Below are 68,716 nucleotides of genomic sequence, written 5' to 3' on the forward strand. Positions count from 1 at the left end.
ATTGACTGACTGACTCTCTCTGTGATGATTTTCCAGACATACCTTGGCAGCCCCCACAGCAGTAAAGGTGATTGTACTTGGCTGAGGGTGCTGGTGGGTTACAAGGGCAGCTCAAGAACTTGTCAGGAGGCTTTCTGCAGAAATTTGCAGAAGCCAGAGCTTGTGGCCCAGTGGGATCCTGACCAAGGGCCTGATCCTCCATTGCTTCTTCAGACTTTTCCCACAATTACAGATAACACCAACACGCTGCCTGTCTCACCAGCCTGTAACCTAGGCATTATCCTTGACTCATCTCTCTCATTCAACCCACATATTCAGTCTGTCACCAAATCCCGTCGGTTCTACTTTCACAACACCTCCAGAATCCACCCTTTCCTCTCCATCCAAACTTATGTACATATCTGTAATGTATTTATTTATAATGGTGTCTGTCTCCCCCTCTGGACTGTAAGTTCCTTGTGGGCAGAGTCTGGCTGTTATATTGTTATATTGTACTCTCCCAAGCCCTTAGCACAGTGCTCTGCATACAGTGAGTGCTCAATAAGTACAACTGACCAACTGACTGACCCGCTCCCCAGGTCGAGCCTGAGGCTTCGGTTCCAGGATCCATCACCACCCTCATCATCATAGGTATTTATTGAGAGCCTACTATGTGCGGAGCTCTGTATTAGTACACAGGAGAATGTTATAAAAATAAAACACACCGTCCTTGTCCTCTTCAAAGAAAAGGTGCTAACTAGACCTGACCCATAAGCAAATATACAGATAAGGACTCCTTTTTAGATATTAGCATTTCATTAGTCAGCTACTGCTTCATTTTCTGGGAGTTTCAGAAGAATGGTGTGTACAAATGGGTGCGGGGACATATGTAGGTGGGAAGTGGGCAGGTGTGTAAATGCATGTTTGCGAGGGTTCTGTGGGTGTGGAGTGTCAGGGTAGGTGAGTATGTGCTTATGCTAAATTTGTGTATTTAGTATTTGTACATGAGTTACGGGCTGGCAAGTGAGAAGATTGAGTGTCGCGAAGGTGTGTGTGTATGCCAACAAGTGTAGGTGTGATTCTACAACCAGTGAATCTCTTAGCTTGGGCACGTGTACACTACCAGTGTGAATAGATTTCTTTGGCATTTGTTGGTGAGTGTGTATGTGTGTGTATGTGACTGTGTATGTGACTGTGTATGTGAGTGTGAGAGAGAGAAAGAGAGAGAGAGAAGCGCACGTGGGTGTATTTGTGGGGGTGGGTTATTCCTGAGCTGTTCTGGGGAAGGATTCCCAGAGACTTGCAGCAGCTTATTAGAATTTCTTTCTGCCTAAGGCTCTCCCCCTCAGTTGAAAGGCAATCAAGTCAAATGAAAGAGGTCTGATTGTGTGGAGCCAGCAGCCCAGGAAGGTTTCTTTGCTCCTCTCTGAGCCTCGGTGCCAGATCTTCCCCCTAGGCACAGAACCCAAGTGTCCAGCCTCCCCAGATGGTCCCAAGCTTCCAACAGCTGAATGAGTGGGGAAGGGGTTTCCATGCCTGCAAACTGCCACTTCCCTTTTTCCAGCACCCCCAGCCTTCCACACGGAGAGTACTTCCCACCACCTGCTCCTAGACGCATTATGGACTATCCTTGGACAAATGCCATCTTTTCAGGATGGTTGTTAGTAAGTGCTGCCCAGCTTGGAGATATGACCCTTGGTGTTTCTTCCCATCACGGGGTCCTTCCCAGAAGGCAAATGGGAACCATAAATGGCCAATGGAAGGAAGAAAAGATCTGGAGCTGTTCCAATCCAGAAGAGGACCTGGGTCAGCCTTGTTCAGGTCTTCCTGAAACCAAGGATCCCTAGGAAGGCCTGAAGGGAACTCACTGGCCCCTGTAAGTGCAGGGTGGCATGGGGCTTCTGGACCAAAACCCTGTTAGGGAAATCCCAGACCAGCCACTGGTGTGCGGGTAGTGCTGGGAGATTTGGACCTTCCAGGAGAGATCATGGAGCAGTAGTGACCATGCCCAGAAAGGCTCCATTTGCAATGTTGTGTGGCACTGGCCGCTTCTGCACACATCACGGGAATGGAGTCCGGCTTCATAGGGTCTAAAGTGTCCCTTGGGGCTGGCTGGCTGTTAAGACCGATGCCAGCAAGCCAATGCCAAGAGCCCTCAAGTTCGTGGACACTTGCCCTTGCCTCTCATAATCCAGCAAGAAGAGTACAGTGAATCCTCAACACCATTCCCACAGAATCTCAGCACTGCTCCAAATGGATCCTCAGCACCATTCCCAGTAGAACTTCAGTACCATTCTGAATAGATTCTCATCACCATTCTGAACACCTCAAACTCATTCCAAACAGATCCTCAGCACCATTCTGAACACCTCAGCACCATTCCAGATGGATCCTCAGCACCATTCTGAATGGAACCTCAGCACCATTCCGAATGAAACCTCAGCACCATTCCAAATGGAACCTCAGCATCATTCCGAATTCATCCTCAGCACCATTCTGAATGGATCCTCATCACCATTTTGAACACCTCAGCATCATTCCAAACAGAACCTCAGCACCATTCCAAATGGAACCTCAGCATCATTCCAACGGATCCTCAGCACCACTTCGAACCCCTCAGCACCATTCTGAAAAGAACTCAGCATCATTCCGAACGCTTCCTCAGCACCATTCTGAATGAAAGCTCAGCATTATTCCTAATGGAGCCTCAATACCTTTCCGAACAGATCCACAGTACCTCTCTGAATGGAGCATCAGCACCATTCCAAATGGATCCTCAGCACCATTCCGAATGGATCCTTAGCATTATTCTGAACTGATCCTCAGCACCATTCTGGGCGGTGGATCCATTAGTTTAAAGAGCCCCATGAGTAAGCAGTGAAATGGAAGCTGATTAGCTGTGAGTCATGGCCCAAGGCTCAGCTGCTCTGGCCCCTGGATAAAAAAACAGCTTTTCCAGGTGGTCGCCATGGAGCCCAGATCGCTGCTTTGTGTTCAGGTACTTAAGATGCTCATTTTCCAGGAGACGCAGAAGCTGTGGAGATAAGGAGCCAGGGAGGCCCCGGCGGGCAGTAGTCACCCAACTCAGGAATCCTTCTGAGGGACATTTGTGGATTATCTGGGGTCCAGGGGACAGGCTGGTCTTGGGATGAGATGTGGCATGAGAACTGATCAGTTTCACAAGAGTCCAGCATCCAGCTTTGTCTACTATCCCTCTTCAGCTGTTCCAAATGTCACCATCCCCTCATTCAGAGCCCTTCTGAAAAGTCACTTCCTCCAGGAAGCATCCCCTGAAGATGTGTTCCTCCACCTTCCGGGTCATGCCTTTCATTGGCTACTTCCAGGACCTGTTGAGGTGTTGGGGAAGAAGCCTGGGTTAGTGGAGCCTGAAGTTGGCTCCTGCTATTGCAGCCTCCAGAGCCCAGAGCTGAGACTTAAAGCAGGTAAGTGGCTCACAGAGAGCAGTGATTTGTCTATGTTTTGAACCAATCTTTTCACTAGCTCACTCATCACCAAGTGGAAAGAGCACGGGATTGGGAATCAGGAGACCTGTATTCTAATTCTGACTTTGCTGAGAGATTTTCAAGTGGGAGAATTCTTGATGGCTCGCTAAGGAAAGAAAGGGATTGATGAATGTCTTTCCTCAAACTGGCTGGATAAATACAGCAGAAAGGGGTCTGTGGGTCATAGTGGATCCCAAACTCATGTCTGTAGCACTGAAGCACAATTTCAAGTGACACTCAAAACCAACAGGACCAGTCACCCTGGTCTGCAAGTTATGATCAGAAACCAGGAACACTCTTTCTGATCAGATGTTTCAGGAAGATCGTGAGACTAAGTGGCAGAATCAAAAATGGCACTAGGCACTGGACAAGAAGCTTAAAGAAGAATTCAGGCCAAGATGGTCTGTGCCAATAGCAGAGATGGAAAGAGCTTCCAGTCAATTAATAGTATTAATTGAGGGGTTACTGTTTGTCTATTACACCCCTTTCTTTTTAGCTTCATTCACACCCGTGCGGATGAAATTTGCCATTCATTTGTATCACTTTCAAACCCAAAGGACAACTTGGTTCAAAGGCAGAAGATTCAGAAGTTGTGGGAGGTAGAAGTGAGAGAAGCAGCAAAAGACTGTAAACTCCTGGTGGGCAGGGAATATGCCTATCAACTGTGTTGCTTGTACTCTCTCAAGAGCTTGGTATAGTGCTCTACCCACAAGAAGCGCTCAACAGATACCACTGACTGATCAATAGCATTTACTGAGTGCTTAGTGGGGGCAGAGCACCGCACTGCACCGTACTAGGAGAGAAGAGGGGATATCCTGCCTCTTTCTCGAGGACTCCTCCTGGAGGGGCCAGTTTCGGTCTGAGGGGGCAAAGGGTCCTAAAGCCAAGGATGTCCTGGGAAAACATCCAGAGCTCACGCTCTGCTCAGAATTCACCATCCTCCCTGGTAGCTTATGATAAAGATCTGATGGATCTCACATCAAGCTTTTCAGGAGAAAATGTTATTTTGCCCCCAAATTATTTTCCACACATCCTTCTGAATTTGTTCACGTCCCATGAGGATGTGATTTATTAAGGGGAGAGAAAGACAGTGCTGAGGCCAAAGGAGGGAAGGAAGGGGAAAGAGAGAGGGGTGAGGAGGCAGTCCTCTGACATCCATCAGGCTCTCAGCCGGTCATCTTGCAAGGTGGCAATGTTGGATGAAGTTTGCCATTCATTTGTATCACTTTCAAACCCAAAGGACAGCTTGGTTCAAACTTAGCTGGACTTTTTTCTCTTTATGCATGTTGTGGGCATTCACTGGCCTCCCAGTGGGTGAAAATTAAAGTTCCATCTGCCTTGTCTGCAGACTCAGCTTTCCCCGTGCTCTCTTAAAAGTCCTGACAGGGCATCTATGCTCTCATTCACGGGTGGAAGTTCAGAGGAACGGGCCAGTCATTCGGGATTCAACACTTTGGGGGATTTGAGAGGTAGGAAGGATAGAGTTGTGTCTCTAGGGGTATGCTCAGTGGGTGTGGGGGTGCCCGCTGAGGGCAAGTAGTGGTGAGAAATGAGCCACACTGGAATGGTCTCTGGAGAGCTTCCAGCTGAGCAGGAGAGGTGAACATAACATTAAACCCTCTGTCCTGTCCTCCCCATCCTATCTCACCTTTACCCTGGCTGCAGCCTTTCTTTTCCACAAAGCTGGGAGTGGGTGTCCTGTGCCCCAGACCTCACTGTTAGTTATGGCTTGATGATTTCACCTCACTGATTGCTGGGACCCTTTTCTTTTATTCACTGTTTTGTTTTTTGTTTTGGTGATTGCTGTTATCTGATATAAGGGTTTAAATAAGTGGTTTAATTGGGCTAGAGACTGTAAGGAAAGGGCACCATTTAAAACACAAAGCCCCAATCGGACTGCAGTCAACCCTTAGTTATTTGTTTACCCTCAGTTATTTAGGGCTTTATTTTCAAGTGTGTGGATTTTTAAGCAGACTTGGAGCTTGATCTCCTCTTTTGTTTTCAGTCATTTTACTGTAAATTAACACCTTGAACACAAGGCAAAGTGGGGAGAGGTTAAAATGCTTGCTACATGTCAGCCACACTGGGGAAAGGCCCAGTGACAAAGCATAAGTGAAAATATTGCTTTGCAAGGGAATTATGGATTATCTATGAAATTTTGTTTTCAGTGATTGTCCATGATAATAGATAATCAATGTAAATCAAGGGAGCCTCTGAAAACCACAAATTAGCATGCCTAGCTACCTCCCTCAAGGGTTATTTGTTTCATTGCTGGGCTATGGTTGTACAGGTAATTGGAGAATGGATAGATAGAGGATGAATGGGTGGTGGATAAATGGAAAGGAGATGATGAAGGATGGTTGGATAGATGGTGGATGGGAAGCAGCACGGCCTAATGGAAAGTGCATGGGCCTGGGAGTCAGACGACCTGGGTTCTAATCCTGACTCTGTCACTTGTCTGCTGGGGTGCCTTAACTTCCTGTGCCTCAGTTTTCTCACCTGGAAAATGGAATTTAAATATCTCTTCTCCCTCCTAATTAGACTGCAAGCCCCATGTGGGACAGGAACTGTGTGACCTGGTTAACCTGTATTTACCCCAGAACCGAGAACAGTGCTTGATACATAGTAAGCTTTTAACAAATACTGTAATTATTACTGTTATCATGGATGGATAGATGGTGGATGAATTCTTTCATTCAGTCAGTTATATTTATTGAGTAGTTACTGTGTGCAGAGCACTATACTAAGCGATTGGGAGAGTACAACAGTAAACAGATCCATTCTCTGTCCACAACGAGAATGGAGGGACAGGTGAATGAGTGGATGAATGTTGGAAAATCGATGGATGGAAGATGGATAGATGGTGGAAGGATGAAGGGAAGATAGATGATGGATGATTGATGGATGAATAGATTGAAGATGGATGAATGGTTGCCATCAGAGAACCACTGGGAAGACACACTGTCTCTCCGGAATTCTGAGCGTGTGCAGGCATAAAATTCAGGTGTATTCCAAGCGGCAGCAGGTTCTAGTGGGTTTGGTGGAATGGGAGTAACACCATGGAGGTTCGGAGATCACATCACTAAGATAGGTACCCCATTAATCCCAAAGATAACCTCCCCGTGTCCCCCACTGCCCTGTCACCTGCTGCCTATTTCCTTTGGGTTCCGCTGCTTCTGTTTTTCCCATTTTCCTGTCTTTTGGATTGTTGTTCTTTATTTAGTATCCCTCGGTGCTCTCCCCCTTGACGTACAGGCGTTTCTATAGAAACCAGGCAGGGTGGAGTGGCCGGCAGAGTGGCATCGGATATGACTTTGACGCTCAAGATCATGGGCTCTTCTAGGTCAGTGACTGAGTGGGGTTGAGAGATGGCACCATGGGCAGATCCCTCATGGGGACACAGGGGGTTGGGAGACTTACCACCCTCCAATGCCATCTCCTCCCTCAAGAAGCCAAGGTCAGTCCTCTCAAGCCCTGGAGGCCAACCACGTGGGGGGCCGTCCCAGCTGCTCCTTCGAGAATGTGTCTTCAGTGTTTGTCTCTTGTGAATGGAGAGATTCCCTAACTGGGGGCATGGATGCTAGTGGCCATAATGACCTGTTGCCAGAGCGACCACTCCACCTCCCTCCAAAGTCTTGAACTCCTTACTCAGCTGGGTGGGGGCTGGGGGGTCATTTCTGGGAGGTGAGTAGTGGAGGGGAGGATGGGGACACAGTAGAAGCTGAGGGCAGAACCCTCAGGCCCTGGTGTGAGGGGAGAGAGGGTTGCTGACCGAATAGCTGATCTCTTAGACCAACCACAGGCAGTCTTCCAGTTTCAATCATGATTTAGGCCCTTTGCAATCACTTTATATAGCAATTTTGCTTTCAGAGGCTTGGGTCACTCAAATTCTCCTACCACGGTGAACTCTTCTTCTGCTCCGAAACAGTCAGAAATATTTCTTCTCCAGCAAATGTCTCTCTAGGGGGTGCTGAAGTTTCAACTAGATATTTAAAAATGCCACCATTACTATTATTATTACATTTATTAAGCACTGACTATGTGTTAAACCCTGAGGCAGCAAATAGATCACTAGTTCAGACAATGTTCCTGATCCTACTGGGGCTCAAAATGGAGGAGGTAGGGAGAATATATATCTTATCTCCATTTTAGAGAGGAAGAAACTGAGAAGCTGTCCTGAAGTAAACAAGGTCAGTTTACCAGAACAAGTCTCAGTTCTTGTAAAAGTCCCAGAATGAAGAGATGGATATGAAAGATGGTTAGCTGCTGCAGCAGCAGAGACCCTCTCGGCTCGTGGGAGCTGTGTCCACGTGGGACCTGAGCTGAGGTGGTGGGGGTGAGGGGGAAGCTCACTCTGGGTCAGCAGCAGCCAGAAGTTGGGAGACATGGAGGGATTGGGACCAAGCTGGCAGTCTCCTCTCCTTGTAGACAGTGTTTTCACTTTCAGCCCTGCCAAGCCGTTAAATGACTTGCTCAAGGTCACTCAGCAGGACAGTGGCAGAGCAGAGATCAGAACTCTGGTCTCCTGATTCTCGTCTTACTGCCTCCCCCTGAATAATAACAAAAGCATAAAACCCACAAATATAAACAGTAGAGATCATTAACTGCAGGGAGGATGGGGGAGGGGGAGGGATGGGAGCACTTAGCGGATCATTTTCGAGCAATCAACAGGCAATCATGTTGCAAACAAAGTTGATTGCCAGGGGTGAAGACAACAGACTAGGAGCAGATGAGCCATCTTTGAAAAGGAGGTGAAGAGATGGAAAATTGGGAGCTTCGTGAAGTCCTTCAGTGAAGGCTCAATCACTGCCTGAAAGCACAATAAATAACCCAGAGCCAACCTGGCCATGCTGGACAACAATGCAGAAAGAGAAGTCACGGCACAGGGAGGTCAAACACTGACCAGTGACTGATCTCGGGTTCTGCCTTCCTTTCAACAAGGCGAGGGTGGGACCATCTGGGTGTTTTACCTAGGCCAGGAGAAAGCTGGGAAAGGAAACATCTCAGAAACCATCCGGGTATGGGCCTTGTTCCGAAACCGGCTCAGAAAGTGGGGGGTCCCATCACAGCCTCGAGGACCACCTTCATGGACTGGCAACTGACAACTTGTCGGTCTTCCCTTCTGTCCATCCCCTAGATGGTAGCCCCTTTGGTGGAGATGCAGCGTCAGTGTACAGGCCCTCTCAGACCCTCCCCTGCCACAGTAGTGTTTGGATAATAATAATAATAATGATAATGACAGCATGCATTAAGCCTTTACTATTTGCCAAGCACTGTTGTAAGTGCTGGGGTAGATACAAGGTAATCAGGTTGTTCCAAGTGGAGCTCACAGTCTTCATCCCCATTTTACAAATGAGGTAGCTAAGGCACAGAGAAGTTAAGTGATTTGCCCAAAGTCACACAGCTGGCAAGCGGCAGAGCTGGGATTAGAATCCATGACCTCTGACTCCCAAGCCTGTGCTCTTTCCACTAAGCCACATTGCTTCTCAATGTCCTTAATTGCTTCTCAATCATTTGGATGACCTCTGTGGACAGGGCTCAGTGAACAACTGCCCCGAACCAGCTTTAGTGCCCCCTGTCTCCTACCTCCTCCAACCCCTACACTGGCCCTGCCAGGCCAGGAGAGGTGGTGTTTAAATGCCATTCATTGCTTTAATCTCCCTTTAATCAATCAACGGTGTTTATTGAGTGCTAACTGTGTGAAGAGGACTGTACTAAGCACCTGGAAACTGTACAGTACAATAGAGGTGGTAGACAGGATCCAAGTCCACAAGGAGCTCACAGTCTCCCCTTCTCCCTCTCCCTCTTCTTCAACCCCAATCTTAATTTCAATACTTTTAAGTGGCCCTCTCTCGTCCCAGGAATATGGTGGCAGGGGACGGGACAATAGGGACCGTCTAACTAAACCAGGGCGGTCTGGGAGCATAAACTGGAAGATCCCAGACAGCCAGAGGCTGGAGCCTGGAGTTCTCACACGAGAGCCCTATGCTCGCAGATAAACCAAGGGAAACCTGGAGGGGAGGGGGCTACAGAAAGAGGGTTCCGTGATGACTCCAAAGAAACTCAATCTGAAAATCTGGAGAACAGTGGGGATCAGAGACAGATGCCCCCTGGCCCAGAGAGGAAGGGCACAAGAGGGGTGTTGGGAGGTGATATTAGCAAGGCCAAATCCCATGCACCTCGCTCAAGGGATGCCCAAGGTGTGGAGACCTGATAAGGGCCTGCTAATGCTTCTGAGGGCCTGGGAGGGAAAGGAATTGTTGGTGTGCTCTTCTGGGAAGGGAGAGAAATAGGAAAAGGACTGGGATGAGATAAGGGAAAGGAAATTGGAGCAGGCTATGAGGAGAGCCTAGAGTGCCAGTGGCTGCAGTTATAAGGCTGAGGTATAATAGCTCCAGTTTATAGCTAATCAACAAAATGTGCTTGGAAGAGGGGTTTGCTTTTTTTAATTTTGTCTTTGTAAATTAGGGAAGTAGAGACTATTACCCCTCACAGATACAATCTCCCGGCTGGCACATTTCTCAAAATTTTGACTGCCGCCACCCTATCACCCCCTTGAAGGGGTCCCCTGAAGCTACTTGCCTCCCTTGCTTACTGCCTGCAGCTGGACCTGCCAGTGGAAAGGGGGTGCAGAAGATAAGAAAGTTCTGAAGTTTTTAAAAAACGGAAGCGGGGTACGTCAGGGTGGTAAAAAGGCTGGCTGGCAGAGCAAGAAAACCAAAGAGTAAATGAAAAAACTAAGGTTGGGGCAGCACTGGCTTCTTGTTGGAGGAAAGACTGATGAAACAAATGCAGGAACGACTGGCATATTTGCCTTGCCCAGAGCGCAAAGCCTCACGGATATTATGGGCTCCGAATTGGTTGACCTGAAGGTGAAGGTTCTAGTGTCTAGAGAAGGATTCCGAGATGCTATGCCAAACAAAATAATGAACCAGTGTTAAGACTCACACTTGGCATTAATGTTTTATGGAAAGCTAGGAGTGTGGATCGTAAGGGGGGAGATCAGAGGGTGGAAAGGACAACAGGGGCACCGCCGGAAAATCATCGGAAAAGGGGTAAAACTGAGTTGCACTCTAAGATATTGTAATGTAATTTTGTTTTATGAACTGTTTGTTTTGGATGACTTTTGTGAAAATGAAATACAGGAAAATTTTGTTAGGATCCTGTGGGAAGTGTGTTCAGGGGAGGAGAACAAAGGAACTTTTTAAATTCAATCAAGTTAAACCTGGTAGGGTCAAACCTGGTGGGGTTTGAAAAATTAAAGGTGAAATTAAACATCAAGTTCTGGGGAACACTGATAAGTCTTGAAAAAGATAAATGATTAAAACGGTACGTGGGTAAGACCCTTTGATGCTCTCCAGTCACTCACCCCCTCTAACAAAACTCCTCTTTTCACTTGTTTCTCTCTCCAGCTTGCCCTTTTTCCTTCACAAACTCACTTTTTACCTGACTTGCCACTCTGCCACCTCAGCACCCTCACTCCTTCTGTTCCCCGAGTTTGGCACTCCCTTCCCTCCTCATATTGGACAGCCTACATATTCAAAACCTTCCTCAAATCTAATTTCCTCCAACAAGTCTTCCCAGATTAATTCTCTCTCTCCCAGTCAATCAATAGTATTTATTGAGCCCTTAGGGCACAGAGCACTGTACTAAGCGCTTGGAAGAGTACACTATAACAGAGTCTGTAGACACGTCCCAAGTCATACCAACCCACCAGCGATCTCTAGTACTCCTATACTTGGGAAGCAGGGTGTCCTATTAGAAAGAGCATGATTCTGGGAACCAGAGGACCTGGGTTCTAATCCTTGCTCTGCCACTTGTCTGCTGTGTGACCTTGGACAAGTCACTTATCTATCAATCAATTAGTGGTATTTTTTGAGCACTTACTGTGTGTCGAGAGTCCTCCGTTTCTGTTTCCTCTTATGTAAAATGTGAATTCAACATTTGTTCTCCCTCCCACTTAGACTGTGACTCCCATGCAGGACAGGAAATGTGTCAACTTGATTATCCTCTATCGACTCTAGCATTTAGTTCAGGGTTCAGGACATAAAAAGCATTTCATAAAAATCAAAATTATACCCATCCTCAGCTTTTGTGTGTCCATATTTATTCAACTGTAGATTCAATTATTTATTTCGACTGTTCTATAAGTGTTATTTTGTCTGCCTCCTTTGTTTAGAGTGTAAACTCATTAGGATCAGGCCCCTTTTTTATCTTTTACTTCCCAAGTTGTCAATAAACACAACCACTACTTCTATGACTACTGCTGTTGCTGCTGCTGCTAATAATGATGATATTTGTTAATGATGATATCTGTTATGCACTTACTATGTGCAAATCACTGTTCTAAGCCTTGGGGGGGGGATACAAGGTGATCAGGTTGTCCCACGTAGGGCTCACAGTCTTCAACCCTATTTTCCAGAGGAGGTAACTGAGGCACAGAGAAGTTGTGACTTGCCTGAAGTCACACAGCTGACTAGTGGCAGAGCCAGGATTTGAACCCATGACCTCTGACTCCCAAGTCCGGGCTCTTTCCACTGAGCCATACTGCTACTGCCATTGCTAGTACCGCATCCACCAGCACAACTAAGTAAGGTGTTTAGTGGCACTCAATAAATGCTCTTTCTAGTACAATCTGGAAAACACCCTCAAAATCATTCTTGTACTCTAGATTCTGCCCAGGTGGGGCCTGTGTCTTGCTCCAGCCACAGATCACCATCCAGCTTTGAATATTTCATCCTGGACTAGGGTGGCTGCTCATCCAGTTTTAAACTGGACAGTCCGGTTTTCATCTGGCGGAGCAATGTCCGTGTTTTTATTTTCAGCCAAGGGACTCCCTCTGCCCCAACTCCTGCTGCCAATTTCTGGGGTTGGAAAGTGGGGACCATAATCACGGGGGATCTGGGATGAGACTGGAAAGACTCTGGGGTAAGTGGAAGGATGGGGAGTGCTCGGTGATCTTCCTCGCCCCACTGAGACATTCTGTAGGTGTTACAGGGTTCCCCAAAATGTGTCACTAATGGGGTCTCCTGTTAGCTATGAAACAGAGAGGCAGTGTGGCCTAGTGGAGAAAGCACGGGCCCGGGGGTCAGAAGGACCTGGGTTCTAATCCCAGCTCTGCCACTTGTCTGATGGATGACTTAACTTCCCTGTGCCTTGGTTACCTCATCTGTAAATGAGGATTAAGACTGTGAGCCCCATGTGGAACAGGAACTGTGCCCAACCTGAATAACTTATATCCAATCCAGTGCTTAGTACAGTGCCTGGAACAGTGCTTAGCACTTAACAAACACCATAAAACAAAACCAGAAAAGTCTCTTTTGCTTCCGGGTTGCCAAAAGAGTGTCCAATATTGTCTAGGGTCATTGCCGCATATGGTCCTTGCTTCTCCTGCCCTGTGGACAGGAACCAGCTGCGGAGAGAGGTGGGCTTTTGGGTCATAACTGCAGCCAATAACTGGTGAGACGAAAACAGAGGCTTGAGAGCCGAGGGAAGGAAAGTCAGGCCACAAAATGACCGTTTTCTCAACTCCCAGGGATCTTACAGATAATTACTGGGAGTATGAAAATAGCAAGCAAATTACCTCTTCTCCTCTTAAGTGATCAACTTTCTTCTCCCATCTCCTTATTACCTAGGCATAAGGCACTGTTATCAAAGAAATTTGGAAAGCAAGCATCATCTTTGTTTGAAAGAGACTCAGCAAAGCAACAAACTCAAAAAATAGGCTCTTCACTGATGTCAAAGCGTAAACTACGGAGGGTAACAGGGAATGAAAATGTTGAAAATCACCTTGGCTGTCAACGTCACAGCACCATCTTTGTGGTCATCACAAATGTCATTCTCATCCTTGTCTTCCTCATCACTTTCACCACAGTCATCAACACTGACACAATCTTCGTCTATCATCATCATTAAGGTAACTCTCATCTTCTCAATCAACCAGTCATGATTACTGAGCATCTATTGGGCGCAGAGCACCTGGGAAGGTACAGCGAAAACAAAATACGCAATCTTCACCCTTAGTAATTTATAATTCAACAGGGAAGTTGGGCACAGATATTTGCAGTTTGGAGGAAAAATAGAATGGGAAGGTGAGAAGTAGTGGGAAGACCACGGACCTGGGAGTCAACGGACCTGGATTCTAATTCTGGCCCTGCCACCTGTCTGCTGCGTGACCTTGGGCAAGTCACTTAACTTCTCTGGGCCTCGGTTACTTCATCTGAAAATGGGGATTAAGACTATGAGGCCCATGTGGGACAAGGACAGTGTCCAATCCGATTAACTTGTATCTACCCCAGCTCTTAGCACAGTGTCTGTCATAGAATAAGTGCTCAACAAATACCATAAAAAATGGTGGGTAGGTGAATATTCAAGTGCTCCAACTGTGGGTTTCAGAAATCAATTTTTACTTAAGGGTTACAGGTAGTTTTGAGTTGGTGGTTGATCACAAATGTCATAATTACTGAATACTATCTTCATTACCATCACTGTCACAATCACATACATGCACATATGTGCAGATGAAGAAGGACTCTTTTTATTCTTGCATGTATGTAGGACTATCTACTTCCTATTTCAACGACTATGGCAGAAGACAGGATGTTCTGGAGAAAATACATCCATAGAGTCACTATGAATTGAAAATGACTCTATGGCACTGGGTAATAATAATAATTTAAAGGACAGACCTCTAATGAAGAAATCCACCAAAGGGCGTACTGGGGGCTGAAAAGTTCAGTGTCGGCCCTTACCGCACCACATCACTCAGACTGTTTTATGTTGAGCTGGCGTGTTTGAGGTTTGCGCACCTGCTATTTTCTGTCTAGCTTCCTTGCCTCCTGACCTCCTTGAAGCTCCTGGCTCCGAAGAATGACTGCTTTGTTGCCGGCAGGTGCACCATACTGGTCTGCCTGGTGCACGGCTCTACCTCCGGGTCTTTGGCTCTGCTGACACTTCAGATCATTTCCTGGGTTCCCCTTGTTTTCACTTGCCCCTCGCCACCCAACACACAGAGGGCCGAAGAGCCAGTCTCCCCCAGGTTCCGTACGCTGTAAGCTCCTTGTGGGCAGTGAACACTGACTCTGTGCTCCCCTCCAGACTTGGGGACACTGGATAGGGCTAGGGGGCTGAGAGCAGTGGGGTTGAGGGTGGGGGAGGGTATGGAAACTTCACCAGCCCTCTTCCTCCCCAACTCTGGAGAAGCAGCGTGGCTCAGTGGAAAGATCCCGGGCTTGGGAGTCAGAGGTCATGGGTTCGAATCCCAGCTCTGCCACTTGTCAGCTGTGTGACTTTGGGCAAGTCACTTCACTTCTCTGTGCCTCGGTTACCTCATCTGTAAAATGGGGATTAACTGTGAGCCTCACGTGGGACAACCTGATTACCTTTTATCTATCCCAGCGCTTAGAACAGTGCTGTTTAACAAATACCAACATTATTACTCTCAGCCTGCTGTCCTCCTTCCTCCCCATCCCCGCACCAGCTTCGAGCACCACGGCAACCTCTCATCCAGGAGCTGGTGGTGGTGCTCCTTGCTTACCAAAACCTAGAAGGGAAGGCAGCTGCTTTCCCTCCTGCGCAGCATCTTCTCTTTGGGCCTTCTTTTCACTTTCCCTTGTTGTGCTGTTGCCTCCGGTCCTATAAATAGTACTTACTAAGCATTCCCTAGGTGCCCAGGGGGTCACATTCTAAGAGGGAGAGCAGGTATTTTAGCCTCATTTTATAAGTGAGGAAACTGAGGTCCAGAGAGGTTAAGTGACTTGTCCAAGGTTACACAGTAAGCAAGAAGCCAAGCTGGGTCAAGAACCTGGGTCATCTGGCTCCCAGACCCATGCAATTTCCACCTAGCTACCTGACTTCCCTAGCAAACTCTGGAGAATCTAGGGCAGGGGCCTGCTGGCTGGGGTCGGGGTGGGATAGTTGGGGGGTCTGGGTTGTTTGGATTTCCTGAGACCTTTTCCCAGGACCTCGGGGTGAACTATCCCCCCAAAGCTCCATTCTGCTGACTTGCCCAGGAAGCAGATGTGACTTGAGAGGGTCAAGAGCCCCGGCCAGATCTTCCCCACCCCCATGCCAGCATGCCGGGGCTCTGCCCACCCACTGGGAGGAGGACATGGGAGCTGGGCCCAGCGCTGGGCACTGCCAAGCTATTGGCTTTCCCGGCTAGTGTTGCACTTTGCTTATCTCATCCTTGCAGGTGGAGTCACCTACCAGCTGGTTGCCGATCTCACCAACCTGCCAACTGTCCATCCCCTGCCAATGACACCCTGGAGGGGGGCCCCAACTGATGGCAGCAGACCGGCGGAGCCTTAAATAGTACGGGATCAGTGCCAGGGATGATCTTTTCTCTTTTTTATTAACATTGTTACCTGAAGTCTACCTTTTTTTTGACCAGTCTAATTTCTTCTACCCCACCCCCCTCCCCTCGGGGAGTGAAACCTCCTCTCCAGCAGTCTCCTGCCAGAGAGAAATTGCCTCTTTTTGGCCTCGGGAATCAGCGGAAGGTGAGGAAGACTCCCAGAGGCCTCGAGCTGTCCCACTGAGGGGCACTTCACCCTGCGTCCGGATTTAGAAACGAACACGGCAGCAGTCAAATGGCCAACCTGGTCTAGGCTGCCAACCTCAACCTGGCCAACTCCAACCAGGCAGAATGTTCCTTCCAGGTTTGAGAGAGTAGCCGGGGACAGAGCAGTACGTCCTGCATGCATCTTCCTGGGGGTGGGGCGGGGCCAAATGGGGACATGTTGGTTGAGGCAGGAGAAGCAACTGTGAGAGGATGTCGGGGGGATCTGTGGAAACAATCACTCACCTCTCTTGTCGGTTCCTTGCTTTGAGGTGCTCAGCAGTTGGGCAAGAAATCTCACTCCCCCTCCCGCAGTCCTGGAAAAGTGGGGTGTTGTTGCCTGTGATTAATTGCAGGAGGTCAGAAGCACAGAGTAGGGGACTGATCCAACATGTCCTGGACACAGTCACTACTCCCCATGCTGCGGCATCTCACCTGCAAAACTCACTGCAGTAACCAATTCCACTGAACTGGGCACCAGTCAGCCTTGCAGAGGTGGGCCTAAGGGGACCCACTTGGAGCTCATTATGGCAGCTGCATGCTAACCTGGCCCAGACTTCTTTCTGGGCTATTTGATGTCACTTCTGTTCTTTCGAACCAAAGCCTGTCTGACATCTGGAATCCCCCTGAATTGTGGAAAATAATAATAATGATAATGATAATAATGTTGGTATTTGTTACCTCCTCTTCTTTCACTTTCTTCTACCTATCCCCACCTCTACCCCAGACTATCCTTGCCCCTATCCCTGCCCCCATCCTCATCCCTGTCCCCGTAATAATAATGTTGGTATTTGTTAAGCGCTTACTTTGTGCAGAGCACTGTTCTAAGCACTGGGGGAGATACAGGGTAATCAGGTCATCCCACGTGAGTCTCACAGTTAATCCCCATTTTCCAGATGAGGTAACTGAGGCACAGAGAAGTTAAGTGACTCGCCCACAGTCACCCAGCTGACAAGTGGCAGAGCCGGGAGTTGAACCCATGACCTCTGACTCCGAAGCCCAGGCTCTTTCCATTGAGCCACGCTGCTTCCCCTAGGATAAATACATCCCTAGGATGTAGGATAAATATTTTATCCTCTTTTCTTCTTCAGGAGAGACTTGAGCTTTTTCCCAAGGGACCAGATCAGTAAGCAGCATTTTTTAGTGGATGGAGCATGGGCCTGGGAGTCAGAAGGTCACGGATTCTAATCCTGGCTCCGCCACTTGTCTGCTGTGTGGCCTTGGGCAAGTCACTAAACTTGCTTGTGCCTCAGTGACCTCATCTGTAAAATGGGATTAAGACTGTGAGCCCCATGTGGGAATGGACTGTGTCCAACTTGATTTGCTTGTAATAATAAATAATAAAATAATTAGGGTATTTGTTAAATGCTTACTATGTGCCAAGAACTGTTCTAAGAACTGGGGTGGATACAAGGTAATCAGGTTGACCCACCTCAGTTGAAGCTACTCCAGTGCTTAGTACAGTGCAGCGTGGCTCAGTGGAAAGAGCCCGGGCTTGGGAGCCAGAGGTCATGGGTTCGAATTCCGCTCTGCCACTTGTCAGCTGTGTGACTGTGGGCAAGTCACTTAACTTCTCTGTGCCTCAGTTACCTCATCTGTAAAATGAGTATTAACTGTGAGCCTCATGTGGGACAACCTGATTACCCTGTATCTACCCCAGAGCTTAGAACAGTGCTTTGCACATAGTAAGCGCTTAACAAATACCAACATTATATGAGAAGCAGCGTGGCGCAGTGGAAAGAGCACGGGCTTTGGAGTCAGGGCTCATGAGTTCGAATCCCAGCTCTGCCACTTGTCAGCTGTGTGACTGTGGGCAAGTCACTTCACTTCTCTGTGCCTCAGTTCCCTCATCTGTAAAATGGGGATTAAGACTGTGAGCCCCACGTGGGACAACCTGATTCCCCTGTGTTTACCCCAGCGCTTAGAACAGTGCTCTGCACATAGTAAGCGCTTAACAAATACCAACATTATTATTATTATTATTATTACATAGTAAGCGCTTAACAAATACCATAATTCTTGTATTATTATGAGACATTCTGTCTCCCGTCAGAGAATCTGGGCAAACTCCTTCACGGCTACTGTCAGAAACTGAATCCTGGGCTGGGTGGGTCGCGGGACGAACCCTTGTCGGCGTAGCTGGGATCGGATGGTGTCAACCATCTTAGGGTGGAAGTACTCAGGAGAAGTCCACCATGGGGGAAGAAGGGTCCTGGGAAGAAGCATCTCCTGGGTTGAACCCTGGGCTTAGAGTCAGGTAATCTCTCTGGCACGAGCCCCAGGTGCCACAGAGCACAGTCCGATCCAGACACCGTAATCGTTGTAGCCCAGGCTATGATTGAATGAATGAATGAATGAAAGGATAGAGAGCGTCCTGGTGGGGGAGGGGAGGGAGTGCTGAAGGAATGGGGGGGGGGGTCCTGCTCCCCAGTTAACTCAGTTGCAACCCCACAACCCAAGTCCATCCTCACCCCCTGTCTCCCCAGGAGCAGTGGCACAGAAGGAGACTCTGTGGCCATCTGAGTGACCAGAGGGGAATTGGTGACATCCTCCTCCCATTGAGGCTCTGTGGAAAGAACACAGACTTGGGAGTCAGAGGACGTGGGTTCTAATCCCGGCTCCGCCACTCGTCTGCTGAGTGATCTCGGGCAAGCCGTTTCAATTCTCTGTGCCCCATTTACCTCATCTGTAAAATGGGGACGAAGACAGTGAGCCCCACATGGGACAACCTGATTGTCTTGTATCTATCCCAGCGTTTAGAACAGTGCTCGACACATAGTAAGCCCTTAACAAATACCATAATTATCATTATTACCCCCCACCGGCTATTCCCCCCGTCCTCCCCCGACTGGACAACACCCCGAGGGCCTCTGATCCGAGGACGCCCAGCCGGGTCTCCGCTCACCCGGGTCTCCGCTCACCCTTCTCCCCGCACCCCAATCCCACCTTCCCTCATCCTCCAGCCGCCCCACTCAACGGGGCGACAAGACAGAGCGTCGGGCTGGGCTTCCGCAACAGCCAGGGAGATCACGGCTGAGCACCGAGGGATGGGGAGTGAAGGCCTCTGGATTTTGGCATCTCCAAGCCAGGGATTCATTCCATCCTTCCCTGCCTGGACCCGGCTCTTCCCAGGACCCGACCGGCCCACAGCGGGGCCCTGCGCCATCTAGTGGCCGGACGAGCAGCTGCAGCGTCCTCGCTCGCACAATTTCTACCCAACCCTTGCGGTTTAACCCTCGGAGAAAGGAGCAAGATAACAATAATAATGGTAATGTTGGTATTTGTTAAGCGCTTACTACGTGCAGAGCACTGTTCTAAGCGCTGGGGTAGATACAGGGTGATCAGGCGTCCCACGTGAGGCTCACAGTTAATCCCCATTTTACAGATGAGGTAACTGAGGCCCAGAGAAGTGAAGTGACTGGCCCACAGTCCCAGAGCTGACAAGTGGCAGAGCCGGGATTCCCAAGCCCGTGCTCTTTCCACTGAGCCATGCTCTAAGATCTGAGGAGATTCTCCTCTTCCTTTTCCTCCTCCTTCTCTTCCTCCCTCCCCTCCCCCTCCTCCTCTAAGAAGCGGTTCATGCCCCAGCCACCTGGGAGCAACTAAAGGACAGGGACTGTGTCCGACCTGATTATCTTGCATCTACTCCGGTGCTTAGTACAGTGCTTGACACATCGTAAACAATCCCACAAATACCACCATTATAATAATTAATAATTAATTGTAAAAGTACTTGTTAAGTGCTTACTATGTGCCAAGCACCATTCTAAGCTATGGGTTAAATACAAGTTAATCAGATTGGACCCACTCCCTGTCCCATATGGGGCTCGCAGTCTTAGTCCCCATTTGACCGATGAGGTAACTGAGTCCAGAGAAGTGAAGTGGTTTGCCCAAGGTCACACAGCAGACCAGTGGCAGAGCAGGGATTAGAACCCAGGTCCTTCCGACTTCCACGCCCACGTTCTTTCCACTAGGCCACATTATAGTTATTATTATTACCATGCTCCCCGCATTTTCTGAATGGAGAGGTGGACATTTCTTTGGAACTATCTAATGAAAGGCAATATTTTGTATCTACTCCAGTGCTTAGTACAGTGTTTGGCACAGAGTAGACACTTAACAAATACTACCAATACCATAGATTATCATTATTACTGTGCTTCCTGCATTTTTTGAATGGATGGGAGGCATTACTTTGGGAATACTTGATGAAAGAGAACCCAAAGGGTGAATAGCCACCCCCCTCATCCTTTCTGAATTCATTCATTCATTCATGCAGAGCACTGTACTGAGCGCTTGGAATGTACAGATCGGCAACAGATTTCTGAATGTTCTGAATGCCAGAACTCACTCTCTCCCCTGCCCTGACCCAGATCCTCCCAGGCCGGGGAAGGGCCCTGTGGTTCCCTGAGCCCGGAAGTTCCTTTTAAGCAGATCCGAATGTTCCCAGCCACCGCCACAACCAACGCCGCCGCAGCCACCGCGGGCAGGTATAAATAAATCTGAAGTTATGTTAACAAGGGTTCCCTAACAGCCCTCTGACAGCTCTGCCACTAGGAATTATGCAGCTGCAGCCAGCCACCCGAGTGTCTTGACGGATTGAAAGCTTTCTGGAAGAAGCGGGGAGCACTGAGGGGAGCGAGAGGAGGGAAATCAAAGGACGATCCGGCTCAGACAGACAAGGCCAGAAACGAGCATTTGCCTAAGGCAGAGGAGATGTCACCCAGCGAAGTGCTAGTTCTCTGGCTTTCCTTCCTCCTCTTTCCGCGGGTTCAAGCCCGGACTGTATTATTCTGGGTGACTGCAGCTTCTGAAATAGACCAACCTAGAGAGCAGGGATCATGTCTACTAATTCTAGTGTACTCTCTAAAGAGCTCAGTACAGTGCTCTGCACACAGTAGACTGAAGCTCCTCGAGGGTACGGATCTTGTCTACTAAAACTATTGTACTCTCCCAAGTGCTCAGTACAGTGCTCTGCACCCAGGAGACTGCAAGCTCCTTGAGGGTATGGTTTGTGTCTACCATCTCTACTGTACTCTCCCATGAGTTCAGTACAGTGCTTTGCACATAGTAGACAGCATGGCTCAGTGGAAAGAGCACAGGCTTGGGAGTCAGAGGTCATGAGTTCGAATCCCAACTCTGCCACTTGTCAGCTGTGTGACTGTGGGCAAGTCACTTAACTTCTCTGTCCCTCAGTTCCCTCATCTGTAAAATGGGGATTAAAACTGTGAGCCTCATGTGGGGCAACCTGATTACCCTGTATCTACCCCAGCGCTTAGAATAGTGCTCTGCACATAGTAAGCGCTTAACAAATACCAGCATTATAATTATTATTATTAGACCGTAATTGTGCCTACTAATTCTAGTGTACTCTCCTAAACACTCAGAACAGTGCTCTACATGCAGTAAAAGTTCAATAAGAAATGTAGATTGATTGACTGATAGAGCCCAAGGGTGATATAGCTTGAGAACATGGGGAGCCTTTGGCTGAATGATAAAATTGGAAAGGCTCATCCAAAGTCATTTTGCTCACCTCCCTGTCTTCTGAAAATAATCGCTCTAGGCCCAAGGGTCAGGGATTCATCTTGTTCTGGAAGGTCTGGAGGTAAGGGGATTCCGTGTTCTCACCAGGGCACCCTATTCCAGGCCTTGGCACCATCAGCTTCCACAGCGGTGTGAGTAGCATGGGATGACATGGGTAGAACAGTGAGCAGAATGAGTAGCAGTGTGGTCTAGGGGAATGAGCACAGGCCTGGGAGTCAGAAGGACTGTGTTCTAATCCCTGCTCTGTCGCTTGTGTGCTGTGAGACCTTGGGTAAATCACCTAACTTCTCTGTACCTCAGTTACCTTTTCTGTAAAATGGGGATTAAGATCGTGAGCCTATGTGGGATCTGACTAGGTCCAATCTGACTAACTTGTATCTACCCCAGCACTTAGTATAGTGCCTGGCACATAGTAAGCACTTAACAAATACCATAAAAAGCACAAAAAAAAGCAACCTTTCTTTGCTGGAAGTTGCACTGGATGGACTGGCGTCACTGCCCTTGCTTCAACCCCTCTAACTCCAGTTTCTCTTTTTGTCTGCATTCTATATTTCAAATCACTGACCACTCTCAAAGATCCATGAGTGGATTATCCGCTTCGGGGCGTTTCCACAGCAGATCTGAAAACTTCCTTCGGCTCTAATCCAACCTCGTGCGTGCTCAGCACCCACAGTCTCAACAACGGTTTGTCCGAGGCCCCCAGCAACCCAGGGTCTCTTCCCGCCACGGGCTTGCCGGGACTCCAGCGCTCGCCCCCATTTGGTAGAATCTGTTGTTTGGTATCTTCTGTGCCATTCCTCCCCTGCACTAGGCAGATAATTGGGAGTTGGCTGCAAACCGGCTTTCCCGAACATTTCTGCTGGCTAAGTGCTGCCAGAAAACTCCTGTCCAGACAGCTGTCCTGTCCCCCAAATACGGCTGTCCCAGAAACAATCAGAGCTGTCTGACCCGATTTGGAGCAAATCGTCAATCCGCAATCCTCCGGTCTCTTCAAATATGCGACTTGTGCCACTCAGGATTGGGGGCAGATCCTGAGTAAGAGGACAGAACCTGACACTCACTCAGCCTTAGGCCTACTAATAATAATGATAATGATAATTATGGTACTTGTTAAGTGCTTAATATGTGCTAAGCACTGTTCTAGATGCTGGGGTAAATACAAGTTAATCAGGTTGGACACAATTCCTGTTCCACAATGGGCTCACACTCCTAATCCCCACTTTACAGATGAGGTAAGTGACTTGCCCAGGGTCACACAACAGACCCGTGGTGGAACTGGGATTAGAACCCAGACCCTTCTGGCTCCCTGGCCCATGCTTTATTCACTAAGCCTACTCTGCTCATTGGTGATTCACCGCTTTTCCTTCTGTTCTTGGCCAGACTTGGGCTGCGGGGCTAGAGAGATGAGTGTCAGTTTGGCCTGTTTCCTCAGCTGGTGGTTCCTTCTAGGGAAACACCCAGTTTTCCCCAACAGAGGGAAATCTCTGGAAAGCAGAAATGACCAGGGACTGTAATATACAACCCAATGGGTTGAGCCAGAGAGGGAACAATCCACTTGGACTCCAAAGACTTGAGTCTCCTGTTCTCTGCCCTCAAAGGCTCTGAACATTAGAAATGTCCCATAACCTCCTCTCTCTTCTTCCTTGCCTCAGTTCCCCCACTTTATCCTGTACCCAAGAGGTGAAGAGAGAGAGAGAGGAATTAAAAGATATTTCTACAGCAGCATGGCCTAGTGGAAAGATCACGGGCCTGAAAGTCAGAAGACCTGGGTTCTAATCCTGGATCTGCCACTTGCTGTTGTGCAAACTTAGATAAATCACTTAACTTCTCTGTGCCTCAGTTTCCTCATCTGTAAAAATGTGGATTAAATCTTACTCCCTCTTATTTAGATTGTGAGCCCAGTGTAGGACAGGGACTGTGTCCAATTCAATTGTCTTGTGTCTACCCTAGTGTGTTATGCAGTTCTTGGCACAGAGTAAGAGTTTAACTAGTACCACCTTGTTAGTGCCCTACTGGACGAAGGTTCTCAATAGATTCCATGAACGGTAGAGATGATAGAGATGAAGGTGATGATAAGGATGATGGTGAAGAGAAGAGATTCTCTCCTGAACTCAGATTTTGAGTAGATCCTCACTTAACAATAATAATAACAAAGGTAACTGTGGTAAGCAGATTGAACAGTCTCTTTCCCACAAGGGGTTCACAGTCGAAGAAGGAGGGAGAACAGGTATTTAATCCCCATTTTACAGGTGAAGTAATTGAGACATAGAAAAGTTAAGTGATCTACCCAGGGTCACACATCAGGCAAGTACCTGAGAGAGTGGAATTAGAAATCCTTCACAATGGATTAAAAAGGGAAATTTGTCAAGTGCCCTGGGGAAGTGTGGGACTACTTTCTCCCCACCTTCAAAGTCCTATTAAAAGAACATCTCCTCCAAAAGGCCTTTCCTGAGTAAGCTCTCATTTACTCTTTTCCCTCTCTCTTCTGCATCAACCTTATATTTGGATCTGCACGCTTTATTCACCTCTCCCCAAGTTGCAGAGTGCTTATGTAGATATCCATGATTGTCTCCCCCTCTAGAGGGTAAGCTGGCTGGGGGAGGGTATGCATCTACCAATTCTGTTGTACTATATTCTCCCAAGCACTTAGTACAGTGTTCTCCACACAGTAAGCACTCAACACATACCACTGATTCACTGACTGATTACCCTTGGGAAAAGTACTAGAGACAGGTCTGGGGAGAGAGGTCAACACTTCAGCAAGGCAGAGCTGGGCTATTTGAACTGCCATTTCTTTGGCTAAATTATTCCATTTCCTCCACCCTTTTATCACAAGATCAACTTTGCATCTCCATCATTTTCCCTGCTCTCCTTTGAACTTTCTCTGAGCTGTTTTCAGAAGAGACTCAAAATAGGGAAGGGAGATCTGTCAATCAGCCAAGCAATTAATTGATAGCAGTGATTGAGTAACTTTTAGGTGCAGAGAACTGTACTGAGCACTTGGAAAAGTACAGTAGAAATAACGGACATGATCCCCGCCTACAAAGAGTTTACAGTTTAGCAGGTGAAACTGACAGTGAGATAAAATACAGATAGGAAGTATTGGTATATAAAATACAGGAGTTCCCTCAGGAAAGAGTCCTGTATTATTCATTCAGTTGTATTTATTGAGCACTTACAGTGTGCACAGCACTGTACTAAGTGCTTGGGAGAGTACAGTAACAGTACAGTACAGTAAGAGTACATCTGGGGGTCCCTGTTAGCGGGCTGACACCCCCCATGGCCTCATGGAGTTCAAGTATAATAGAGAGGCGGGACAGACACAGATCTGCTCAGACAGATGGAGCAATTTCAGGAGTAAATTTGCGGGAGGACCGAGTCCTGGATTACGTTGGAGATTGGCTGGGGCAAAACAGGGAGAGCTTCCTGTGGGTGGTGTTATTGAGCTGGGGTGGTTAGGGAGGGAAAGGATGGGGGGTTATGGAGGGCAAAATCAGGGAGACCATCTAAACTAGGGAGGGGAGGCAGCAGGCAGGTAGTTTTTACTAGTCAAAGATGATGGTCTGTCCCTCCCGCGGTCAGAGTCGGAGGGAGCCAGAGACCCAGATCGTCACACCTGCAGTGACAATGACCAGACCTTCCTACTGATCAGTGGGGATAATCACAGCACCTGCCCCAGCGGGGACGTTAGGAGAATTAATGAGTTCATGTTTGTACGGAACTTTGTGCTGCTCAGATGAAGAGTTTGCTAATGAGTACAAAGTGTGATTATTAAATCACTGGAAAATATACTAGGGAGAATGATACTGCCCAGGCAGAGGAAAGAAAAGAGAATAGATTGTTGCCATCACGTATTCCCATGATGAATGATTTTTTTTTTTTGCACCTTTAATCAAAGTTAAAAATGCATTTAAAAAAAAATGAAGATCAACTGATCAAGGACTGCAGGAGCAAAACCCAAAGCCTACCCATCTAAAAATCACCCAGATTAGAAATGGAAATAGCTAGCGCCTCAGTCTGTTCATTCATTCATTATTTCAGTCATATTTATTGAGCAATTACTGTGTGCAGAACACTGTACTAAGCACTTGGAAAATACAATTGGTCACAGATAGAGACAATCCCTACCCAACAATGGGGTCACGGTCTAGAAGGAAAGACAGACAACAAAACAGAACAAGAAGACAGGCATTAATAGCATCAAAATAAATAGAATTATACATAGATACACATCATTAATAAAATAAATCTCTGAGGTATTTCAACTCTAAGATGGCTTTGCCAAACAGTATCACCATGTCATGGTCTAGTTGTCAGGAGTCTGGTGTTCTGAGCCCTGCTCTGCCATTGATTTGCAGTGTGTCCTTGGGCAAGGTGGAGGTGAGGGGGAATCCAGTGCAGTTTGAAAGGTGAAGTTTCAAGATAGCAAAAGGTAACATTTCTTCATCCGATGGGTGATAAATAAAAAGACGGCATTACCCTAAGAAGTAGGGCAGGTTGAAAATATCAGTATTTTCAAGAGAAGCTTAGCTACACAGATGGATCGAAAGTTCACGAGGAAAACAGACGAATGTTAAAAGGCTCAAGAAGGGTTTAAATGGGTTCATCTTTCCCCACACAGCTTTTTCCACAAAACATCTTCGTGAGATAGGAAGAGGTAGGTATTATTACTCCCATTTTACAGATAAGGAAACTGGGGTCGAGAGAGGTTAAGTGACTTACTCAAGATCACCAACAAAGCCAGTGGCAGAGTGAGGGCGAGAACCCAGGTCTCCTACCTTTCCTGACTCATGCTCTCTCTATGCTCTTTCCATTACTTCACCCTGCCTCCCATGGATGAGATTCATAGGTAAGAAAGTTAGCGGGAATAGTTAGGGATTCTTTTACATCCCTCACACTGAGAATGGATGTCCAGAAGGGGGATCATTCTTCCAAGAATCTTTTGGCAACCTTGTTGGGGAGAGAATACTGGCCTGGGTGGAAGCTGGGTGGACCAGAGCTTAGGTTCTTCAGTTTTTAAATGGCTCAACCTTCCTGGGCCTCAGTTTCCCTCTCTAGATTTTCCCTGGATTACTGACCTCTGTCTACTGGTGGGAAGTGTTTGCCTTAGTCTCTAGTCTCTGTGCCTAGCAGGGCCCTTTAGCAGGCTGCAAAGTGCAACCATTTCTCTTTCTTCATCTCTGTCTGGGGAGATTTCAGCCTGAAAAACACTGGCACTAAACTTGTGGGAATAATTAAGCTGTATCTATGCAAAATCATTTCTGAATGTCTTCTCTAACAGGACTGTTTGTCTTATGTCTCTGATCAGCTGACTGCGAACAGTTGTTCTGCCATAAGAATCCTTTTCATCCAGCCTTCATAAACCTTTTGTTGCATTGGCAATTTGGAAATCACATGGGGATACATCAATTTGTTCTCCAGATTCCAAACACCCGCATCTGATGAGCACCGCATGGAAGGGAGTTGGGGGCTGTGAGGGTTGTGCTGGAGAGAAAGGTGCCCCCAGGCAGAGAGCTACCTCACACAAATCATGTTTCCAGTTAATCAGTATCATTATTCAATCACTGCACATATAGCCCGAATACTCATCTTTATTGTCCAACTCTTTGAAAGCCTTAAACTTGACAAAAGGTATTATCTCTCAGGCTGACAATTTGAGGAGATTCTAAAAGTGTTATTTATGGCTTTCTTATTGTGAACCTACATTTCTCTGCTTTCACTGATGGTTGTGGATGATGGTTGTGGAGCACTATACCATAATTGGCCTGAGTAATTCTCCGTGGGTGAATTTTGCTTTGGCCTCCGTTTCAGACAGGGAATAGCAGGCTGAGGAGGCTTCACGACTTGTCTACCCAGGGGTAGGATTGGAATTGTTTGCCCCAGCCAATGTCAGGAGGCCCAATCAGGTCTGGTATTAACCTCCCCCTCTGGAGACCTGAGGTTGTGACCTTCAGTGCCTGGACTAAGTTGCCATGAGGTGTCATAGTAGTTGGAAGCACCACCAAACTCGGTCACGGTCTGAGGGGTGCCAGCTGGAGGCTGTTCCAAGACTGCTTTAACCAGGCAAAGACCCATTCTTACTGAGGCATGGAACGGAGAGAAAGAGAGAGAGACAGAGACAAGACAGAGACTGAGTCAGAACCTCGGAGCACAAATAGAAAGGATATTTGACACGGAAGGTTAAAGGGCTGGAAAGAATTTAGGGATGATAGAAGAGGGGAGAGAAGTTAAAAATGTCTTGACTTGGCACAGACGGAACAAAAGGTGACTGCTCCACCCAAGGTCTGGATGCTGAGTTGTTGCGGGGCTGAGTGAGCCCTTGAAAGTAGCTCCAGGAGCAGACTATCACTGTGAGTTTGCTCCCAAATCACCAATATTGCTATGGAGATCTGGGTAAGAAGGAAATGACTCTGTGTTTGATTTCCCATTTAGCTCCATGAGGCTGGGAGCTCCAGAGGACCTGCATTTTAAACCTGGTTTTGCCATTTGTCTGTTGTGTGACCTTGGACAAGTCTCAGTGACTCAGTTACCACATCTGTAAAATGGGGATTAAGACTGTGATTCCCATATGGAACAAGGACTGGTCCAACCTGATTAGCTTGTATCTACCTCGGGACTTAGTAATGTGCCTGGCACATGATAAAAACTTAAATATCATAAAAAGAAGTGGTGGTGATTCATTCATTCATTCCTTCATTCAATCATATTTATTGAGCATTTACTATGTGCAGAGCACTATACTAAGCGCTGGATAAAGAGGGTGCTCTCTAATACCATTTAATGCTCACTGGGAAGACTTCCTCAAGAGGGGAAGCAGCGTGGCCTAGTGGGAAGAGCATGGTCCTGGGAGTCAGAGGAGCTGGGTTCTAGTCCTGGATTTGTCTTTTGCTTGCTTTTTGACCTTGGGCAAGTCACTGCTCTCAATCTCAGCTTCCTCATTTGTAAACTGGGTATAAAATCCTACTCCCTTCTAATTAGACTGTAAGCTCAATGTGGGACAGGAACTGTGTTCAACCTGGTTCAGTGAATGACACATAGTAAGTGCTTAACAAGTACCATAAAAACCCCCCACCACCAAATGGCATCCATTGCCACTGTACCCCCCACCGAAAAGATTATGAAAAGGCCTGGGGCATGGAGAATATCCAGCACAGGAAAGGGCTAGTGGCTGTGCGGTGGGAAAGTGGAGGGATAAACATGGAAGGAGGACCTCCAAGTGGAGTCAGATGCCAGACAAGAGATCCCTGGAATGTAGTGGAAAACCCAAATGAGAGCATAGTAGAAAACACTTGGAAAGAAGTGGGCAACTATGTCGTGAGCCATCCGGGGTCGGAATTTGGAGATCTGGAGTCTACTGGGCCTCTGATCTCTATTTTCTCATACCCATCTTGTACTCTGGCTTCCCAGGGGTACAGCCGGAAGGGTAGGAAGCAATTAATTCAGTCATTCATTTATGTAATGGCCACCATGGTCCCAGCAAAAGCCTAAAAGCCCTGTTTCTAGTGTGCAACAGATGTAAATGTATTCATTACACATGAATGCGGATGAGCTGATGACAACGCGGAAAGATGAGAGTGTCTATTAGTGTAAAATATAGCCGCGGCTGTCTCCTGACTTTAGCAGAAGACTGGATGGCACGAGAAACATCACAGAAACGATTTGGGACAGCTCGGCTTTGATGTGAGAAGCTCAAAGACCAAATATCAGCCTTCATCTCTGAAGATGAGGTTAGTTCCCCACGAGACCCCCTGGAATTCCCAGGTGTTCATGGTTATTCTGATGGTTCTTTTGTCCTGGTTCTTTTCTTTCCACTGTTAAGGCATTTTGGATTCTTTACTGCTATAGCTACCTTTTGTATTAAGAGAAAACACTCTTCACGGTGAGCGTCAACCCAAGCAGAGTGGCCTTGGGGACAGAGCACTGTCCTGGGAGTCAGAAGGACCTGGGTTCTAATCCCAACTCTGTGAATTTTCTGCTATGCGATCTTGGGGAAGTCATTTCATTTCTATCTACCTCAGATGCCTCATCTGTAAAATGGGGATTAAGAGTATGAGCCCCATGTGGGGCATAGACTGAGTCCGACCTGATTAGCCTTTATCTACCCCAGCTCTTAGTTCAGTGCCTGGCACATAATAAGAGCTCAACAAATACCATTTTTTAAAAAAAGTCAGTGAGGGGGTTCCTGAAAAGAGCCATGTATGACTGGCAGTCAAGTTCAAACCAGGGGGAAGTAGGATCACTTGTGGAGGTACTGGGCAATCCACTCTAACCTGTGATTGACACCTGTGTGGTCATAAAGAGGTTGTCCTTGACCTGCCGATGTGTCTGCCACATGCAGCAACTGTCACCGCTTTTGAATCCACCCAGGGTTTCCAGATCTTCCCAAAGCCTCTGTTCGAGGTTCTCTCCACAGATTGGCCTGGCTTATCCATTGCCATTATTATAACTAGTTATGATGGTATTTGTTAAACATTTACTATGTGCCAAGTTGCACTAAGTGCTGAGGTAATAAAAGATAATCAGCTCAGACACAGTCCCTATTCCACAAGGGACTCGCAGTATAATGGAGAATAGGTATTGAATCCCCCTTTTACAGATGAGAAAACTGAGGTCAAGAGAAGTTAAGTGACTTGCTCAAGTCTGTTGTCATTCCACATCATTTCAAACTGTTTCATAAGGGCTTTAAAACGTTTTTTTTTTTCTGCCTACCCTCCTGGTACGAGTTCCATGTCAGTTTTCTATGATTTAGCAGATTGAGGGCACTCAGCACCTCAGACCTAAACTAGTGGACTATGGCTATTTTACCCAAGTTGTAGATGGCAATGGAGAATTTGGAGAGCAACAAAAGTGGTTCAGTGGTCAAAAAGTGGAATTTATGAGAGAAGATGAGAGGAACTGGGAATCATTTGTAGTTGTCAATGATTGTACTCTGATTACTCTCAAGGTAAATACTTTGTGCCTGTGCCTCCTAAAGAGAGGAAGTTCCTTGTGGGCAGGGAACGTGTCTTGTAATTTTGTATTACTTTCCCAGTCATTTAATACAGTGCATTGAACTTAGTGGATGCTAAATAAATACCATTACCATCTCCACAGGAAGACCTAGAGAGGGCTTGTCGACAATTTTCAAGTCTATAAAAGATTATTATTTGGGAGGAAATGATAGCTGCTTTCCATTTTTACAACAGAGAGAATGACAGAAAATGGCCTCAAACTGAAGCAACAAAGTTTTGAAAGCTGAGCTTAGGGGAGGAAGTGAAGGCCAGCTGTAATGCTGTCCCTCTTACCTTGCACAAATTCCATCACACCTTTGTACTCATAAAAATGTCTTTGCTAGTCTTAGTAAATCCCTTGAAAGTGAACTAGATGCAATTTAGAATACTGTATTGGTATTTATTAAGTAATTAAACATTAACATTTGCATGTATTCATGGCATGTACAGCACGTAGCTTCTCAAAAAGGCAGAATTACTGGCATTCATCAGTTGATTTGTTTCCAATTTGTTTTTCCATTTACTTCTTTGTTTATTGAGTTTAGTATTGAATTTGTGTCCTGGAGAGCCAGCCCTGGGAGGATAGATCAACTTTCCTCCCCTTAAAGTTGGAGAAACATAGTTTGGCAGGAATCTCAAGAATCACCCAGTCTGTCTCCCTAATTCCAGGGAGATCCATCCCGAGCCACCCCACACACTCCACTCGTCTGCCGCTAACCTCACTGTGCCTCATTCTCGCCTGTCCCGCTGTCGACCCCTGGCCCACATCCTACCTCTGACCTGGAACGCCCTCCCTCCTCAGATCTGCCAAACTAACTCTCTTCCCTTCTCCAAAGCCCTACTGAGGGCTCACCTCCTCCAGGAGGCCTTCCCAAACTGAACCCTCCCTTTCCCTCTGCTCTACCTCCTTCCCCTCCCCACAGTACTTGTGTATATTTGTGCATATTTATTACTCTATTTTATTAATGATGTGTATATATCTATAATTCTATTTATCTATTTTGATGGTATTGATGCCTGTCTACTTATTTTGTTTTGTTTTGTTGTCTGTCTCCTCCTTCTAGACTGCAAGCCCGTTGTTGGGTAGGGATTGTCTCTATCTGTTGCCAGATTGTACTTTCCAAGCACTTAGTACAGTGCTCTGCACACAGTAAGCAATCAATAAATACAATTGAATGAAGGAATGAATCCCTAGGGATAAAGATAGCAATCTTTCCCATTATAGGGGTAGAAGAATCTAACTGGTTTTGAAAAACCTTCAGAAAAGGAAACTCTAATTTCCTCTAGTCATTTATCTCAATTTTTTTTTATGGTATTTGTTAAGCACTTACTATGTGGCAGACACTGTACTGAGCGCTGAGGCAGATACAAGATAATCAGGTTGGAAACAGTCCAAGTCCCAAATAGGACTCATAATCTTAATTCACATTTTACAGAGAGGTAATGGAGTCCAGAGAAGTGGAGTGACTTCCCCAAGGTCACACAGCAGACAAGTGGCAGAGCTGGGATTAGAATCCAGATCTTTCTGACTCCCAAGCCCATCTCTATCCAATAAGCAATGCTGTTTCTCACATTTTGTACTCACACTATTAGAGAACACTTCTGACTAACTTATATCCATCTTGCTGCAGGACAAAACTTATTGTACTTGGAAAATATTCAAAACCTTTTATTTGGAAAGGGACTGGATTTCCTACACTCCAAAGAAAGATAACTGGATAATGGTCAAAGAGTCAGTGTGGCCTATGGAAAGGTAGTGCAACAGGAAATCTAGGATTTAGGATATTTAGCAGATTTTTATCACTTTTTAATTTACTTAGCTATTATTGATATATTTATCAGTTTCTTCAATATCTTTTCAAATGTTTTGTCCTGATGTGTGTGTACTCTGCTTCTGCTTTATCCTTGTTCTCCCTCTGCCTTTCACTCTCTTCAAATCATTTTCGTCGATTTCCCCATTAGATTGTAAGCTTGAGGGTAGGGAAAATGAGCCTTGCTACTGTGTAACTCTGTTGTGTGTCTAATATACTGATTAGCATTCAGTAGGTGCTCAAATAAATACCATTGGTTATTTTATTATCCCATCTCTGCTGCTGACTTAGTATGGAACTTTGGGCAAATCACTTCACCTTTAAGAACCTCAGTTTCCTCCTCTTTAAATGGGAAGTCCTCTGGAGGACATAGAGAGGAAATATTTATAATTGAAGGAATTCTTTCATGATGGATGGATGTTGTATTAATATATTTATTTAATTTATGTAGATTTCAGAACCCAGAATAGTTACTGAACATGAATTTTAATTAAGGAATGCTTGTAATTGCTTCCAATATAAAATCCTCCTCCAGCCCCTTCTTCGATTCTTCCATCTTACTCAGCATTATCCCGAGACGTCCCACCTCCTCTCAAAATCTACCTCCTACATTTTCATGTCTAATCCTATCCCTTTGCACGTTATCAAAACATCTCCCCGCTTCTCTTCTTCTTTCCCTGACCACCATTGTCAGCTATTCATTTTCCAAATGTTTCTTTTCCACTGTTTTTAAACATTCTCCTTGTGGGCAGGAAACATGTCTAATAACTCTGTTGTCTTGTATTCTCCCAAGCGCTTAGTACAGTGTTTTGCACACAGTAAGTGCTCAATAAACACCATTGATTGATCGTTCCCAGAATTTTTTTTTTTATAAAAGACAGATGTTTCATTTGAGCAAACATACTTGTGGTCAGTCGACTGGCCTGACCTAAGCACAAGAAAGAGCTAAAGAGGAAAAAAGAAGACACAGTTCTTGATTTCTAGGAGCTTATGGTTTGCAGAGAACATAGAAGAGACATAAAAACATAAGTGTTTTTGTTCCTGCTGGGTAGTAAAGGAGTCACTGGAGTGCCTAGGACCAGGTGAGGTTAATTTGAGAAGGTTTCCAGGAAGAAAGAAGGCTTTATTTAGTAGAGTCTAGACCATGAAAATGTTTTGCAGCCTTCAAATGAAAAGTGCTATGGAAATCCAAGGCATTTTATTATATGAAAATGGCAATATTGGGTTTTATATCTTATAGCTGTTCCTTCACTCTCTGCAATCACAAAGCATGATACACATGGTATTTCTCATGGCTTTTTATAACATTTATTGGCTTGCCGTAGCATTCAGTTGGGCTTATTTATTAGTCTCATTCTGCTGCTTCTCTCCCTTTTTTTTTTCCAATAAGGGTGGATTTATTGTATCCCATCCCAGGGCTCACAAAGAGCCTGCTACAAGAATCCAAAAAACAGAATGGGGGCAGTAGAGCACTGCAAGGCCTTCTGCCTAAGTCTTCCTCCTGCCTGTCGCATTGTTTGGTCCTGAGCAGTTGGCCCTCTGAAACAGCAGCAGCACACTGGCTAATTGCCCCCTCTTTTGCTGGGTTTCTGATGTTGGGCCAGTGACCCGGGGAAAAGTCTGGATTTCACCCCTTTAGCCCTGGGGCTCTGAGGACACGGTTCCTTTAGCTAGCCATGGTGATTTGCAAAGGAAATGTGGCGATTCTCAATATGCCTCAGTTTCAAATTTAAGGTGTGTCTCAGAGGCGAGGGGCAATCTAGAGTACCTTTGAGTTTGTCCTGAACAGAGAGAAACAGTGTTTAAATCAGGAAGGATCTTAAACATTCTTCGACATAGGACTCTATGGGGTTGTATGCATCTGGGAAATGGTTTCCCTGAGGAGAGCAGTGAGGGAAGGAGAGAAATGGCGCAGTTTGTTGTCTATCAGGCCCCTGCCAAAGATGGGATGCCTGTCCCTCAACAGTTCCTCCGCCTCAGAGAATATACTGTGTCCATAGCATGGGGCGGCAGTAAGAACCGTTAACTGTCTGAAAGCTGTTAACTGTCTGACAGATAACCTGATTGGATAATTCCCTTCTCCTCAGCCTTACTGACTCACTGGCTCTCCCCTTTCTCTTCAGCCCAACTGACTCACTAACGGCCTTTCTCCTCAGCCCAACAGCTTTTCTTCTCTGCCTGACTGACAGACTTTCTCTTCAGCCTGACTGACTGACTCTCTGACTGACCTACTGACTGACAGACTCACTGCCTGCCCACCAGACTGACAGTTTGACTGACTAGCCGACTGGCTAACAACCTTTCTCCTCAGCCTGAGTGACTGACTGATGGACTATTTTCTCCTCAGCTTGACAGTCTGGCAGTTCCCTGCTTACTTCTTTGCTTGGCGGGAGTTACTGACACTCTATCTCTCTCCAGTTTCGTGGTCACCTCCATGTTTGAGTCCCTCGCCTGCCAAAGGCCTATATATCCAGGGCCGGCTTCAGACGGTGCACGAGGTAAAGCAGCAGCTCCAGGTGGGGTACAGTGGAGGCACCAGTGCAGGAAGTGGGGATTAAGAATGGGAAAGTCCCAACTTGAATCAGAGGTGGTTCCTGTGAGAACAGGGCCCTTACATGGTGAACGTAAGGGCTGTGGAGCATTGGGTCTGGGTCAGAGGTCTCCTGAGTTAATGCTTTAGGTTCAGGAGTTGAACAGATTCTTCTATGAAGCAGTGTTGCCCGGTAGAAATAGCACGGGCCTGGGAGTCAGAGGACCTCGGTTCTAATTCCGGCTCTGCCACATGTCTGCAGTGTGGCCTTGGGCAAGTCACTTCAATTCTCTGTACCTCAGTTACCTCATCTGTAAAATAGGGATTAAGACTGTGAGTGCCATGCGGGATAAGGACTGTGTCCAACCTCATTAACTTACATCTGCCCCAGCACTGAGAACAATATTTGGCATATAAGAAGTGCTTAACAAGTAACATAATTATCTTTATTATTCTACATGACACCACTGCTTATGCTCCATTCTCTCACAGCAAAATGTGATATCTTCATACAGAGTGGGATGGTGTCGAAAATATTTCCCCATCTTGGGTAGCCAAATATCTGAAGCCACACTTTCCCTGGACCTTTCCCATGTGGATTGCAGGTGGCCCCAGCATTTCTGTTCTCTATTGGTCTCAATTCTCTGGCACTCAGAGTGGTCCTGAACTCTCACTATTGGGCAACCTTCACTCAGAGACTTAGTGGGGCCAAGAACTGAGTGAAGGTCTAGAGACACTCTCAAGCCAAACATTTTCCTCAGAAGGAAGCTCTCCTGGTATTTCCACTGGTTTTGGTACTGGTTTTAATCCTCCATTTTAGGGCAAGAGACCCCTGGGAAATGGCTACGTATCTTTGTGAAGGAGGCTGATTTTTTGGCACCAACTTTCCCCTTCACAAATATCAGACTTGAGTGACTGATCCTCTCTGGCCAACAGAATGGGGAAGAGGGGAAGGGATAAATGTTACAGACCCTAAGATTTTGCCTCTCCCCTCCCCCTGCCCCCAGAAAGGAGCCCTACAGCCCCACTCTGATCCACTTAGTCAAAGGTTCAGTGCACAAAGTGACTCTCCAGACTGCCTTGATTCCCAGTTTCAATTTCTTCAACCAAGAGATCTCAATTGTCATATTTAGGCCAATGTTGGGGCCAAAGATTTGCCGCAGAAAATCAAGATTTGAATAAGCCCTACACAAACAAATCCAAGCCCAAATGATGACATTGTTGAGTCCCCAGTTTTCAGGGAAACTGAAGAATAGGTAGCTCTCTGGCCTCACAGCTATAATCCTCTCTTGTAGGGGAAAATATCTCAGAATAAAAAGTAAGGAAAATCTACAGAGATACAGAGAGAAGTTCCAGAATCTGAACAAGCAGGCTTGGGGGCAGCTTTGGCCAGACCTATATTCAGAGGTTCTGAGTACTGGGCTGACAGTTTACACAAGTGGACTTGAAGGGAAGGTATTTCTCAAACACGTTAAAAGTTGGGGGTCATTTCCCTTTGAAATCTATGTAAATGAAGGAAAACTATGAAATGAACTCACAGACCATAGCTTAAGGGAAACGGCTTGCCCACTGGCGTGTTTTCTGGGGTGGAGGGAGGTTTGGTAACACAAGGGGGAATTGAGTCTGTCTTCTTTCCCAAGTCCAACCCTGCCCCCATTTAAAGTCCACCTCCTCCTCCTCAGAACATGCTCACATTTCCACATCAGGCAGATATATTTGAAAGGAACAGAGATAAGGTCTCTCATGTGGCAGGCCTCAGGCTCATGAGTCTCTTCAGCTCACCAAAGTTTGAAGTATTTTTTTTTTCCCTTTGGGTTCTCAGAGCTGAAAAGGAACTATAGAAGTCAATCACTTCATCCCACTGCCTTTTCACAGAGTGCTATTGAACCCAGCTAGACAGTTAGATATACCACTCAAGTTCTACAAATCTCTAAGGATGCTACAACCTCCCTTCTTAACTCATTTCACCAAAAAACATCGTTTACTGTTCAGGAGATTCCTATAGATAACTTAGATTCCTAATGCACCAGCCTAAGTTCATTTTCCTTAGTTTCAGCCTCAATGCAGATGGAGTTCACCTCATCACTACCTTCAGTCCAATAAATCTTTAGAGACGTGAAGAATGTCGAGTGATCCTGAAGCCTTCTCTGTTCCAGATTAAACAATCCCTATTTTTCTCATCCCAACTCATAAATTGTCTTTGTGGCTCTCCTTGGAACCTTTTCCCAGGAGCCAGACCTCAACTTCTGGAGGCCCAAACTGACCTCAATTCCTAAATAACAGCCCAACCAGTGCAATGAATAATGGGAAATGCGCCCCAGAGTTTTTATCCTTAGCCCTTGAGCCCGACGTGGGACAGGGATTGTATTTGTATCTGATCCGATTACCTCGTACCAACCTCAGAGTTTATCACAATTATTTTTGTAAGTTTTCACACATTCTGCTGTCTTGGTGGTGCTCAGTTGGTGGTTCAGGACTGACTCATTGTCACCTTTGAGGTCTACTCTGAACCCAGATCCTAAAATCAAATCAAATTAAATGTAAATCATATCTCCTCCAAGAAGCCTTCTCTGACTAACTTTTCATTTCCCCATCATAATCCATACTTAGACTATGAACCCCAGGAGGGACAGAGACCATAACCAATCTGATTAATTTGACTGTACCACAGTACGTGGGACATTTAAAGCATTTAACAAATATTGTCATTATTATTATTATTCGCCCTTATTTCCATATTGCCTATGCACTTCGGTCTGTCCCCATCAGCATTTTAATACTCATGCCACACTTCTGTTCATACCTTACTTTCCCTCTGCTGCTACTCCTATTTGTAATTCATTTTGTCTGTCTCCCAGCTAGATTGTAAGCCCTTTGAGGACAGAGAAAGGACTTACCCACTCTATTATATTGCACTCTCCTAAGCTGTTAGTACAGTGATCTGCAGGCAGTCAGCACTCTATAAATATCATTGCTTGAATGATAGATGCTTTTTGGCCATACTAATCCTTAGCCAGTCACTTGCCACTCTGTATTTTTGGAGTTTCTGTTTCACCTCTAAGAGATCTACATTGCCCTTGGAGAAGGGGGAAAACCCTAATTGGCCTCTCAGTTTCCTCCTCCTCCTGTATTTTTATTACAGGGTATTTATTTTCTTTTTATCAAGTGAAACCTATTTTGGGGACAGGAGAAACATCCCTCAATAGTGTCAGCTGCTGAGGAGAATTTGCATTTTTTCCAACTCCTAGGAAGGAGGTTCGGCTCACAGAGAATTAACAGAGGTCTTCTGTACCTGAATGGGAACCTCAGTAAGGTGAAGAGAGACCTCATCAGGCCCCATCTTAGGAGACCTCCTTATTGTCTCCTTTATAGCGGAAGTTCTGGACCTCTAACTTCAGAGCTCCTTCACTCAATCAATCAATTGTATTTATTGAGCATTTACTGTATGCAGATAACTGTACCAAGTGCTTGGGAGAGTACAATATAACAGAGTTGGTAGACATGTTACCAGCCCACAAGGAGTTTACAATCTAGGGGGGGAGATAGACATTAATATCATCTGATTACCCTGTATCTACCCCAGTGCTTAAAATAGTGCTCTGCACATAGTAAGAGCTTAACAAATACCAACATTATTATTATTATTATAAATTGATACATTATGGATCAATCATATCTATTGAGTGCTTACTGTGAGCAAAACACTGTAGTTTAGTCATGTACATAAGTGTCCCAGTTAATCCCTGCCATAACTTCAACTCTGCCACCCTTTAGCCCCCTCAGTATTCATGCAAGTATCTATTTCTTAATAGATGTTTCTCTATTATTTTTATGCACGCTTATTATTGCACCTTATTTTCATTTGCCTTCCCGTATTTGTTTCTTTCCGCCATCATCTTGTTATCTCCTTGAGGTTGGGGATCCCGAGGCATGCAATAAATATAATAAGCGCTCAAAAAGTCATAAAACTTAGTTAATTTGAATTAATGGTAAAGAAAGAGAACTGTTCAAATTAGTGAAAAATCTGAATTGTAGTAGCATTTTTTAAGGCAGGTTTATCCCAGTAGTTTATGCCTGTCTCTTGTTATTTGTATGTGCTATGTGTAAGAGTGCTCGCTTATTGAACTTAGCCTGTACTAGTCTGTTTGTGTCACTATGCCTGAAGGGCAGCTAGATCAACAAGGAAGCGCTGGCTCTCTGCCTTTCCCAGATGGGTTTCACCTCTCCTGGCTCTACAGAGCCTCCCGGTTTTTCTAACTGGGGCAGAGAGGAGGAGTGGGGACCTGGGCGAGATGAGGGCAGTGGATAAATGGCAGAGGTAGGAGTGGGGTTTGGCAGAGGACTTTGAAGAATGTCTTCCAGCAGCCTGCTAATGGATGTCTTCTCTCCACTTCATCTGTACCGTGGATATTTAGATTTTCCTCTTTGTGTATTATGGATTGATCCTAAGAGAATCCAATAACAGTGACCTTGTGCGGAATCACTTGACCTCCCTTCTTGATTTGTCTCACCAAACCTCTCTCCAAAGAGATGTGAGTAGCCATTTACTCATAGGGACGTGTCCTGGTGATTCAAGCATGCAAGGGAAGCTAATCAGGTTGGACGCAATCCATGTCACACATGGGGCTCACAGTCTTAATCCCCATTTTACAGATGAAATAACTTAGATTTAGAGAAGTGAAGCAACTTGCCCGATGCTACACAGCACACAAGTGGTGGAGCCAGGTTTAGAACCCAGGCCCTTCTGACTCTCAGGCCCATGCTCTATCCACTGGGCAAAAATGCTTCTTCTTCCTGGGAAAGTCTTGGTTTCAGGGGCCTTCATAGAGAGGTCTGGAACACCCTCAAGATAAAAGGGGGCTCAGGGAGCAAAGGGAGGCAGGCTAATCTGAGATTCCATCCTCTCAAACTGTGAACTCGTTGTGGGCAGGGATTGTCTCTATTTCTGTATTATCCTTTCCCAAGTGCTTAGTACAGTGCTCTGCACACAGTAAGCACTCAATAAATATGATTGAATGAATGAATGAAAAGATTTGCCACAGAGCAGCTTTGCCCCAAAGGATCCCTAGGACAATCTTCAACTGGAGGGTGATGCCCTAACATCATCTAGTTCATCCCCCCTCTAGCCCCTGCTCAGCTGACTACACATAAGGGATCCAGGAAAGGAGAGTTTGCAGACTTCCCCACTTTTATACCTTTCCAGTCTGGAAGACAGTGGCAGGAGAGAAATGTGGGATCTGGGATGCTTGTGCTATCTGTGACGGGAGTTGGCATGGAAATTTGGTTAGCCTTACAGGCTCTGGCTTGAAGAGAGAGCAGAATTGTGATTCCTCTTTACCCCCATCTGGCACACCAATATGTACCACGCCACATGGCTGGGCTGTGCATTGGGATGGAATTGCTGCAAGGGTTCTCTTCAACTCTCCTGCAGCTGCCCAGCTGGGTGGCTCCGCAGAAGCACTTAATAAATACAATTGAATGAATGCATGAATGAGAAGGGGAAGACTGAGTTTGCCTCTCTGTTTTGCTAAAAGAGCACAGACTGCTGTGGTCCACCCCAGTGCTCCCCCAATTTCAGCAGGGTAGGAAGGACTCCCCCAAACTCCCCTTTTCTCCCAGGAGTAGACTGATCCAGAGGTCAAAAGGGGAACATGATCTGCTACATTGCCTCCTGGTAGGGAGAGGGTTGGCTGCAGTGAAGGGACCATGTGGAGTGTACAATGGAAGAAGCCCAAGGAAGATTGTGAGATGAGGCTTGTCATCTTTTCCCTCCTTCACAGATCATTGAAAACGAGCACTGGAGATGGGCGTCCAGCACACCCTGTTGGCCTATTGCCAAATGGCAACCAAAGCCAAGGGACAGATTCTCCCTTGGGTGGAAAACATCATCTCCTGGATGGTGCACTACTTCTGGGGCAGCTATTGGGTATGAAGACCACCCTCTTCTGAGCCAGCCATCCTCATGTTTCCTTAAATATGTGTTAGTGCCCTTGCCTCTGTCTGCCGGGCTTGTCCGTAACTGGATCAGGCTTAAGAGAGCAGGGACTAATGTTTTAGTTTCCCAGCAGGCAGCTTAAAGTGTGCTGTTTTTAACTCATCTCTCTCTCATTAGACCTAGAGGCTTTTGAGATGGGATTGTGCCTTCTCTGTTCCTCTGTTGTCATCCCCCAGTGCCGGTTACCATGCATTTGTATGTTTGCATGGGATGCTGTGGGCTGAGCTGTCTGTCCTGCTTTCTCCTGCAGACTCCCAGCTTCCCCAGCGCAGATTGTGTGTCTTCTTTCTCTGAGGATCCCCAAGTACAGGACCCTGCAAACTCCCAGTGGGGGCTCCATAAATGCTGGCTAATTCATAAGCCAGAGGAAAAGACTCCTAGGGAAAGAATGAATATTAATTCATCGTTGATCCAGAGGAATGGTGAATTCCCCTGCCTTGTTGTCGGGCGAGACACACTCCAGTGGATGATAAGTAGTGGCGGGGCTATTTCTCTTCATCTCTTACAGGAGTATATGAGGTGTGTGATTGGTACTTCAAAACGGCCTGAAATGTCATTCACTCAAACTTCCTTTCCCCTCGCCTTGCGGCTTCTTTGGCTTCTGCTATTTGCTTAGGTTGAAGAGGTCTCTGCTTCAGCTGCCTCCACTGATGCAGGAATTCAGACAGCAAATGACAGTCAGATAAACTGGCTTTTGAGACCAGGCTTCTCTCTGTGGAAAGGTTAGAGAGACACCTATCTAAGATGCTCTCAGTCCTTGAATAAATCAATCAATTGTATTTATTGAGCACTTACTTGGTGCAGAGCAATGTTCTAAACACTTGCGAGAGTGCAATATAACAGAGTTGGTAGACATGTCTTCTGCCCATAAGGAGCTTGATGGAAGGAGGAATCCAGGATGAGGTGAAACTTGAGGGGCAGGGATTGAAACTGAATCTCTGCCACCTTGAGGCAGATTCCCCATCTTTTCTCCCCTGAGTCAGCCCAGGCGAGTGGGCTGGGGGGTAGAACCACACCTGTTTTCCCTTTAAATGGGCAAGGGATGCTGAGGAGCCCATCCCTACCTGGGTGGGAAGGGGCCCCTGAGCTGAGGACCAGCCAGACAGGGTGAAGGGGAGGTGGTTCTACCTTCTGCCTAGGAGGCCCCTCTGACAGACTGGAGGGGAGAGATGTGGGGAGACGGTGGAAGTGCATTCTTCTCCCTCCTTCTGGGTCATAGGTTTAGCAGGGAGACTCAGCTGGAGTTCTTGTGTGCTTCATTCCCGACGGGTTTAGGATGATGTCCTGAAAGACAGCTTTCTGAGGGCCATGATGATGCTCTCTGAGGTCCTGGAGAGGGGCACTGGAGCCCAGAGCTACAAATTCAACCAGATCCTGGAACTGATTGAATGTCTTGTGGTGAGTGAGCTCCCATTCTTGTTCCAAAGCCTTTGCCAACAGGAAGGGAGCTTCAGGAGATTGCTGAGGGAGGAGTCATAGCCAGCCAAAACTAGCATTAGGGGGACCCCGGGTGTTTCAATCCATCAACCGATCAATGATATTTATTAAGCACTTACTGGGTGCAGAGCACTGTACTAAGTGCTTAGTATGTACAAAATAATAGAGGTGGTAGACACGTTCTTTGACCACCAGGAAATTACAGTCTAGAGAGGAAGACAGACTTTAAAATAAACTATGGATATGTATGTTAGTGCCTTGGGGCTAAGGGAGAGCTGCATATCAAGTGCCTAAAGGGTATATATCCAAGTACATAGGCGATGCAGAAGGGAGGGGGAGTTTGGAAAAATGACAGTTCAGTTGGGGAAGGTCTCTTGGAGGGAAATGCGATTTTAATAAGGCTTTCAAGGTGGGCAGAGTGGTGCTCTGTTATATATAAAGAGTGTTGCCTCTGTCCTACCAATGGTTATTTGGAATCTGTTTCCCCTTTATCAAAATCCGGAGGATTTCTTTAGTGAGCTATAACTGAGCTATGACTGTTAAGATTCCCATGGTGTGGCCTGGTAGGACACACAACTGGGTAAGTGGATCACTGGGTATCGTCAGTTGACAGGATGGAGGGGAGTTGTTTTAGCTGATTGAGGGACTACAGGAGTCACTGAAGCTTCAGTTGGCTGGGAAGTTGGAATGGGTTGGTAGTTCAGTTGGTTGCGGGGACAGTCAGAGGTTCAGTTAGCCAGGGAGATAGAACGGTGGGAAATTCAGTTTGTTGAATGATGAGGACCGTTGGAGGTTCCGTTTGTTGGAGAGGATGGGGCGGTTAGAGGGTCAGTGGGTTAGGTGGAGTTTGAAGGTTGATGATGAGAGAGTGCTTCAAGTTTGACTGAGGAGAGTTCATTGATCTTCTCCCCTGATTTTTTATGGTAGTTGTTAAGCGCTTAATATGTGCTAGGCACTGTACTAAGCACTGGAGTAGATACAAGCTAATCGGGTTGGATACAGTCCATGTCCCACATGGGGCTCACAGTCTTAATCCCCATTTTTACAATTGAGGTAACTGAAGCATAGAGCCCCTCCCCCCTTCAAAATTTAGAAACAACTTACTAAGCCTCATTTGGAAAGCATTTGTTCCAAATCCCTGAAGGGAGGAGGCCATCCCCTGGCCCAGATCTTCAGTGAAGCTTTCTTTCCCCATGTGTTCCAAAGGGAGACAGAGCTGCTATCTCCAGGTCATTGCTTTTCTTGCGTCTCTGGGATTCTCAGGTGCTGATTCAAAATGAGCCCCCGGATTCCTCCTCCACCACTTTTTAGGCAGCAGGCCCTCCTGGCTATTGCTGAATTCAGGTATTCTCCCAAGGCCCAGCACAACACTACAGCTCAAGCCCTGATTGCTCAGCCAACATAGGCCGTTCCTCGTGCCCTTGGGTCTGTTCATTTTCTCTCCTCCTGTGGGCCCAGGAGGTGAGCACAAGAGCACCCTCTTTTTCCCCAGCCTGGAGCTCAGGTTCGTGTCCTGGGACCTAGGCAGAAGACAAGATTCTCCAAAAGTCTTTCAAAATCTTTCCCTCTATTCAGCACTGTTCAGGCTCCTACTAGAATATTTTGACCACATTTGGGTGAAATACGAATACTCGGAGAGAAGTCAGAGGAGAACCAGCCATGGAGCTATAAAGACTAAAACTCCTGAGGGAAAGGTTAACCGGGATTATTCTGCCTGAAAGGGAAACGGATGATGGCCCTGAAGGTTTGTAACATGGAGGTGATGGAGCTGCTCTTCACCAGCTTCACTGAAGTCAGCGCAAGGGGTGTAGGTTGGATCTGAGAAAGAACTTCCGGGGCAGGAAGGTCTGTTGGGAATTGAAATGGGTGAACGCTTGTGGGAATTTTCTTCTTGGAAGGTTTTGGAGATGGACAAGACTTTCACCTGTGGGGAATGGGTTACAGGTGGATCGACCTCCCTGAAGGCAGGTCACCCATAGTCCAGCCACTGGAAGACTTCTCTTCCCCAAACCCGACACTCCCAACCCTAGCCCCAGCATTCCTTGCCACCCCAAACTACCCCCAGCTTTCAGGTCACCTCCGGTCAGAGCTTGGTCATGACTCATGTCTCTCCCGGGCCAGCAACCTCCGGCCAATCCTTGGTAAGGAGAGGGGATCTAATATGCTCATCACTTGCCTCCACGCCGTCTTCACCCTCCCAGCAACAGAGATGTTGGAGAGTCAACCCCCCAGTAACCAGGTGATGGGGCCTTCTCTGTCAGTTCACTAGTCCCAGCCTGCCTGGTGTGTGTGTGTGTGTGTGTGTGTGTGTGTGTGTGTATGCGTACGAATATGGTGTGGGATGGGGGGGGGGAGGGGGCAGTCCACTGGGGGTTCTGCTAGGGGTCCCCTCTTCCCTGCAAGTTCTTAGCCAGCAGAGTTACCAAGCAGATGGTGCTTCCTACCTGTGGACTGTGGTTTCTCCTCCCAACCAGACTCTGTTCACCCGGACTGTGCAAGCCCTGGACCAGCTCCTTCAGAGCTTTATAGCAGAGAATTCCAGTAGTGGATCACTACAGTTCTTGCTCCAGGTGAGTGCTCTGGGAAGTCCCCCCACCTCTAGATTATAAACTCCTTGTGGGTAGGGAATAAGTCTACTAACTCTGTTGAACTGTGCTTTCCCAAGTGCTTAGTAAAGTGCCTTGCACACAGTAAATGCTCAAAAAATACCACTGATGGATTGAAGGTTTGGGGACACAGGAGTAGAAGTGGTAGGAGGAGATTTAGGCTTGACATTCAGATGGTCAGGGATTCTAGCTGAAGGAAAGTGATCGCTGCTTCTTTCTACCTGAAAAGGATTTGAAAAAATGGATTGATATTGCAGTAGTTGAAACTTGGGTTAGGCTGCTCGAAGAACTGTTCTGGTAACTGTTTTATGCCAAACTCTTCTGGTGCAATGACAATTCCCAGGTATATCCCCAATTCAAGCATCCTTACTCTCCATGGTCTTATTGAATTAAATAGAATATTATATGGCTGTTTCAGTCTTCTTCCATCACTGCAAGATTTATGGCCCCGTGCTCCTTTGGGACAGGTCCGGGCCCTGGATTTCTGTAGCAGTTTGGCTTAGTGGATAGAGCATGGGCCTGGGAGTCAGAAGAACCTGAGTTCTAATCCTGGCTCTGCCACTTGTCTGCTGTGTGACCTTGGGAAAGTCACTTGACCTCTCTCTGTTTCAGTTATCTGTAAAATGGGGATTAAGAGTATGAGCCCCATGTGAGACAGGGACTGTGTCCAACTTTATTATTTTGTACCTATTCCAGCACTTAGAACAGTGCTTGGCATATAGTAAGTGCTTAACAAATACCATAACCAGAGGGGCACATCAGTGTAGCAACTTCGATGGCTCAGAGCCTAATATCCAGAATTAAACAAGTCCTGGGGATTGGAATCCCCAGAGTGCCAGGCAGGAGGGGTTAATCTAGGAAGGCATCAAGGAGGCAGTTAGTCTTAGCGGAGTTCGGAAGGAGGAAAGAGGATGACACATAGATGACCCAGAAGATGTGGGAAAGCATTTAAGGTTGAGGAAGAGCCCATTGGTCAGGGTTGACAAGTGGACCACTGGTGATGAGGTTAGCTAAATTGGGAAGGAGAGCCTGGGGTCAGGGGGTGGGGATGGACAGGGGAGAGAAGTGAGGCAGACAGGCAAGGAGGGGCCAGTGGTGGAGAGCTCGATTTGTGATGTCGGGGAGTCACACTATACCTGAGAAGGTGAATAAAAGAACAGGATGATCTCGGAACACATGATTCCTGCTGCTATCTCTCAGTTTCCGAACTGAGGCAGTTGGGAGGGTAGAACTGCAAAAATGCATCCCCCCACCCCCCACTGCCCAAACCAACCCTTTGGAGCATGAATGCTCTGGAGGGAAAGCGAACGGGGATAGGCAGGCTGGGAGATAAGCTGCTGTACCTCTCTCCACTGGGCTTCCTTGTTCCATGACAGTACCTGGAGACCTGGCTGCAGTCCGACCGAGCCCATGAGCACCAGAGGGCCATGAGGAGTAGCATCCTATTCCTCAAGGACACGGTGGAACGGCTCAGTCTCAATGTGAGTACCCGCAGCCTGGCGAGGACCTCACGGGCTCCCCGTATGGTCGTCACCCTCATTCTGGGTGCAGCATGTTGATGAGAACTCTCCCATCTCCAACCTGCCCCCGACCCCCTGCCCTGGCCTTTGGTTAAGGGGTAGAAGCACAGTTCATCAGGGCAGGCTGAGTCCTGCAGTTTCCCTGATTTTTCCACCTACTCTTCAGCCCATTTTCACATAGCATGTAGATTGCGGGGAGGGCTGTCCTTTTTCCCAAGTTCCAAGTGGAGCACCCTGAGGATAGGGCTCCAAGAGACCTTCCCTGACCAAGCTTTCATTCCCCCTCCCTGACTACGTACTTGGCGGTGTACCCCTTAAGCCCTTTTGTACTCACTCCATCCCCACATATCTGACGTATATATCCTTTTCTCGACTATTTTCCCTCTCTATCTTATTTTAATCTTGGCTCTTCCTTTGCTTTTTCCCAGTCCCAGCCCCAAAACACTTATGTACATATCTGTAATTTTATTTATCTCTTTGCACTTCCCCCCTCCCAAACCCAAAACACTTACAAACATATCTATAATTTTCTTTGTATTGATGTTTGTCTCTCCGACTCTAGGCTGTGAGCTTGTTGTGGGCAGAGAATGTCATTGTTTACTGTTGTATTGTACTTTCCCAAGAGGTTAGTACAGTGCTCTGCACACAGTAAATGCTCAATAAATATGATGGAATGAATGAATGAACTCCTTGCAGCAGAGCTTATGTCCACCAACTTTATGGTATGGTACTTTCCCAAGCAGTGGTACAATGCTCTGCACCCCGTAAGTGCTCAATAAATAGCATTGATTGATTGGTGATTGCTCGATTGTCCTCCCCAGTGCTCTGTGGGCTTTCAGAACGGGCTTGTTTCTCTGCCCTAAAACCATTATGTTTTTCTCCTAATTGGATTTTTCAGAAGGGACCCCTGTTTAGTTTCATTTCCTCCAGGGGCAAGCTTGACACCCCAACCCTAACTCGACTTGGGCCCAAGCTATCCAGACTGTTGGCTCAGAACTCTATTATTCTCTTCCCAAGCCCATGTGCTCAGTACAGTGCTCTGTCCACAGTAAGCGTTCAACAAATACCACTGGTTGGTTGATTGATAACTTCCCTCAGCAAAGCTAATGGGGGCCTAGCCTGGGAATCCCAGCCTGGGGATCCCCACTTTGTCCTCCCCAGCAGAAACAAACTTCCTGATGCAGAGGTTTCATCTCTTCCTAGCCCAGCTTACCTGTGCTTAGGATGGGGCATTTGGTAGGCTTTCTGGGTCTCCTCTTGAGAGATCCTGTGAAAGATATCCAGCGGTACGCCCACCAAGGTCTTGTCCTCCTCCACCAGCTTCTGCAGCAGAAGGGTAAGAAAAGCCAACCCAAGGCAGTATCTCAATTTTCTTTCTAGCCCCAGAGGCAGCTTGGCTCCCCTAACACCCTCAGCTGTCCATTGCAATGGTTACTGACTGGGGCTGCCCATTCTTCTTTCTCCCCTCCCAATGGCCAGCTAGGGTCCCTTCTCCCACCTCCTCTCCCCCTGCCCCCCAGAGAACCATGGAAAATCCCCAAGATTTCAGTCCAGACCCATCCCAAGGGACTCCTTGTTGGCTTAAGTCCAAAGCTGCAGCTGTTATCGACCTGTAGCTTCTTGGGTGGTGATGGGTGGGCTTCAGTTATCCTGGCTCTCTCTCCCTGCCCCCGTGAGCCCTGTCGATAAGAGAGTTGACTTTGTTGTGTCCAAGGCTGCTGCCTGTAGAGTGATCAGTGTGCCTCTCACTGACAGCATCAGGGAAGGGTTCCTCGGCCAGGTGCCAGGCCCGGTGTAAGAACTGCCAGTTTCCGGCTTTCAGTGACCAGAACATCTCCAATTTCCAGCTGATCAAGGTAACTTGCTGCTGGACTGAAACCCGGGGGAAAGTCAGGGGCACCTGCCTGACCCTCTCTCCAGTCTGTGGAAGGACACTCCACTCTTGGGATCTGGGTCCTATGGTGGGAGACGACAGGAGGGCAGGGGGCAGTTTAGGTGCTCTCCTGAGTCGGGTGGCAGGAAGTGGCATGCCAGGCAGGAGGGTGGTGATACCAAATCCTTTGGCCCTTGCTCCGGGGCTGCTGGACAGAAATGGAGACTTCGGGCTGTGCAAGAGCTGGAGCGGTCAGCTCCTACTTCCCGCTGCCCCCCGGCAGGACGGCACCGCCTCCTCTGAAGGGGGTGGCACGGTTGTCTGCAGGCCTTCGGCATGTACTTCTCAGACTCTGAGTTCAGCGAACTGATCAGCACAGTGCTGGAGGCATTGAGGATCCCCAACCTCAGCCGCCGGGAGGTGGCATCTGAAATGCTCCTGGTCGTGCTAGAGATGTACGGGCCCAGGATGCAGCAGGTAAGAGGCTCAAGGGAGAGATACCGGGACAGGGACTGGGTGCAGGGGACGGGTGCTTGGGGGCTCAGGTTTAGCTCCTTTAGATTGTAAGCTAATTGTCGGCAGGGAATATGCCTGTTTACTGTAATTTTGTACTCTCCCAAGCTCTTAGTACAGTGCTCTGCACACAGTAAGCGCTCAGAAAAAAGAGTGAATGAATGAATCCTCAGGCTCTGGTTGTGGACTGAGATCCTGGCCAAGCCAAGGTGGAGCACTCTGTTCTATCTTCACCATTTCTAAAGCAACATTTTTGTCCCTCTCGGACTTGGCTTCCCTCAGACAAAGCTTGTGGGGTCTTCTGGGACAAGACTGGGGATGTTACAGCCCCCGCTTCTAGATATGGTGTCCCGGGAAAACCCAGCCAACCACAGCCTAGGGGAGAGCAGAGAATCATCCCTTGCTCTTTGGGCCGAGGCCCAAACTGACTTCCTTGAGTCTTAGACTGAATTCCTTTAGTCCTTGAATTCATTCCAGGCCAGGGGTGGTGGAAGAAGGTATTTTTTTGCATTTGGGACAGTTCATTAATTGCACATAATCCCTCGACCCCTAAGTCTTCCCTTTCTTTGTGGGGGAGGACACAGCCCTGGGGATGGGAGTGGGGAGCTGTTTCCCCAGTAGTCTCAGGGATGTCACCCACCCCAAAGCTCCAGCTCAGACTCATGTCATCTTGCTCTCTAGTCCCAGTAGTCTGGAGGCTAACAGCTCTGCTCATCTCCAGGTGGGAACCATCGTCAGGAACCTATACACCGAGATCTCCTCTGTCAGTTACATAGACGTCCAGAGGGACATACTGCTGGCACTGAGCCTTCTGGGAAAGCAGCACCCCAGAAAGGTGGTCCGGGCTCTGCTCACCTTCTCCCTGCCATTCCAAAGGTACCGGGGCACTCAGGGGTGGGGTCTTAGGGGAGGAGACAGAAGGCAGATCAGATCGGATCAGAAAACCCTGTATTTTAGAGTCATGAGGCGTCATCCTCCCACTCCTGCTTCTGAGTATGCTCTGCCTGACATGAGGGCCCAGAGGAGCCAAAAGCTTTGCTGGCTCTTGGATTTTAATGAGGGAAGCAAGAGGCCAGGGAGGAGGCATGGTCAAGGGGAGAGCCAGGGGGAGCCTGGGAGCCTGGACTGCAGGGCCTTAATGGAAATGAATGAAGTGTCTGGGTCAGGAAAGCTCTCTGGGACCCAGGTGACCTCGGGGTGGTTCCTGGAAGGTCCCTGGGCATTCATTTGGGTTCTGGGCTTCTGGAAAGATGGTGGGCCTGTGAACAGAGATGAGGTGAGACTAAAGGGATCAAGGAGGAGAAGGTGAAGTCAAGTCACAGAAAAGCCCAGAGAGGACAGGAACAGGAGTCTAGACTGTAAGTAAGCTCCTCTCTTGACTGTAAGTTCCTTGTGGGCAGAGAACTGCCTACCAACTCTGCTATTTTACACTCTCCAAGGGCTTAGTCTAGTGGTCTGCACACCGCAAGCACTCAGTGAATGTGATTGACTCACTGAGGAGGGAGCCTGGGTTTTAGACCTGGTTCTGGATTCAGAAAATGTCACTGCATGGATACCCAAGCCAGCTCTGCCTCCCAGCTATTCAGAGTTCCCTCTGGCCCAAGGAGAAAGGCAAGAGAGAGCAAGAGAAGCACGTGGCCAGGTAGAAAGTTCACAGGCTTGGAGTCAGAGGATCTAGGTTCTAATCCCGGCTCTACTACTTGCCTGCTGTGTGACCTTAGGCAAGTTACTCGATGTCTCTGTGCCTCGGAGGAGGCATGGACCTCAGACTCTGGTGGGGACCTCTGACCCTGGGTCTCATGCCTGCCTCTGTTCCCAGTCAGGCCATCAACATGTGGAAGGCTTTGGGGGCTGAGGAGAAGATGGCCCATAGGGTGATCAGGATACTGTCCTTGGAGCTGAGGGACCGGCCTTCCTGCAAAGACCTTGAGAAAACTCAGCAGGAAAAGACCCAGTTGGGAACTCTGGCTGTGAGTAGCTCAGGAAACTCTATTGATGTGAAAAATCTGTTCTCTGACAACATGGGGCTTGGGCCTTTTAACAAACCATCCAGTAAGGAGAAATCACTTTTAGTACTCCTGGCTTGACCGACGCTGACCCCACTGACCACGCTGTCAGGAGATAGACATGCTTTGTGGGAAAATATCCCCCAGTTCTTCAATGGGGACCCATCCATATCTCATTCTGAAAGCCGGGGGTTGGCAGGCTGTTGCTAGTTTCGGGGGCGGTCCAGGATCAAGAGACCTCATTTGTTTTGTTCAGAAACGCAGCTCAGAAAAATGAACACAGTCAGCAAGAATTCAGGGCCCCCAAGGTGTGCCCAGGGTGAGGAGGGGTTGTTGGGAGATGTTCCCTTTCTCCTGATGCAGGAATCCATTCCTTTCCTCCTTTGGACAGGAAGAGTTCCAGGGAAGTGGGAAGCGGAGGAGCCTTCTTCACAACAGGGTGTCTTTCCCTCTTCCCCTGCTGTAGGCCCTGAATACCATTTATGAACTTCTCTACATCCGGGAGTTCCGGTCGACAATTTGCTCTACCTTCCCCGGTCTCCTCCTGGGTCTTCTAACCGAGTTCCGGTACCTGTTTGAGCTGGGCATCGTCGAGGGCAACACAAGCTGCATCTCTGAGGAAATTTCTGAAGTCAAGTTTCTCAGCCCCTGGAGGTAATTCCCTCTGCCAGGCTGGGTTTTTTGTTTTTGTTTGTTAAGTGCTTACTATATGCCAGGCACTTTACTAGGAATTGGGGTGGATACAGGCTAATCAGGTTGGACATAGTCCCTGTCTCACATGAGGCTCACAGTCTTAATCCCCATTTGACAGATGAGGTAACTGAGGCCCAGAGAAGTTAAGTGACTTGTCCAAGATCACACAGCAGACAAATGACAGAGGTCCTCTGACTTCCAGGCCTGGGCTCTTTCCGTTAGGCCACACTGCTTCTCTGGTTTTCTACAATGCTTCATTCCCAAAGCACTCTCACATTAAATGGTTCATTTCAGCTCTCACAACAACCCTACAAGATAGGTAGAGAAGGCAGGCATTATTCCCATTTTGCAGATGAGAAAACTGAGATACAGAGAAGTTAAGTGACTTGTCCACGGTCACACTGTAGGTTAGTGGCACAGCTGAGGCTCAAACCCCTGTCTTCCAGTTCCTAGACAAGCACTCTGCCACTTTGCCATGCCACTTCCCTGATTGCAAGAGGGTCCCTGACCCAGTGCCTTTCCAGCAATCCCCTCCTTCAGGGTCAGAGGAGGGAGAGCTAGCAGTCTGATGGGAGAATTTGGGCGCCTAGAACACCGAAGAGAAAAAGAGAAGTCCCAGTGACAGAAATATAGAAACCCTGTTGTACGTAGTACCAGAGGATTCTTGGGGTTACTGGAGCAGTGGGAACTAGGCAAGATTAGTCTGGGAAGGATTTTGAGGGGAGGTGGGGTTTTAGGAGAGTTCTGAGGAGGAGGGAGGGCAATTCAGGTGTCAAGGAACGGTCCTCTGCCTCTTGCCCTTCTTGCCTGCAGGACATGCCTGGAGGCTCTGAAAGGCCTCATCTGGACCACAGACTACTGGGAAGTATTCTCCTTTGTCAAGTTGCAGCAGGGCTGGGACTTGTTTGGAAAAGTGGAGACCTATTCCCAGGGAGTGACTGTGCTTGCAAGGTACAGAAAGAACTTGACCTATGGCCCCCCCTCCCTGTCTATGCCCATTTGGGCCCCTCAGCCCTCCTCCCCTCCTCTCAATCCTTCCATGGGGTGAGTCGGAGACCTCTGGATTACCTCCAGGGCCATGAGTCAGTATAACTGCGAGATCGAGGGCGTCTTGGACCAGGCCGCTGAGGGCTTGAGAAGCTCCGAGGAGCGGAACCATTTGGTGGTGATCCTCATCTTCACAGAAGTAAGAAGTGAGACCTTGGCCTAGGCTGGAATGACCCACCACCTCCAAGCAAGAAGAGTCCCAGATTACAAGGGGTTGGGCAGCCGATCGGGGGACACTGTGGGCTCTTCTCTGGAGGCCGCCAAGAAATGAGCCAAGAGTGATCTTTGTGGAGTGGTCAAATAGTGTATACCCCTGTGGAGGTAGGGAGAAGAAGATGACCTATTCACCCACTCTGCTGTTTTGTGATACCAGGGCATCTTCCCTGCATCTTCCCCCTGCCAGACGTCACTGGTCGTGGAAGAAGGCTGGGTCCCAGCAACAAGGAATGGGTCAAATGAGAGGTTCTTGGTTGCAACTCCCCCTTCCTGAATATGGGGCTGGTTCTGCCTATTCCCCTTGCATTCTGGTCAGCCCTTAGAGAACCACTGCCACTGACAGGGGACTAGGTGTGGGGTGAGGGTGTCATCCAGCTCCCGCAGATTCCAGAACTGACAGCTTCAGAGGGACCATTCATTCATTCACTCAAACATTTCATTCAGATGTATTTACTGAGCGATTACTGTGTGCAGAGCTCTGTACTAAGCGCTTGGAGAGTACAATTCGGCCACAGATAGAGACAATCCCTACCCAACAGCGTGCTCTCAGTCTGGGTCTGGGTCCCAATCAGAGAGCTCTGGTGTTCAGTGGGATCCCAGAAGCAGTTAGAGCAGCTCAGGGTTACCAGCTTCTGTCCAGGCTAATTAGAACCCTGGGAAACCCTGACACCAGCTGCTCTAAGACAGCCCTGTGCCAGGCTACTTCTGGCCAATCCCAGAGCTTAAGGCAGGCCTGGGTCAACTTTCCATGTGACTGGCAAATGAGTCCAGAAGCAGGGAATGGGAGAGTGGTGACCAGAGTCAAGGTACAGTCAAGGTACAGTCCATGTCTGGCACATCATGTGATGGGGAGGGGGATGGGTGGGGGTCCATGACACCCCTTTTCAGTTTCTGCAGAACAAGGCCACAGTGGAAAAGCTGTCTCGGCGTGCCATCCTGAGCTTCCTGAATGCTGCTGGTCGGGATGCTGACCCCTTGGTGCGGGGAATCAGTCTGCAGGGCCTGAGCAGCCTGGCACTGCAGCCAGAGAAGGTCAGGTGCCCAGGCCACCCCGAGCATCGTGTCCCACCTGAGTCCCCCAACTGAAGCTCCCCCACTTCTGGGGTGGCAGTCCCCATCCAGCAGCCCATTCAGACACATTCACATCAGGGGAGAGGCGTGTGAGTGAGTGTGTAACATGGAGGGTGCTGGCAGGCAGGAGAGTGGGTGGGCACGAAGACTGGATGCTTCCTAGAAGAGTTCATCTTTGGGAGGGAAGGGAAATGTCATGTCAGGGTGACAGAAAATGGAAAGGACAGATTGCCTATGGCATCCCTGGCCCCGGGGCTCTTTGACTGTAAACTCCCTGAGGGCAGGGACTGTGGCTCTTCTCTACCTGGGATCCCAGCACCTCATTCAGTGGTGGGGAGTAACTCTCTGTATGTGCAGGGGAGGCTGGAGGCATTATTTAGTGTCTCCTGGAACAGATCTGAATTGATATCCTGATGGGTACGTCCTGTGGTGGCCTCTCCCTCCTCTTCTTCCTCCTTTTTTCTTCCTTCCTTCCTGCAGGGTCATCTCCTCCGAGCCCAGCTGGTTCCTCTGCTGGCCCACATCCACGAGGACAGCGAGCAGGCTGTGGTGGGTGCGATGAGTGTAATGGCAGAGATCCTCTCCCGCCTGGAGCTGCAGGGAGCCGGGTCCATCATCATCAAGGTGGCTCACCAACTGCAGCGGTTCTTTGAGGATGTGAGTGCACGGTGACCAGTGAACCTGGAGAGGCCAAGGCTGGGTAGGCAGCCAACGGATGAGCCTGCCGATGGGGAAGGAGGAACCTGACCCTCGGGGCTCCAACCAGCTCCTGGGGTGTGTCTTCCCCAGGAGAGAGATCAGGTGCGCAGGGCAGCCATTCTCCTCTTTGGAAATGCCATCTACAATGGGGGCCAGAAGTTCAGAAAGGCCATGAAGAACCAGGCATTCAGAAGTCTCATCCCCCTCCTCTTCCATCTGGTTGACCAAAACCTGGAGGTGGTAATGGTAAGAGCCCAGCAGCAAGGCGGTGCGGGGCCGGGATCCCTCACTCCTTCCGAAGCCGGCTCCCACTTCTCCAAACTCTCACCTACCGGAGTCTTGGCTTCTCCACCCCGCCCCCCAACCCCATCGCACCCCAGCTCCTACAGCTCCTCCCGGGAGGGTAGGGGGTTGGCTAGGCAAGGAGGGGCGCAATGTGGTGAAGTGGAGATGGGTTACAAAACTGCCAACAGGCTGTCAGCTGAGCTGCCTGCCCGGCCCATGCCGCTGTCGCTCTCCCCAATTACCCAGGTGGGCTAGGAGCAAGTCCGGGGGTCACTGAACCCCATCTGTGGCCTCCCGGTCTCTGTACTTTCTTACCAAGCACCTCCCAGACAAGAGGGTCCCAAGCTTCGGGCCCCCTTCCCCCCACCCTGCTCTACCTGCAGATCACCAAGTCCACCTTCATGAGATGCACCATCTTCCTCAAGTGGGAGTTTGGGAAGGAGTTGTTCAACCAACTGGCCTGGGGCCACGGCCCGAGTGCCCAACGTGCCGTGTTTCTTTACCTGGTAAGGGACCAACCCCAGTGACTCCCCAGGGTGCTCCCCCCATCCCCTCTGCCCCCGTCAAACCCTGAGGCCAGAGGCTGTGGATGGACAGCAATCGGGGCAGTGAGGGTGAGAGCAGGGCCCAAGCCCTGGGTCATCTTCTTCAGGGCAATTGGGGTTCTGCTGGGAGTTGACCACTGCCCTGTCTTACCTCTCGGGTCCTGCAGTGCCCCACAACCCTGAGAGCCTTAGGTGGAAGGAGAGTATCATAGATTGCCTCCAAATGGTATCTTGATTTTACTTTCCCTAAGCACTTTCAGATAACCTATCTCCTAACATTCCCTATGCAGTAGGGAGAGGTAGGCATTCATAATGATAATGATAACAATAATAATGGTGTTTGTTAAGCATTTACTGTTGCCAAGTAGAGATAGGATAAGCAAGTCAGACACAGTCCTTGTTCCACACGGGGCTCTAATGGGGAGGGAGAACAGGCATTGTTATAACCATTTTGCTGATGAGGTAACTGAGTCCCAGAGAATGATTTGTTCAAGGCCACACAGCAGGCCTGTGGCAACGCTAGATCTTGTGGGTCTAGTGGTAATCCAAGTCCTCCGATTCCCACTACCACGCTCTTTCCTCTAGGCCCCCACTGCCCACCTTATTACTAGGAAATCTCCTCCAGTGGGTTTCTAGCTAGCTGGACACAAGCACCCAAGAGGAGAGCCTGCTCTGGCCAGGTGTGGTTGCTATGGGGTGCTGTGGGATGGGGAGAGGACTGCGGAGTACTCCCCAAAGCCTCTAAAGCAGCTCTTCATCCCTCACTCCTATGGTAGAACGGACCGGAGCCAGTGGGCTAAAGAAGCCGAGCTATCTGGGAGGAGCAGAATCTGGTACCCCTCCTGGAGGGAGAGGACAGGGAGGGAGGGAAAGAAAGACAGGGAGGGACAGTAGGCGAAACAGCTACTGTTCCCTGATGATGCGAAATATGGTGAAGACTGGCTCTACTCTGGGATTTTGTGGGGAAGGAGCAGAGGAGAAAGAGAAACAGAGGAGCGGCAAAAGAGAAGCAGAGGAGAGGTGGAAGAAAGGAAGCAGTGGAGAGGTGGAAGCAGAGGAAAAGTAGAAGAGGAGAAGCAGAGAAGGAGGGGAAGAAGAGGAGAAGCTAAGGAGGAAGCAGAGCAGGAGAGAAGGAAGCAGAGGTCCAGAGAGTAGAGTGTTGCTGGAACTCCCCTCCTCCTGTGCAGGGCTATCCAGGTTCCTGTGCCAAGTCCAGATGGATATCCTTCCATCCCTAAACTTATAATCAGACTGTGAGCCCGTCATTGGTCAGGGTTTGACTCTATCTGTTGCCGAATTGTACATTCCAAGTACAATTGTACAGTGCTCTGCACATAGTAAGTGCTCAATAAATACTATTGAATGAATTATAAGACACCTTAGGGAGGCTGTGGGGGGGCCTGCTGAGTCCTGCACATCCTCTGTGGCTAGAAGTTCATATCAGTCTCCTCTTCCCTTCCTAGATGGAGAACAATTCCGGAAATCATCACCTGTTCCTCCTGCAGGCCATCAGTTACCTGAAAAGCTCCCAGAAAAATATGAAAAACGCTGCCATTAAGTTCATTGGTAGACTCTGCAAACCCTCCACCACCTATCCTAACTATTGTCATCTGGCCTGGTTAGAACTGGGGTTTGTGTTGAAAATACCGGTGGCAAAATCCCGTGTCCCACGTCCCTTTGCCCAGCCATTGTCACCAGGTCTCCCGGAGGCATCAGCCTGCTCTGCCCCATGACCTTCCCAGCCCTCCCTCCTGAAAGGGCCCTCACTGAGCACACCATTTAAAGACCCCACCCCCACCTCACCCCAAGCCAGCCCCACTAAGCTGGTAGGAAAGATGGACCGTTCTCCCAGATTTGCACGTGAGACGTTTTTGTTCGGTGTCCATCGATGTGGACCCGAGTCCCCCTTTCGATTGGATTCCAGGAGGCATCATCCAGGAGTATTTCTCTGAACTCTGCTTCTACCTGACGAAAGAAGACTTGATTATCCTGAAGCGATGTAAGTTGGGGGATCAGAGGTGCTAGGGATAACCAGCACGGAACTCCCCACCCACCAGAGTTTGAAACCCCAAAGCTTTTCCCATCGGATCCTCGCAGGGGGAAATACAGGTGTAGAAATGGCTTTGACTCCCCAGGCTAAGGATGCTGGGGGCTGCTAGGCAGGTATTTCCTTGTCTCCACTGTCTCCAGCAACACCACTTGCCCTAATCCCACTCCAAAGAGTAGGGGAGAGAGCGTGGGGATAGTGGGAAGGATACTATCCAGGGTTCTGACCAAACGACCCTCCTCGCCTTAGGCTTTGAAGAATTGAAACAGGACGGTGATGCTCATTTGCGAAGGTTTGCTCTCACTTACTGGGAAGGCCTGCAGGAGATAGCCAGGCTGATGCCCTGAAGCCTCAGAAGCTGCCTGGATGGACTGTGGCTATTAATTAAATGATGATGAAAAGGCAACAAATCACAGCCTGTTTCTTCTTCTCCCCTCATCCCCAGCTTCTGTGGTTTCCTTCTTTTCTTACCAAGCCTTAGCAGTAGCTCATAGGACTGGGATAGCAAGTGAGTCTGGCAGGGGATGGAATTCTGCCATCGGTTTCTGGGTGAGTTGGGATACATTATGTGACTTTTTTTTTAATGGCACATGCCAGGCACTATACTAAGCGCTGGGTTTGATACAAGCTACTCAGGTTGGACATAGTCCATGTCCCACATGGGGCTCACTAGTCTTAATCCCCATTTTACATATGAGGTAATTGAGGCCCAGAGAAGTTAAGGGACTTTTCCAAAGTCACCCAGCAGGCAAGTGGTGGAACCCAGGTCCTTCTCACTCCGAGGCCCAGGCTCTATCCACTAGACCATGCCGCTTCTCTGGGCCTCAGCTTCCCCATCTGAAACCTGGAGATGATCATCCAGGCATCTTGTCCTTCCAGCATCCCTAAACCCTGCCTCCCAGGTTGGCGAGAGGGCATGGTGTGTTGGTAAGCGCTCAGCCGCCTTCAGGTGAAAGGTATGGGGTAAGTCCCATAATCATTCCAGACACAAGCCCCAGGCACTCTGCTGCCTCTTCTAGCTTTTGCCCACCTATGTCTGAATCTTGACTCCCACTAACCTGTGGAGAACCTTCTTTGGGGATGAGGTGGAAAAGGCAAAGGATGGTCTTTTCCTTCAGGCCTTCCTCTGCCCAGTCCCTGGGGCTTTCAAATACACCCCCCGAGGTTACCCATCACTGGTGCAGCTCCTGTCCCTCACCCCCAACCCCAGCAGCTTTGAGCTCTTAAGAACTCAGATTAGATTAGACTGTAAACCCGTGACTAGACTGTAAACCCGTCAATGGGCAGGGATGGTCTCTATCTGTTGTCGATTGTACATTCCAAGCGCTTAGTACAGTGCTCTGCACATAGTAAGCGCTCAATAAATGCTATTGAATGAATGAATGAACTCAGGGGTGATAGTAGTATTTGTTGAATGCTTACTATATGCCAAGTGCTATACTGAACATTGGGGCAGATACAGGATAATCAGGTCCCACATGAAGCTCACAGATCAGGTGGGCAAGAGAACAGGTATTGAAGCCCTGTTTTGCAGATGAGGGAACAGAGGCACAGAGAACTTAAAGGACTTGCCCAAGATCACACAGCAGGTAAGTGGCGGAACAGGATTAGAACCCAGGTCTGTACTCTTCTCACTAGGCTATGCTGCACCCTGCCACAGAAAGTTCTTCCTTATGTCTACCTAAGCCCTTTCTGGCTCAATTTTCTCCTCGTCTTGCCCTGAGCAGAGTGAGAGAATAGCCTGTCAGTTTGGAGTCCTCAAGCTTTCCTCCTAAATTCCTCTAGAAACACAGTCAGTAGATCAGTGATATTTATTGAGCACTTACTGCATGTAGAGTGCCTTACTAAGGGCTTGGGATAGCCCAGTGCAATAGAGCTGGCAGACATGATCCCTGCCTGCAAGGAGTTTATGGCATAGAGAGAGAGACAAATATTAAATGACAAGAAGATATGTACTGAAGTGCTGTGGGGCTGGAGGTAAGGTGACTATCTTGTGGGAACAGACTGAAGTGCAAAGTCAACTTTTGATGATCTACTTTATGGAGTATGGGCAGAAGGTTTCTTAGCTTCACTAGGTAAGAGAAGCAGCTTGGCTTAGTGGAAAGAGATCGGGTGGAGAGAGGACGTGGATTCTAATCCCTGCTCTGCCACTTGTCTGCTGTGTGACCTTGGGCAAGTCACTTAACTTCTCTGTGCCTCAGTTACCTCATCTGGAAAAAGGGGATTAAGACTGTGAGCCCCACGTGGGCAACCTCATTACCTTGCATCTACCCCAGTGCTTAGAACAGTGCTTGGCACAGAATAAGCTCTTAACAGATACCATAATTATTATCGCTATTACGAAGCTGCCTTCGTCCCATCTTAGGTGAGGAGACAGCTGGGGAAAGATGTGGACCTAGCAGGGAGTTGCAGGGAACCAGTCAGGATCTCGGGGCTGAAGGGGGAAGGCTCTCGGGGAGAAACCGACTTTGTTTGGGGGCTTGGAGGGAGGCCGGGGTGCTGGCCCGGAGTCCCGTGAGATCCCCATTCAAATAAACCCACCCTGAGGTGGCCCCTTCACGGGCAGCAAGGACGGTCCCTGGACTTGGTTAGGCTTGGGACAGATGCCTACATTCCAACAACGACTGAATCCCGGGGGAGCCCATAAGGAAATTAAATGCCAGGCCAACTTTGTGCACCGCCGGTTCTATTAACATCTGCAAACAAGAGATTAAAGTCGCTCTCCCCGGAGGCCGTAGGGGGTCACCAAGCCATTAGGAAATGAGTCTTCCAAAGAAAACTAGCCTGGCCTTTATTAGAACTCTCCCTCTTTGCTAAAAATAACAATCGTTTTAAAAGGGTCTTCGGGATTAGCAACCCTACCGCTTCCCGACTGCAGGGCCGGCTGAAGGGGCCAGGTAGGGGAGCCAGATCAGGAGCCCCGGGAGCCAGTCCTGGCTCTAGCGGTGATCTGCTGTGTGACCTTGGAAAATTCACTACCTCTCTGCGCCTCTGTTACTCCGGCTGTAATGGCAGAACATTACAACTTAGAGTGATTACAATATGTACAACATCACAACAATTTATTTAATGTCTGTCTCTCCGGTCTAAACTGTAAGTTTGTTTTAGGCAGGGAACGGTTCTACCAACTCTGTTATACTGTGCTCTCCCAAGCGCTTAGTAGACTGTTCTGCACACATTAAGAGCTCAGTAAATACCATTGATTGATTGAATATTTAACTCAACCTCTCAAGTTCTTGGGGATCCAGGATGGGAAAGATAGGAATCCCAACTCACCTGCTTTTCCCTGGACACTTGGGATGGATTCATCCACCTTAAAAATGAAGTCCCACACCTCCATGAACTAACTTTCTCTCCTAGACTAAGACACAATCAGTGATCTCTGGCTGTGTGCAGAGCCCTGGATTGAACACTCGGGAGAGTATAGTAGACCTAGTGGACTTGACTCGGGCCCTCAAGGAGCTTACTACAGTCTAGTAGGCAGTAGCAGGGAGACAGATATTAAAGGACAGATAAGTGGGTGAAGTAAAGAGGCTACGTACATGAATACCTAAGGTGGGGAAGAAGAATACGCGGGAAATAAATTTGCTATTAAACGCAGTGTGGCACAGATGAAATTCGGGACATTTAAAGAAAAGATTGACAAGACAAGTGAGTCAGCTTGAAGACTACATTAAACTGGAGCATATGAACAAAGGGTTATTTTCCCCTACTACTTTTTAGTTTACTAAAATAGAATGGTGACATGAGTGAATAGTATATAAAGGGTAAATTTAAACATTCTCCGGCAATATGTAATAATAGGTGGTTATGAGAGTTTTATATTGTGTAAGTGTTTGCCATGTCATTCTCGTGTAAATCTGCTAATCCAAATCTGTCAAGACAAACAACATAAGTCCCCGGGAAAAATCGGTCAGACCTTTCAGCAATGTCATCCCAGGGCAGGCAGTGACCATGGGATGCTTGGGGGAATGGAGAATCAATCAATCCTATTTTTGTGGTAATGAATGGGCCATCCAACACGCTGAATTTTCCCTAAAGGCCAGGTCCTATCTAGGACCTTCCAATCAATCAATCACATTTATTGAGCACTTTCTGTGTGCAGAGCACTGTACTAAAATCTTGGGAGAGTACAACGTAAGAGAGTCGATAGACACATTCCCTGCCCACAAGGAGCTTACTTTCTAGGGGATTTGAATAAATTCAATGGTGGAATTTATCTAAACCCTTCCTCAACCTCCTCACAGTACTAATATTTCACTTTCACAGCCCTACTTTTTCCCTCATGTAGGAATAGTATTTATTGAGCACTTACTGTGTGCTGAGCACTGGACTAAGGTCTGGGAAAGAATATGTGGGAAGAATGACCTATAATGAAAGGCTCTGGCATTATTTATCCAAAGGTCAATCCAACAACATTTTTGGTCAGGACAACTTCCTGAGGGAATGGATTCAAACAATCAGTCAATCAATTGTATTTATTGAGCACTTACTATGTGCGGGGCAGTGTACTAAGTGCTTGGGAGAGTACAATACAACAGGATTGGCTGACATGTTCCCTGCCCATAACATGCTTACAGTCTAGAGGGGGAGATAGACATTAATATGAATAAGTAATTTATAATACATAATTTAAAGATATGTATATGTATTTTATATAAATGTATATTCCACACCTAGACCAATTGTAGTCTCCAATGCTTGATAAAGGTGTATTGATTGATTCATGGAAGAGGGATGGATGGAAGCCCAGGGTAACCATCAGTGTCTCAAAAACTACAACTGCTGAATCAATGCATCCACTCGACAGTGGGGGCTGCCAGATCCCCGAGACAGCTGAGAGTGGAAGCCACCTGCAAAACCCAGTGGAGTCCAGTGCTTCATGGGGCAAGTTGATGGTCTGGGTACTGGTCAGAGCCTCTGGGGTGGCAGTGCAGCTGGTGAAAATGGGCATGGGTCGGGAAGGCAGGTGACCTAGCTTCCAGTCTCAGATCTGCCACTGGCCCTCTGGGTGACTTGGACAAGTCACTTCACCTCTCTGGGTCTCATTTTCCTCATCTGTAAGATGGGAAGCAGTGTGGCTTAGTGGAAAGAGCATGGGCTTGGATGTGAGAGAACACAGGTTCTAATCCTGGCTCTACCAACTTGTCTGCTGTGTGACCTTGGATAAGTCACTTAACTTCTCTGTGCCTCAGTTACCTCATCTGGAAAATGGGGATTAAGACAGTGAGTCCCACGTGGGACAACCTGGTTACCTTATATTTACCCCGGCACTTAGAACAGTGCTTGGCACATAATAAGTGCTTAACAAATACCATTATTATTATTATCCTTCTTCCCCGCCACCTTAGACTGTGAATCGTATGTGGGACGGGGATTGTGTCCGATCTGATTATCTTGTATCTACTCCAGCGCTTGACACAGGTTAATAAATACCATCATCATTATTATTTGTGCATTGGAGGGGATGAGACTCATGAGGCAGAAAACCCAATGGCTCCCTGATTCCAAAGCAGCTCAATTTTCTGGCTGCAGACTCCCAGGATGATACAGGAAATGTTAGTAAGGGCACCACTTCCTGGATCCCTGATCTGTCTCAACTCAGGTCCCTCTTGGTCCTGAGGGTAGCCGTCCTGAGGGTAGCTGCCCAGGCTCCATCTCACCCTGCATCCACTCAGCCAGCGGAGCCCCAGCTAGGCCAGTACCCTCCCAAGGGCAACTCCTGCCCACTGCCAGAGAGCAAACCCAACCTGGTAGACCCACCCAGAGAGCTGACTTGGTTTGTGCCCACAGCCAGGCAGCAGGCCTGCGCACAGTAAGCACTCAATAAATAAAATTGAATGAATTCTTTGAGAAGCAGTGTGGTTCAGTGGAAAGAGACCAGGCTTGGGAGTCAGAGGTCATGGGTTCTAATCCTGGCTCCACCACTTGTCAGATGTGTGACTTTGGGCAAGTCACTTCACTTCTCTGAGCCTCAGTTACCTCATCTGTAAAATGGGGATGAAGACTGTGAGCCCCACGGGGGTCAACCTGATCACCTTGTATCACCCCAGCGCTTAGAAAAGTGCTTTGCACATAGTAAGTGCTTAACAAATGCCATCATTATTATTATTACCTGCCAGTGGGTATCGGAGGGTAAAGCCCAAAAGGCAAGAGAGGCTGATTAACCCCTGGTTGGACAGAAGAGGTGTATGTGAAGACAACAGAGGAATTCAGTCAGAGAGGAATTCAATACAGAAAGGAAAGGAAAAGGAGAGGAATTAATTTTTCCAAAGTACGATAGGTTTGGGGCTCACGGAGTGCTCTTTCTTTATGAAAGATACAAGTGAATGAAAGAAAGCCTATTAACCATCTTTTCCGAGGAAGGGAAACTGCACAGAGGCTGGAGTGATAGGCCTGTTGGTCTCAGGACAAGGACGAGTCTTTGTTGAATTGGTCTTTGAGAGATGCTCTCTTCTCTTCACTTTCTCCACCTTCTCCTGCACCATCTTCCCACAACCCTCTGTTCTTCCCCAGTGACAGCTCAACAGCTTCCATCAGTCTATCCTGGACATCCACAGGGCCAGGGAGTCTGATACCTCATGGTAGGAGTCCAGGTGGGTTGGGTCAGTCCAGACTGACAGAATTTCTCCCCCCTCCCCACCCCAACCCTCCTCCCCGCAATCCCTCCAGTCTGGGGCAACCATGACAGGGGGCAGGGATTCGCTAGCTGGACAGCAAACACAGAAGTCCAGGAGGGCTTCCTGTAGGAAGCAGCCTTATGCTATGATAGAAAGGAGAAAGGGGGAGGGAGAAACCAAAAAAAAACAGTGATGATGCTACCCAAAAGAAAGGGTCCAGAATCTGGGATCCTGGAGTTCCCTCTCCTCAGATAAGTAAATCAGCGTGGCTCAGTGGAAAGAGCCCAGACATGGGAGTCATAGGTCGTGGGTTCTAATGTCGGCTCCGCCGCTTGCCAGCTGTGTGACTTTGGGCAGGTCACTTAACTTCTCTGTGCCTCAGTTACCTCATCTATAAAATGGGGATTAAAACTGTGAGCCCCATATGGGACAACCTGATCACCTTGTATCCCCCAGCGTTTAGAACAGTGCTTTGCACATAGTAAGTGCTTAACAAATACCACCATTTTAAAAAATCAAGTAATTCCTCTAAACACCATCATTTTAGAGGTCTGGTACATCCACCCAGGACTCTATGAAAGAATGGGCCTATTTTAGCAGAAGAGCTAGTGCACCTTTGGTCTTGGTCTCGAAGACAGAAGGGAACTCCTGAGAGCCACCCCGGCACACCCCATAAACTCCCGGGGAACACCCAGGGGCTGCAGTGTCTCCAGACCATCAAACTTCAGCCCCTCCCCCTGTAACAGAAACTGTGTTTTCCTGCCTATTCACTCTATTGTACACTCCCAAGCTTAGTACAGTCCTCTGCATCTAGTAAACACTCAATAAATACTATTGATTGATTGTGAGCCCCTGCTTAACTCCTCCCTTTCCAACACCAGGTATCTCCCTCTCCCACCCTCCTCAGGCCTCTATTCTGCTCTTATCTGCTCTTCCTGATAATAAAGATCTGCTTAGATGGGTTTTGAAAGGCCCCTGAGTCACTTTCCAGTTGGGTCAGTGCCCTGGGAGAAAATCAAGTCCCATTTGAAGGAATCTCATGAGATGTAATTCCCACCCTCCCTGGGAAGATGCATTCTTGGGGAAGATGCAACCGGTCAAGCCCATGACCCTTCACGAGTGGATTCCAGAAAGCAAAAGTGAACGGAAGCAAGTCCAACTTCAATGAAAAGACACTCCCTTATCCGTCCACCCACCCCCTGCCATCCCCAGCCTTGCTGATTCAGAAACTTCCAGTTTCAGCTCTCTCCTTGTCGTCGGCCGCCCCCTCTTCCGTGGTGCTGACGACTGCTGAGCGAACGTCACCAGGGATTCCGAGCCGCAAACCTCGAGTTCTCTACCTTCTCGTTTACAGACAGGAAGGCGGCCTGTCAACCCTCCCTGGAGCACCCGCTGTGGGCAGAGCCCGGGCTGGCATTCAGGATAGGGCAGATATGGAGAGGACACTAAGTCCTTGAGGGGCTGACGGTCTGAGTGGAGGGAAGGCCTCATCCAGAGGCAATCAAAATCAAGTCAAATCAACATCAAAACAAAATCAAAATCCTCAAAAATCAAAAATCTCTATATCAAACGAAAGCTCTTCACCATTGACCTTAAAGCAGTCCATCACCTTGAACCTTCCTTCCTCACCTCGCTTCTCTCCTCCTACAACCCAGCCAGCATACTTTGCTCCTCTAGTGCTAACCTTCTCACTGTGCCCCCATCTCGCCTGTCTCATCGCCAACCCCTGGCCCAAATCCTGCCTCTAGCTTGGAATTCCCTCCCTTCTCAAATCCAACAGACGATTACTCTCTCCCTCTTCAAAGCCTCATTGAAGGCACATCTCCTCCAAGAGGCCTTCCCAGACTAAACCCCACTTTTCCTCATCTCCCCCTCTCCACTCCCTCCCTTTGCTCTTTCCCCTCCTCTCCCACCAGCCCCACAGCACTAATGCATATATCTGTAATTTTATTTATTTGTACTGATGTCTGTTCCCCCCACCCCAAGACTGTGAGCTCATTGTGGAAAGGGACTGTCACTGTTTATTGTTTTACTGTACTTTCCTATCTGCTTAGTACAGTACTCTGCACACCGTAAGCGCTTAATAAATATGATTAAATGAATGAATGAAAGTAGACATTCAGTACAAGCAGCTGAAGACTAGACACATCAACCAATCACTGGTATTAATTGAGCACTTACCAGGTGCAGAACTCTGGACTAAGCGCTTGGAATAGTACCATAAAGCAAGCTGATAGACAGTTCTCTGCCCACAAGGAGCTTACAATTGAGAGGGGGAGACAGACGTGAAAATAAATTACAGATTTGTAAATAAGTGCTGAAGTGTTCAGGTGAAAGTCAAAGGCTTAAAGGGCACATATCCAAGTGCATAGGTGAGACACATGACATCTGGCGGGCTCCCAGACTACAGAAGCATAAATGTCACTTACCATGATCTGTGCAGATGGTGAAGTGTGTCCGGTGAGATCAGAGCTCACTGATGTCATTCTGAGAAGACTTCACGGCAGAGGTGGGCTCTAGCTTAGTTTTAGTGGTGGCCAGGAGTGGGACATGGGTGACAACTTCAAGGGGCCAATTTTGTCCTTTCCCCCAATTTGGCAACTGCAGTAGGGGTCTCTGGCTCCACCACCCGAGGATGCAGCCGGACCTCACCTCAGCCCACCCCTTTTTGACTGGGCCTGTGGTCCAGCGAGCTCCCTCCCTCCCAGGACCTATGATGTGCCCACCACCTCATCCTTGACCCTCAACAGCCCAGCCACCGTGAGAGGCTCAGAGCAGCCCCAGAATTCACGTGCTCCAAACCTGCCTTGATACCACAGACAGACCCTGCAGTAGTGCTACTTTATGACCTTTCTCTTTTTTTTTTTTGGATATGATATTTGTTAAGCGCTTACTACGTGCCAGGCACTGTAGTAAGCGCGAGGGGTAGATACAAGCTAATTCGGTTGGAAGGAAGGAAGGTAAATGGCAGCTTGTATCCTGGCTCAGCGGAGCAGGCCCGCCCGGAAAGGGACTATCCTCCCTCCATCTGTCAACGCTGCCGTACTAAACCGGCAGCCTCAGGGGAGGAGATACTGAGGGGTGGCATTCCCAGGGACCCTCCCCTGCCCCCGGACAGCGACACTGTGACAACTCACCGCCCCTCCCCTTCGCCTTTTCCACACACTCATTAGCCCCTCGTCCGAAACAGCCCGGGGGCGGCCCAGCCTGCGTAATCCCTATTAATCAATCAGTCCTATTTGTTGAGCACTTACTGTGTGCAGAGCATTGTACTAATGGTTTGAGAGAGTACAATACAATAACAGAATTGATAGACACATTCCCTTCCCACAGAAAACTTATAGTCTAGAGGGGGAGAGGTATACATAAATGATGAAAGAGGGGTGAATAAGGGGAACAAGTGCAGGTGAAGTAGAAGGGAATGAGAGGAGAGGAAATGGGAGGTTACGGAAGGCTGCTTCCTTCTCAGCTTGGAAACTGCAAATACTGTAGGAAAGGGCGAGCCACTGGAGAAGAATGGTGAGGATCCAAAGGGAAAACCGCTTCTTTTTGAAGCAGGAGGGATTTCAGTTAGCTCTGAGAGTGTTAACACCTGTGTATGTACTGGGGTGTGGAAAGACCCTGATAGGGGATTGGGAGACTGAAGAGAAACAGCAACAGCTGGTCTCCTTCCCTGCCTCTCAGGGCTAACTAACCAGCTGCCTACGCTGCCACTCAGGGGGTCCCGGGACCCCTTCCCCAGCCTCCTGTCCCCACTCCATAACCTCAGGGATGGGCAGAGCAGAGACCCCTTGCTCCCCAGATGGATTTTTTGTGTTATTTGTTAAGCACTTACTATTTGCCATCACTGTTCTAAGTGCCAGGTTAGGTATGAGTTAATGAGGTTGGACACAGTCCCTTGTCCTGCTTGGGGCTTTCGGTCTAAGTAGGAGGGAGAACAGGTATTTAATCCTCATTTTACAGTTGAGGAAACTGAGGCACAGAGAAATTTAGTGACTCGTCCAAAGTCACACAGCAAGCAACTGGCAGAGCTGGGATTAGAACCCAGGCCCTTCTGACTTCCATACCCAGGCTCTTTCTACAAGCCATGCTGCTTCCCTGAGCAGGGCTCTTCATGTTCACATTATCTGCAGAAGGTCCTTCAAGCCAGCCCATGTGGGCAGGTGGTCAGCTGGCCCAAGTGCCCATTTTCCTGGGCTCTGTTGCCTTGATCCAACAGCACTACCATCCTAAGGGACTCAGAGTCTCTTGGGCGTGGGGCACGTCTTACCTGTTCCCTGGCACATAGATCTATGAGCCTCTCTTTGTTAGCCCCTGTCCCTACACATTTCCTGTGAGTTATGCTCACACGGTGCCTCGGATCCCTGGTCTCAGCAAAACTATAAACCCTAAAGCAGCCCACCTCAGCTCAGAATAGAGCCCACCCTCAGTGGTGGCTCAGCCAACTTTATTGTAGATGAGGAGAAGAGGGAATAGAGGAAGGATTGGGAGGAAGAGAAAGAAGAGGAAGAAAAGGATGGGGGGAGGAGGTGGAGGAGAAGAAGGAGGAGGAAGAAGAGAAGGAGACGTAGGGTAATGGGAAGGAGATTGGGGATTTGGGGCAGGGAGGGTGGAAGGGGGAAGGAGA

General features: G+C 48.1%; 1 protein-coding gene and 1 long non-coding RNA gene across 8 annotated transcripts; both read left to right on the plus strand.

Annotated features, from left to right (window-relative positions):
- The first annotated feature begins 2,781 nt into the window (after nt 1–2,781).
- On the plus strand, nt 2,782–15,857 carry LOC103167541. Its single transcript, XR_485179.3, has 3 exons — nt 2,782–3,422; nt 13,118–13,398; nt 15,676–15,857. It is a non-coding gene; the product is annotated as an uncharacterized LOC103167541 (long non-coding RNA).
- An 18,636-nt stretch (nt 15,858–34,493) lies between these two features.
- Nucleotides 34,494–57,879, plus strand: LOC100681479 (maestro heat-like repeat family member 5). Of its 7 annotated transcripts, XM_029061956.2 has the most exons (20): nt 34,494–34,884; nt 42,187–42,309; nt 44,470–44,587; nt 44,823–44,918; nt 46,331–46,435; nt 47,678–47,810; nt 48,230–48,330; nt 48,675–48,824; nt 49,582–49,736; nt 50,680–50,830; nt 51,333–51,520; nt 52,373–52,510; nt 52,634–52,745; nt 53,711–53,854; nt 54,374–54,550; nt 54,683–54,838; nt 55,261–55,383; nt 56,886–56,988; nt 57,347–57,421; nt 57,719–57,879. In XM_029061956.2, the coding sequence occupies exons 3-20, from the start codon at nt 44,510–44,512 to the stop codon at nt 57,814–57,816; spliced, it is 2,283 nt and encodes a 760-aa protein (XP_028917789.1). In that variant the 5' UTR covers nt 34,494–34,884; nt 42,187–42,309; nt 44,470–44,509; the 3' UTR covers nt 57,817–57,879. The 7 variants fall into 7 exon arrangements, with proteins under 7 accessions (XP_028917789.1, XP_028917790.1, XP_028917788.1 ...); XM_029061957.2 differs by lacking the exon at nt 34,494–34,884 and having other exon boundaries at nt 42,044–42,309; XM_029061955.2 differs by lacking the exons at nt 34,494–34,884; nt 42,187–42,309 and adding an exon at nt 43,363–44,092.
- The last annotated feature ends 10,837 nt before the right edge of the window (nt 57,880–68,716 follow it).

The sequence above is a fragment of the Ornithorhynchus anatinus genome, chromosome 4, assembly GCF_004115215.2.
Source record: "Ornithorhynchus anatinus isolate Pmale09 chromosome 4, mOrnAna1.pri.v4, whole genome shotgun sequence".
Taxonomy (NCBI): Eukaryota; Metazoa; Chordata; class Mammalia; order Monotremata; family Ornithorhynchidae; genus Ornithorhynchus; species Ornithorhynchus anatinus.

Bases quoted from the DNA above. Each gene is read 5' to 3' on its own strand.
- LOC100681479 (XM_029061950.2), top strand. From the start codon at position 44,282: ATGGGTTACAGGTGGATCGACCTCCCTGAAGGCAGGTCACCCATAGTC. The intron at 51,521-52,372 runs GTAATTCCCTCT...TCTTGCCTGCAG, and splicing joins AAGTTTCTCAGCCCCTGGAG to GACATGCCTGGAGGCTCTGA. The intron at 56,989-57,346 runs GTAGACTCTGCA...ATTGGATTCCAG, and splicing joins CGCTGCCATTAAGTTCATTG to GAGGCATCATCCAGGAGTAT.